This window comes from Mastigoproctus giganteus, chromosome 4 (assembly GCF_048544385.1).
Source record: "Mastigoproctus giganteus isolate SK-2022 chromosome 4, ASM4854438v1, whole genome shotgun sequence".
In the NCBI taxonomy this organism is placed as follows: Eukaryota; Metazoa; Arthropoda; class Arachnida; order Uropygi; family Thelyphonidae; genus Mastigoproctus; species Mastigoproctus giganteus.
Window position 1 is genome coordinate 16,744,503 of NC_143578.1, and position 72,089 is coordinate 16,816,591.

Consider the following 72,089-nt stretch of genomic DNA (forward strand, 5'->3'; position numbering starts at 1 on the left):
GTGTGTGTGTGTGTGTGTGTGTGTGGTATGGGAGTTTAATGGCGCACAAGCTGCTGTGGCTATAGTGCGCCTAAAAAAATAGAAAGTGAGCAAGAAGTATGTTATAAGTACACATGTACCTTAACTACGAGGGATGATCATTTAATTCGCGGACTGGTGCAAGGTCTTATCTTAATTGTCATCGGCTGAATCTTTTGTGGATTTATCCTCCTCGAAATGAACGTTACGCACTTTCGCCATCTTCGTACCCACGCATTAAATGCTTCTTGCAAGCCATTTTTCGAAAGACTGCGAAGTGGTTCCGTTGTGGCTCAGCAAGCATCGTTGTGTCGGGAACACTTGCCTTTCAGAGCTTTCAACAGACGTGGAAACAGGAAGAAATCACACAGGGCTTAATCCGGTTCATAAGGTGGATGCGGCAGAACCTCGGAACCTATGGCAGTGATCACCGGCTGCACAATATTAGCTGTTTGGTGCCTGGCATTGTCTTGATGGAAAAGCCACTTCACACCGGAATATTGCTTCATTCATCTCTTTAACTGTTTCGGATGCATTTAAGCCCCGTCTGACACAATAACGAATCACATATCGCTGTTCAATCTGTATGTCCGACATGATAGCTTCAAAACGATCTTCAGTATTGTCCTTTATTAAATAAAAAAGTAATAGTAGTAGGGTTTTAGGAGCATCAGCAACTAAGGCCATATTGCTCCGTATACACTGTCTGTAAATTGCGTGTGTTCTGTGGTCGATTTTCTGTTTGCTGGACGAAAAAACCCATGTTTCCGAGTCAAGTTGTCTAGCGGTGAGCATCGTTCTCCTACAGGCCTGTTTAGCCGTTGTAGGAGATCATACGCCATACTGTATTGATGTCGTGTGACCATATTTTCGAGAATCTTGTATCAACTTTTGCAATGTGATCTTTTTGGTAATTCTTATACAATCCCTATAAATGCCCCTTATACCTGTGCGAAGGTTCCCGCTATCTCCTCAATTCATCGGTATTCTGTGGTACACCACCATAGCAAATTTTGTCCAGCTTCATCGCAAGCTGCACAAGTATCACCACGTTTTCTAGGTGTTCTGTTAATTTTGTCAAGCAGTGTACAAGTGTATAAGCCTTATGAATTTATCCGTCTGGTGGGTTTTGCCAATCTGACAGATTTACTAAAGTATCTTCTGTTTCAGAAAATTAAAATTAATAATAATATAAAAGTAAACCTTAAGCTGCTTAGTTCGAATGATTTTACTCTTCTAAAAAATTTTTTTAAGTTTTCAAAGAGTTTCGATTTTGATATAAAAAATAATGAAGTCAGCGTGTGTCTAATGTAATATGAATCCCTCGGGAAAACAATTTGAATATTGTTTTCCAACAGAAGATGATCGCAGAACAGGAAACCTTTTTTTAATGTTAATCTTAACACGAAAGGGTAACGAACTTATTATAGTACTCATGTACCTTGGATGGGTAGATGGACAGGTTTGCAGTCCTCTGTTTTCTTCTGATTCAAACAACAAATTTAAAAATAAAAAAATAGCAAGGTAGACTTTCATCTTACTTCACTTTTAAAAAGAAGAAGTGGGGATTCATAGTTGTAAACATAACGTGCTTTATTAAACCTACAGTAATGACATTTACCTTTTTAATTAGGCATGCAAACATCACATTTTAAGAGAGAGAAAGAGAACGTGAAGAAAACTGTATGTTTATTGATACCGTATTGTGTTCTTTCGTGTTTGTTTGTTTGTTTGCTATTTGGTTTTTTGGAGCATTAGCAACTAAGGCCATATTGCTCCGGGGATATGCGGTGGTCATTCCCTGACCTTTCCTCATCCTCTGTATTTGGTGGTGACGGGCTCGAACCCCGGTCTAATCAAGAAGCGTGTGCTAAGCACTGCTGCTCCTGGCTACGGAGGCGCCCTGTGTTCTTTCAAATCATTGGCTAGTGTCTGGTGGATTTTAGGAACGTGAAGATTTACGTTTCAAAACATCGGAACCCTTTATATAGCCCATTTCCCCAAGCACAGAAGTTTCACATGGTGGGTGGTCACCTCAAACGCCAAATAAACGATTCCCTTCGGGGACCATTATCCACTCTATAATGAGTGAGCAAATATTGGTGAAACGCCTGTAGGAGCGGTGGCGACTTTCAGATCAAGTAAAGCGAAAACTCCTTTTTGGCTTTCGGTGTGGAGGTGACCTTGTAGTGTGAACAAGGGAGTTGATTTTGGTTTTTGTGTGTATTTCGGTTTGCTTGGATCTTTTTAAACGCAAGGTTTGTCCAGTCGGTATCCAAACCGGAATAACGTGCAAGGGTGGAACTCAGTAGTCAATGAAAGAGGACAAAGAGAAGAATGGCAGAACAATCTGTGGCAATCACACAAAAGCTGTGAAATACCTGTAACCTGGAAAGAAACTGCGAAATTCTTCGAAACTTCCATTTTTAGGTCACAGGCAAATAAACTTTTCTTTTTTTTTCAAAAAAAAAAGTGACCTAAAAACACAATATTAGAAATATTCCCCTTCTCTCTCTCTCTCTCTCTCTCACGTGCGCGCCAAGTTACAAGTATTTGTCAGTTTTATTAAAGACTTAATAAAACAATTTAACTCATATAGGTTATTTTTTTTAAATATTTCAGGTGTATTTAATTTTTAAAGTGTGTATCTGTATATATTGATATGTAAAATTTTTTCTTTAAAAAACGTTCCCAAAAAAATCATATTTTCCGACTGCTGTGACCCCTCAGTCTTGCGTGTATACTGTGAAAGGGGCTTTTTGAAGCAACAAAATTATTTTATGGGCCTTCGAATAACAGAGGATTATGAGCCATAGACAATGCCAAGTTTAAATCTAGCATCCTAATAATTGTCTGGTTATAAATTCGTCCCTGATAGTCCCTCCCTCTTTAATGTCCACCAAGTGCTTCGCAATTTATGATGTCTATGCTGACACAGTGGTATTTATAGCCACTGTTCCTCTTACACCAGGCTTCGGTTCAAACCCCCCCTTCTGGTAGAGAGGATTTATATAGGCTTCTTCCACATTGTGGCCGATTTAGTATCAGCTGATGGTTGAAATTTTTTTTTTTGTCCAAAAAAACTCCGGTTTTTTCATCGGGAAAAACAAGCAAACTGAAAATAGGACATATGCATTTTCTCACACATTATACCGATGCCTCATGGTCTTGGCTGATGAGCATTTCCTTCAAGGCCATGAGACATCGATGTATTTTGTGGTCTTGATTGTATAAGCGCAAATTCTAAACAAAATCTCCACCCCCTTGAAAAAAACCTCATGACGTTCTCTAGACTGGGCCCTCAAGATGACGCATGAATTCTCCAAATAAGCTCCTAAACAAATTAGCTCTATCCGCCACGACTTCGCCTCTCCTGAGATAGATTCCGTTTTTTTTATTTTTTATGTTTTATTATACAGGATGCTTTTGAAAAGTCCCGTCAAATTTTGGGAGCGTATTCTTGAGCATAGGGATGAAAAAAGTTCATATGGACATAGGTTCCCTTCTGGGTTAAAGCCTGTTTCATTCATTTGTTTTTAAATATAGTGAGTAAATAGCAGGTAAATATCCTCTATCAACGCATGCAAATTTTGGAACGAATCTATCTGCTCTTTCTGGGTGAAGTAGCTGTTATTTTTTACCTTGACCTTCGAGCGAACGGGAACGGCAATGAAACTCAACGCCTCCCTACCGGGAAACTTTTACAACAATGTCCAACCAAGGATACTTTTGCAGCCAACCATCTGCATATTCGACATATAAGACCCTTTTCGCCTGCTACCGCTAACCGGGAGCAGAACCAGAACTGTCGGAGCACCTGCTTTGAGGTACAGACGAAGGACACAATCGAAAAGCATTCTGGAACTAGCATGAGAAATGCAGCAGAAACTCTAATGGGCATGCATGGGATCACCCAGTTATCACAAGGCCCCACCCAGTCTCAGCATCAATTTCATTGGAACATTTGAAATGATATCGTTGGCAACTACCTGATTGTTTTCTTCGGAGACTGGGGTTTTTCATCCAGCAAACAACAAACTGGCTGAAGAATATACGCAAGTAAAGATACAATATACTAACTCCTCATAACCTTAGTTGCTTTGGCGGTAACACATACCTCACATAAAGTAAAGTTCACTTACTTCGGGGTGAGGTAAAGCACACAACGTATCCACAGTACTAGTGCGAGGGCTACTTCGAGAGATAGAATGAGTGGCAAAATTCTAGCTATCAGTTCAAAGCCCTTATCTAGTATAGTTAAAAAATATCATCTGGTATTATAGCTGCAGGGGACGAGGATAAAGCAAAGCGTTTATTGCAAATATATATATATATATATATATATATATATATATATATATATTCCAAAAAATTAAATAAATAACATCCGGTTTAAAGATCGTTTCTTTAAACCTGATATATATTTTCTTCTTTTCTGTTTTTTTTCTCAGTAGTATAACCTAACTAACACTGAAAAAGAATCATTTAAAGTCTCCAACCATTTCTTTGCATTTATTTATTGATTTATTACTACAGTAGTTCTTTCGAATAAAATTTTGAATCCCATTTCGTTTCTCCATTTTGGTGAAACAAAATGGGATTCTTGTCTCCAAAAAAGAAACAAATTTAATTGAAATTTACCAAAAAAGCACATCTCTCTCTCTCTCTTAAATTAACGTAAAAAAGGGGGAAACAAGAAACAATCTTTAAACCATATAATTAGGACTATTGTAAACCTGAAAGCTTTCAGGCCTTGGTTTTTGTTTTTTATTATTTTTAGTAAAATATAATTTTCGTCTTTTTTGAATGTGTCTTAGACTTATAAGCGCAAGCTGGAGATTTCGACCTTTTCGCTGCTCTGCTTACGCAGGAAACGATAGAGTGCATTGGCTTTCGCATCCATTGTCTTCCTCCTCTACCGGAGGGTATTTTCGAAAGGGAATGAATGCACGAGTGGCGTAGGCGTTCATTGCCCACAGGTGAACGAACTTCCAAAACTTGTTGCCACGGTCTGCAGGCCGCCCAAAACCACGTTTCGGACCACACAGAGGAACGCTGTTGTTGATCAACCAGAAGAACTGAAAGGGGTGGGATGTAAAGGGGAGGGGGAAAGGATTGCCATGGTGAATTAACTTGTCACTAGATACCTGACCCCTTGGTGCCAAGCATCAGCAGCTAACTGACGAATGGCTCATTAGGCGAGGGCCACGCTTCGCCCATCCAGTATCCGAGACAGAGTGAGAGGGAACGAGTAAACATACCAGGGCGACAGACGCTGAGGTCACCGTCCAGGATCAACACTAAAGAGTTGCCCATTTTCCTCGATTTACTCTGGTTAGTTAAGTGCGAAAGCCCATAGGGAATGCGTTCCAGTCATGCGTCGCTAACGCACAAGAAGGGTACATGCAAATTAAATTCATCTCATGATTCGGCACGTGTCCAAGAACGGCTAATAGTCAAACGTTGCCAGTTTGACTTTTAGCCGTTCACTATTTGACTATTGATGTCGGTAAACCTGACATCAATAGTCAGGTTTACCGACCAGGTTCTGTAATAGTATTGGTATTAACAAAATGATGCTTATGTGGCATCAGGCCTGAATTCTCCCAACCAAATAAAAACACTCCTTGTGATTAATATGTATATACAGTTCATCTTCTCATTTAAATAAAGGGTGTTGCTATTGTTGTTCACAATACAAAAGCCATACTTGAAATGCAAAATTAAAAATAAATAAATTTTCTGTTTTTACTCCGGTTAGAATAGTTCACAAGATAGAAAGAATACAAGAAACAGCAGCGTATTTAGCAGTCACGGGCTAGAACCCCAGTCACTCAAGGCATGCACCCTCGCGCTGATCACTCGTCTACGTTTGATTTTAAGTTTCTTTTTACTCTTTCTTTGCACATACGTTTACATAGTTATAATTTCTTTGTATATTTGTATATTGAAACTCCCTAGCCTCATAAATCCATCCCAATTCAGACTGCTGCAACTCCTAATTGGACAGCCCTGGTGTAATCTGTTTCCAAGTTTGTGCCTCCAGGAAAATAAAGAGGGAAGGGGCGATACCGCCTTTATTTTATTTTTTTGTTTGAAAAACCCTTTCAAAACCGTTAATATATCAATCAGATCACCACTCGCGAATGCCTGTTTCTAGACTGCAAATGAATACCCGTACCCCTGTAAAAACACCCCTCTATAACAATAAATCATCTTGCTCTACTTTGTACCTTTTCCACCAGCATCACATTAAAAATCATCACAGAGTAATAAATTCTCGTAATGGATTTCTAATGAGCAAAATACCCCTAGGCACATGCACTTGTCATTCGTCTGTCATCTGAGCCTGCGCATATTAGTCTATTAGCTAATGATAACTCATATATGCTTCTATTATACTTACTTTGTATTCTAACAGCTACACGATCTTTTCATAATCAAACTGATTATGAATGCTTTAATCTGTATTTGTAGTTTCTGCGATATAAAATTGGAAATATCAGCTGTCATTTTTCAACATCGGCTAATAAATATCGAATCACATCTGATAAATGAAGCGGTTGCACGCTGCACTATCTCGCCTTTTTCTTTCTTTCTTTCTCTCTCTCTTTTCTTGTTATTAACTGTTTCAGAAAAATGTACCATGAGCTGGCGCTTTGTCATGTAGAATCAGAGGCCAAACATCTTTCCTTCTGCATTAAACAGACTCGTTTAATAATTCCGAATTTTCAAATAAGTTTGATTAACTGTTTAACCATTTGATCAAATAATCTAATCAACATTAGTGTCTTTTCTTTACTTTTCTGTTGTTATCTTGAAAAACAAGGCTTTGATTCAAAAGGTGTTTGAAAGTAGAAAACAATCTTGACATGTTGAAATTTTAATAAAAAAAATATCAACAAGATGGTTCCATTTGAAGCTGTGCGATACTCAATTTCTGAAAATTCGCAATGTCAAGAGTTTAAGTTTTTCTTTCTTTCTCTTCTTTTTTTTTTTTTTTTTTTTTATCTACCTGCCAATTGTGGTCCTACTTTGGCAGACTCCCCGCCATCGTGTGGAGCTTAGCAACGGACTCGTGGGGCCACAAGGTGGACAGTGAGTTCTCTGAAACGCTGCTATTGTCGTCTGCTGTTTTATCTGTTCTTCGAACTTCCTACTGTTTTTCCTTCTGGAGAAAGGCCTTAATGCACCCTCCCCCTACTCTTTCCCCTCTTTCTCTCTCACGCTCTCTCCTCCTACAGTCGTCCATCCGTCTCACCTTCCCCTCTTCCGTTTGTCTGTCTTCTCTCCGAGATGTGTCGCTGATGTTGATGTTGCGAGAGGTCTACGGACAATAGCGAGCTACCGTCACGCCACTCATCCGAAAATTTCCAAGAAATTTACGGAGGTCGAGAACTGTAAATAGGGTCGTCTGCCGGCCACGAGCTCCCGCTGATCTCAGAATAAAAGCGGATGAGAACAAAAACATCTCCCTAATCCACTCAGGTTTTACTTGTGCGCTTCTGCCCCTGTTAATGGGAATAATTTAGACCGGCGACGGGAATACGATACCCTGTTTTCTCCCCTCACGAACGCTATACAAGGACAGTATAGCAGAATAAAAAACACACCACGTGATATATAATATTAAATTAAAAACTGCTTTATTTGAGTAAATATTCAGTTTTTTTAAATATTTTACAGAACGTGTCTCTGGTAAAATTAGCCCAGGAAGGAAAAAGGTGTTTTCCCTTATGATAAACCTTTAATTAATAGGAGATTGATATCTTGCAATTCCTCAGCTCTTGTTCTAATAGAAGAGCAGAAGGAGAAATTTAAAACAAACGAAGGTGCAAACAGAAAAAAGAAATAAAATACAGCAGCCTAAAACGCTGATGGAACTGAAATTCAGGTGATACTTGAGTCAGGTGGACTGAATTCGGCGAAATTCAGTCTGCGACAAAAAAAAAATCCTCTGCTTTTACCATCTTGATGGCGAAACTGTTACTAACCCTGGGTATAATTCAAGGCCTGAAATACAGCACCTAATATAATGGATCTCTTCCACTGGACCTGGAGATTGTTCGTCATGGGTTGCTCTACCAAATAGCCAAAGGAAGAGCAGTTACTTGTGCAGGTTTCACCACTGACCCAGCAAATAATAGAAACGCTGAAAAGATGAGACTTAATGAACATCTAACAGACACCTGGCAAGAAAGATGGCAGACATCAACTAAAGGCGCTGTCACCAAAAGATTCCTCCCTGATGTCAGGGCCTTCTACCCCCTCACACCTGTCTGGTTTTCACCAGGACTCTATGCTACCTACCTCCTCACTGGACATGGCTCCTTCCAGAAAAAACTACATGACTTCAGAATTTCAGACTCACCCCGCTGCCACTGTGGAGAGGATCAGACGTGGGAGCACCTTGCCCACAGCTGTGAAATCTACGAGGACTTCAGGAGGATCCTAATAACAAAACTACGCTTCAACTACCAAAATCAAGAACACCTCACCCTACAGAATGAAGAAACTTACCGAGCTCTGACTCAATTTGCAATGGACTTATTTACCAGGCAGAAAGCACTACCACCACCTTAGTATCCGAATCAATAGGTCATAACAACCATGACTGCCAATTGTTGCTATTCATCATTGAGCCATGAATGCTAATGCCTTGGACCAACTTGCACAAGACTTGACCAGCAGTGCAATCAAAGACAGGGTCCACACATACTTTGACAAATTCCTCATCATTGATTCCTGGACAAACTTTTCTCGACCAGACGTGACACATCTCATCAAGAAGAGGCCTAGCATCGATCCCTGGACTTGACCATTAATCTTGGACTCCCGGTTTTGACCACCCCCACTGTTCGTTCTGATGGACTACTGGACCAGCCTTCAGTCTGGATGCGACAAAGACTCACCAAATGGAGTCCCAATGACGGCACCTGAACTAGACCTTACTGAACATGACCCATCCACCATAGCAGCACTCACACTGCTGGATTTCCAGCAAGTTGTCGGCTCCAACTGACTGGCCGTGCTAGCTGTACCTACCCTGAACTTGCGGGGTATATCTCTCTCTCATTTTTTTTTTTTTTTTTTTTTTTTTCCGGCTTTCTTCTGTTTCCTGCCATCCGTTCTTTACTCCCCCCCCCTATTTTTCTCTTACAGAATGATTTTTTTTATTTTTTTTTATTTATTATTATTATTTTTTATTTTTATTTATTTTTTTTTTGTGGGGAGGTGGTTTTCGTCCACCCGCCACCCCACTCTTCTCTCTGGTGAGGCGTTGGGCATGCCACACTGTCATCAGGGGCCATCTTCTCTATTGGCCCCTTTCTTCTGTTTCCTACCCTCCAGTCTTTGCCTTCCTCCCTTACTTTTCTCTTGCACAACGTTTTTTTTTTTTTTTTTTTTTAGTTTATATATATATATATATTTGTGTGTGGGTGTGTGTGTATATATATTTTTATATACACACACACTCATGCCCCCACAGGTCTAAATCTAAATACATCAAAATTACTGCCCGACCTATTTGGCCCTAGAACAAGTTATCAGCGAACAACCCTACGCTCTGTTAAAATTACAACCGTTGCTCAAGAAACAGCGATCATCTCATTCTTAAATCTGGTCCTAGCCACTGAAATCCCAGGAAAGTAGGTGGCAGGACCCGCCAGAGTACTCTAGCTACAGTGGTACACCCGGTCAGCCTCCCCGTGGCATGGTGTGGTAACGTCGGGTCCCACTAGGGGCTCGGCGGCTAATAGACCGGAGGAACAAAGGGCACAACACAATACACAGCACATGACCCCCACACACTTCAAATCTCTGGCCCCGATACAATGTACACCCGCGGAGATGGGAGAAATCCCAGGAGCCGTTAGACACTAACATACCTTATACCTTATACCTTATACCTAATATAATGGAAGTGACGACACAGGTGTGAACCAACGTAAGCAAGGGTCCACACCACACACAGAATTGCCGCCCCTCTGCGCTACCTGATGATACTAGGTAGTAGATGACTCTCACCAACCAGTGCTACTACTTTGCTTATTGGAAGCTTGAAGTGTGGTAAAACCATGTTTAGTTTCTAGAGCAAAACAACAGCAATTACCCCCTCCCCCATTTCTTCCATCATGCAATATGGCTGATGTCTTTTGAGGTTACGGTCGGCATCATGGCGAAATAGTCTACCGGATCGAACCTGTTGGTAACTCTCTAGAAGCAGACCTGTATACACAGCATGCAGAGCCCACAGAGAATTACCAACAGGCTCGATCCGGTAGATTATTTCGCCATGATGCCGACCATAACCTCAAAAGACATCAGTCATATTGCATGATAGAAGAGAGATGGTGGGGGGGGGGGAATTGTCGTTGTTTTGCTCTGCAAACTACCGGGTAATCTGAGTAGTTTGTATGTGGGGGGGTTATGTCGAGGCCGCAGGCTGGGTATATTCTTGCTGTGTACTCATGCCAACTAGTCAATATCCTCTAATTGTCCAACTTCAAACTCACAGAACCAATTTTTCTTCTACCCCGTTTATTTCTTCTTCAACTTTCGTTTTTCTGAAAAAGGCTCATAAAAATTCCTCACATCATTGACTGGGCTCAGGTCTTTCCATTCCACTTTGGTGAGGAACTCAAAATTAAAGCGATTTCACTCAATTTGGAGCGCTGTGAAAGAGATCCTGGGGTACTGTAAGAAAACTTCGGCATCCAACATAAACCTTTTCCCGTTCCGTGTACATATTTCAGAGGAAAGATTGTCAAAATACTTGGAATCTCTTAGCGGCATAAAACTACACTATTAATTATCAGAGATAGATGGTCCTCTCTAACAGAAAGGCAGTTGACTGTACCATTGTTAATTTTAGTAAAAATCCTGAATATTGTAGAAAGTTGGCTTCAGTATGATAATTTTCAATTGAAAGATGGAGTTTATTCATTAGTTCTATTCCTCTCCAGACGATATTGCAGTACATGCTTAATCACGGATTCCGTAATTTTCTTTGCTACACAAGTTAAAACTTACAGGTCTGTAATTGCCAATTTGGAATCGCCTTTAGAATCGCCCTTGGAATGGCCTTTATAAATTGGAGAGACATTTGTACATCCAGTCCGTTGGGACATCACCGCAGTCAAGAGACGCATTATAATATGCATAACATGCATTATAATAGAGATTTGACAATCAGTCCTGCCAAGGACAAAACTATAAATTATTCTCCATCCCCGCCAGATTGCCCAACGACCCCCAACATGATCTTTAATAACCATGCCAAATCAGCCGACCATTGTTAATTTTAGTGAAAATTCTGAATATTGGGACCTCGATTCTCGGGACCCCATGATGGCCGACATGGCGGTATAGTAATTTCGACCATGTTTCCTGCTTTCTATCACTGTATAAACCCAATTATATTCTGGGGAACTCTTCACGTAGCATGATAATTGGGAAAAGCAAACGTGTAGTGTTTTTCAAATATTTCCAACATTCTTGAAAATGAGTCACCCACTCTTTAGACGCAATGTGTTTTTCTAATGAGGTTCAGTTTCATTTAGACTATTATATGAAAAAACAATGCTCGTTATTGGGCTGCAAAAATCATACTGTTATTGACGATCACCACATGTGTGGTGTGCCAGTATTGGCATTCTTGGACTTATATTAATCGAAGTTTATCTGAATCTTTATCAGAATGACTATTCCTTTTCTCCTCGGTTTTGGAGTTAATGTTGCCGAATCCTAGTTCATAGAAAACATTTGGAAACAGACTACTGTACTTTTTTAACAGATTTCCTGATGTTCAAGGTGGAACTGTCGCTTGCCCCGCCCTGTACTAACGGAACTTGACATTCAAAGAGTAGGACATTCTCTATCCCCTCCCCTAAGGTATACAGTGGCATCCTCAAACCCCAATAACCCTTATCAATTTATGGGCAATTGGACTTTTAACTCATTCTTAGATAAGATCAATGCCTAATCAAATGATGCTGCCTACTGATAAATCGATTTCTATCACAAGAAAAACGTTCGATACTTTAAAACTTGAAAAAGTATCGTATATTCTCCAAATTATGTTGGTTTACAACGAAAACCAGTAACTGGAATTCTCTGGGAACATCACGTTTCGGATTTTTGAACAGTCCATTCTTTTTGAAGTTTATGCATATAGCTTAAGTATTCACAACAACTCATTGGACTCATTATAAAATTACTACACATCGGAATAATAATTGATCCAGTGAGTAACGTTTGTTAAATCCCTCTTGATTTTATTTTCCATTTTATTCAAAAAATGTACATATTTTGAATCAGAACGTAAAAAGTTTTCTATATTAACCTTTTTGTATCTTTGATCTAGAAGTGTATCAAAAATAGTTACAAATAAATATTTTGAAATTTTTTAACTATTGAACATATAAGAGGATTGGAAGCATGGTTTTAATATCATAGAAAAAAAAAATTGCAAATGTTCTTTGTATTACATAGAGATGAACATAATTATTGAACATGCCGGAAGCTCCTGGTTAAAATAATCTTCGAAAGGTGAAGGGTTACTCATAAGAATGGTAGGATTAACGAAAGCAATTTTTTAGCGTTTTCCTCGATTTATATCTTTCAGAATGGAAGCGTGGGAACATATTCCCTCGGTGCATTGTGAGAGCACGCAAGTATCTTTCCTTCTATGTTCCATCGTAAGCCTATATATGACTTGAATGTGTCTTTACGTAAGACGACGAAACCGTAGCATGAAATGCGGTCACGGCGGGAACATAAAATTAGAGGTTCTGCGAAGCCACCGATTCCTAGAAGTGGGAGAAGGAGGAAGCAGAACGCACCGGTTCCAGGAGACACGGGATTAAAATCTGTTTATAGTTACCATTACTCCCCTGTGGAGATTTCGAGGGGCCGTGAAATTGTGGGAGGCGAGAAATGGAAGCATGAGGTAGAAAACGCATTTAGGGACGTACATATGTGTGTCTGTATGCTCTTGATAAGTTGGAGGAGGGCGGATGTACGAATTTTCAGGTCAATAGAATCACGTAATACTTAAGACCTGAGAGCTAACTACACCAGAAGTAATCGATGTGACCTGTGGACTTATCTGTGACCCTCTGATGATTGCTGAATTATCTTAGGCTTCCCTGGAAACTTATGTCCCTATTTTATTGAGAAAATTGGGTTGTTGACTTTAAAAAAAACAGTACACTAATGCATGGAAAGTTTTCCCCACTTCCTATCACACCCGAATTGTGAAATTCAGCTGGCTGAATCAAAATAATATTTATATTTTTATCATGCCACTTTTATTATCTAGGAAGATTTCTCGCGCATTTACTTGTTTTGAAATGTTGTTTATCCACAATAGGATATTTTTAGATAAACAGATGACTGCATCGAATACATTTAAAATGAAAACCTCCTTTCTTCAAATATTCGAAAACAGCAATAGAGAAAAGTATAGTATTTAACAGATAGTGTAGGGCTAATGTTTTTCAAATGGTTATGCATGAAATATTGAATTTTGTCGGGTACTTTTGCCAGTATTTGAAAAAGAAAACATAAGTCAACATTTAGAGGATGAGTTATTTAAGGTAGACTCTGAAGTAACTCGAAGGGCTCCAAAGAATTTTGTGAGCCAAGAGAATTCAGCGGTACACTATGTTATTAAACGTATCGCGACATCATCATAGAATAATCACATGATTGGTAAAATATATACAAATCTAATGATGTTGTTGTTGTTGTAGGATTTTAGGAGCATCAGCGACTAAGACCATATTGCTCCATGTATATTGTCTGTAAATTGTGTGTGTTCTGAGGTCGGTTTTCTGTTTTGCTGGACGAAAAAACCTTAGTTTCCGGGAGAAACAACCATGCTTCACTCGCCTGAGACCGACCAACTCAGCTACGTTGTGAAAAAGGCCCATACAAATTCCTCGGGACTCGAATTTTGGTCTTTTTTCCAACTGGTGTTGGGAGGATGGCATCCTACCAACTGTGCTACCCACGAGGGCTTCTAATGATGTAGAGGGCGCTAAAAAGTTGTTCATTCCTAGGATGATATTCTTACATAAACAGATGGGCGTAAATTGAACTGCGGATGCAACTTGTTCACTTTTAAGCAAAATTTCACTTTAAGCAGAGTTCAGCTAATTTTAACGCAGACTTAGTTGAGTGCCATATTGTAGGACATTTCAAATAATTTATGGAGACTGAAGTTCGCATGAATCACTGTATGTCCAATGATGGATACATAGTGATTCATGTGAACTAAAAGTCTCCTCAAATAATGATAGGGCAATCCAATGAATGGATTGTCCTATCATTATATTGTGCACAACGTTCACTTTCTGCCCTGCTGTTGGGAATTTTATAGTGAAGGGTTTTTGTAGGATAATGCTCCCGTGCCATAAATCTGCATTTCATGATGGTCTAATTTGAAGAAAACAATGTAGTACCACTGGATTTTGCTGTTTCTTCGAAGAACATCTTTGCTGTTTCTTCGAAGAACATCTTTTAACAGAGTTTGTGAAGTTGGCCACCGTGATAGATTTCGCACACCGCTCTCCAGTTCATTCTATTAATGATCAGTGGGGTTACAATCGGAATTCTGATTGTATAATTATTGAGCGATTCAAACTTGGACTGGTAAGAAGTACGTTCAGTGCACAGCATGGTGAGAACAATGAAAGTAGCATTTCAAAACAGGCTACTTTCAGCAGCAGGCCGAAAATTGCTACAAGGAAGGAGGAAGCATCAGCTATATAAATAAATTTTATGTTTATACTCCGGGATGACCAAACGGTCAGAGGAGTTCACAAGAAAGACAGAACCCAGTGATTTTCCAAAATATTCTAATGAGCTTCAAAAAACAAAGTTCTTTCAGTTATGATCTGGTTAGGATTTTAAGAAATTTAAGTCTGCTTCTTGGACGCCATAGTTGTTCTTCAGTAGAAACAGTAAAAGGTTTAATGCTAGTTAAAAGCCTATTGAAGATCGAAACAGGGTTGATGCTTATAGTATATTCACTTGGTAGAGTGAATATATTAGGCATCGTCCCTGGATACGAATAGAGAAAATCTGCGCATGATTGGATCATTATTCTAACATGTATTTAATGGGAGACAGCATGTTTATTGCCTTCAAAAATATTTACTTAAATTAATTTTGATCGTTAGCCTTACCGTAGCAATGTCTGTAGGCTAGAGGTCATATGTAAATTGAGAAACAAAATATTTTTCGTGTTTTCCTTGGAAATACGTTTTCCTTGTTTTGATCTCTGTTTTGTGAAAGGATTATGTTCGCTTTGATTCTTGGGATTCATTTCTCAAACGAGTGTATTCTGTTTAAAGATTCTTTGTATGTGTTTGTTTACGAGCATACCGAGAAACAGGATAAACAAAATAATTAATGATCATTACAGGAATATTTACTAATCTTCATTCGTTGGTATAAACTTGTATAGTAATCCTTCAGAATTGATTGTTCCCCCACAGTAACGACATTGTTATGAAAGTCTGGATTCTCTCTTAGAGCAACAGGAGTGTATTTTGAACAACAATCTGACATGATCGTTGCGAGAACTCCTAAGCTTGAAAACCATAGCTTATATTAATGCCTTCATTATTCAGTTTCTGTGATGTTCATCTTGGAAACATTTTCTGTGTTCAGTTAAGCACGAAGATGTAAAGAACCACCAGAAAACCTTTTGCCTTGGATGAAACTTCCTGCCCTTTATCCATTTGTCAATCTGGCTGGAATTTCCCTGCATTCCACATTATCGTGTGTAACTGTGCTTAGCAGTTCAGAACACAGCTCTATAAACTGTTGCAGCCCTCTGGAATCTAAAAGGTAAAATCATCTTATCATGAGAAAATTTCTTATTGTTGTGAGGAATTAATTTCGGAACCAATTTCCGACATAGGAGCCATCTTTGTGATAAGACCGAATTGTTACAACCATTCTTCCAACAACATAACTTCATCCAGAAATGCACCATTAAATAAGTTATTTTCAACGTTTATTTTCACCTGCCATTTAATCCAAATCAGTAGACGAAGGCACTTGTGGACAGTGGATTACAGCCGTTTCTCTTCGACAGAGTACAGGGAAAAACCAAGACTGGCAGTGATCGTTAAATGGCACAAATCTCTTTAGAGTTGGCGTAAATGCTGGACCTACGGTTTATTTATTAAAGCTCATTATGAGAATCACTCACAATGGCTTTATTCGCTATGGTGGTCTTTCAATTATGCAAGTGCTTTGGTGGAGTCCTAACAGCAACATGAGTTAGGTAGACCTTCCTAACTCCTGCAAACAAGATTTATAAAGAGTGATATCTCTTTGGCATTTAGTTTAAAAATATGTTCTCGTTATACTCCGGTGTGACTACATAGGAGTACACAACTAATAATTTGGTAAATGCGATTAATAATTTGCTAATCTCGTATATTACTCATTAACTGTATTTAGCGGTCATGTGGAATTACACCATGATCAGCCCAAACTCGTGCACTACTGTATATTTAAATTTACCACTCGGTGACTACTCTGCTACGACATTACATGCTTTTAAATTTTTTTCACGTGATGAGGCAACTTTTCATTTCAGTAGAAAGATTAACAAGCATAACTTTTTACATTTTAGGGACCTCCGTAACAGGATGGTGGAAACCACTACATTGACTTTTCACTTAGATGGTAGTGACTCTCATCATCCGGTGAAATACCACCGCTCTGCTTTCTGGAGGTTTGAAATGGTGAAAACCATGTAAGTCTCCAATAAGAAGAACAGTGGTATTTCACTGGATAGTTAGATCGTTCGGCCTAGACAGTTACCAGTATGTTCGGTCACCGGACTGAACTTATTGGTAACTCTCTCCAAGAGGTATCTGGATCAGCTAGTGTATCTCGTTGCCGCGACTCTGCTAGCTAATGACTGGGAGGGTGTTGTAGTAGTTTGTATATTCATATATCCCCCCCCCCTCTCTACTTATGTTACCTACTCTTCATCATGAATACAGTAATCAAACTCAACTTTGTCTGCAAAATGATCTAATCTCAATGATGTCCATTTCCACCTACAATCTGCCAAGCCCCACTGACTATTTCGAACAAACTAAGTTGTGGGTTGTTTCAACCACTACTCACAGTTGCCCTAATTATTCACTTTGTGATTACTTTCGCTTTAAAGGAAGAAACTTTCTCTAGAATCTTCCCTTTTTTTGATATACGGTTTACCAAAACGCCACTCGCGCGCACACACACATAATTTAAAATACATAGTAAGTAAATGTTAATAGTCCTCTAGGTACCTCAGATCAAGGCGCCTCCGTAGCCAAGTGGGCAGGAGCAGCAGTGCGTAGCACACGCTTCTTGATTAGACCGGGGTTCGAGCCCGTGACCACCAAATACGGAGGATGCGGAAAGGTCAGGGAATGACCATCGCATATCCCCGGAGCAACATGGTCTTAGTTGCTAATACTCCTAAAAAAAAAAACCAAATAACAATAACAGTAACCTCAGATCATCACACCTTGGCGATGATCTCTTCTTCAGTGAATCTGTCGCTCTCACTGCCATTTTCAGCTACGTGTCCCACTTCAGTAATTTCTGGAATTGCTGAAGTGCGAAATGGGGATGATCTGCGTAATTTCTATTCCTCTTTTCTTTGGTTGGATTACTGTTTTTTAAATCTTCCGATCCTAATGTTTGCTTAGATCGTATCAGTAAAATTATTCTTGTAGAAATGAAATCCTTTATTCCTCATTCCAACCTAAAATTTCTTCCTTTAGTTAAGCCTTGGGTTTCCAATAAATGTGCTAAGGCTGTTCAAGATAAGAATATAGCATATCTCAATTGTCTTGTGTCCCAATCTCCAGCAAAATTTTCTTCCCACACTACAGTTAGCAAAAACTGTAAACAGTTATTAATCAATTCAAACTAGAGCAGAAAACTGGCTTCTTGTCAAAGTGTTAGTCAAGTTGTCTGGTCTCTTGCCAAAGCTGCAATTGGCTGCAATTCTGGCTTCTGTACTTCCATCACCGTTACAATGCGATGGTTCTATTGCATCCTCAGCTGAAGATAAAACAAAAGATTGCTGACTTATTAGTAACGTCTTCTCGTATAGTGCAGTGGTTATAATTACCGTTCTCCCTAAACCGCGTGAAAAAAGGCCCAAGTTCGAATCTTGTTAATGATATGAGGAGCTGTTATAGTTTTTTTTCACTCCATGGCTGAGTTTGTCAGTCCCAAGCGAAGATAGCACGGTTCTGCTCCCACCACCAAGAAAATCAGATTTTTCATTCAGCAAAACAAGCAAACCGACCAGAGAACACCGAAATTTATAGACATAATATGCATGGGTAGATGTGACTTTTTTTTATTTATTTATTAACATTCTACTTTTCTACTCTAACTCTGCTTCTAACTCTAACATCGATGATCCTGCCAAATCATCTCCTACTTTACCAAACTGCACTCAATGTCCGCCGTGGTCTTCGACCGAAAAGTATTAGAAGAATTCTGATCAATCTTGATAGTAAGAAAGCTCCAGGTCCCGATGGCAGTTTTATACTTGTTCTCAAAACTTTTCCTGCCGAGCTTGCATCTGTTTTGTGGCGTCATTTTGATTTATTATTCCGCAGGTGATCTTCTTTCTGGGTGAAAATTTGCTTACATTCAGCCAGTTCATATCCAGCCTAAAAAGGATGCCAGTCCCTCCCCTCAATTATTGCCTCATTCCTTACCTCTGCTCTTTCCAAAATAATGGAGAAATCCATCAACCAGTAACTTCTAAGCTATTTTGAAACCGTCCATTTGATCAATCATCGCCAATATCTATTCCGTCAGTGTCGATCCACCGGTAATATGCTGGCTTTAAAATTCATTTTTGAAAAAAATCGATGGCAAATTTTGATCAAACTGAAGCAATTGCTCTTGGCATTTTTAAGGCCTTTGATCGTGTTTGGCATATAAACAAGCTCCTCTCATCTTTTTAATTGTCATCTGTTTTTTGCAATTGGGTAGTCAGCTGACTGTTCGCTGTGGGTCAGGCAGATAGATCCATACCTTCTAACTTTTCAAATAATGCCAGTGTCTCCCGGATTTCAGTTCTTTATTCCATTCTTTTCCTTTTACATACCAACACCCTTCCCCCTCTGACCGTAAATCGTATCCAAAGTTTGACTGGTCATAATATAGTATATTCCACCTGCACAAGCAACTTCAACTTTTCGAATATGCACCATGTCCTTAAATGGCAATCTCCAAGTAATTCTCGAATGAGGTGTAGAAAACTTAAACTTAGTCCTGTCTTATTTCTTCCAAAAAGACTACTCCTATACTTCGATGACACTCAGATCTCTAGACATGATTAAATATTTCTATTGGTGGTTACCCTGACTTGTAATCTCTCTCTCTCTCTCTCTCTCTCTCTCTCTCTCTCTCTCTCTCTTGCAATAAACACACCCTAATTCTTCGGCATCAAATAAACTTGAGTTTTCTGTTTTTTGCTCTCGGCGTTACTTTTCTTCTAAACAGCTATTGACTGTACAAATTCAAAATCCACCCTACCATATATACAAAATTTGTATTGTTCTCACTTTTGGGGAAGTGCCCTTCAAGTTTCTGCACTTCAAAAGAGGGTAGTCAGGTTAATGACCCATCTCTTACAAAGTGTCTTTACTTTCTGTCTCACAGACATTCAGTTTCTGCTGCATGCCTTTTCTACAAGAATATTTTCGAGGAACACAGTTAGGAGGAATAGTGCCCGTGGATACTTCCGCGGACACTGTTCCTCGTATGTCTTCTGTTTTCCAGAACAACGCCCCTTCTCATATATTTCTGGAAAATCACAATCCACAAAAATCCAAATCTAAGTATCTTCTGTCTTCTCAGCCTTCAATACAATTGGAGAACAAATAAATCCAAGGGGTTAAAGCATTAATCTTTTTCAAAAGCTGTTCGAAAAGCTCTTAAGATATTAAAGTATTGAGGTTTATTAAGATCTGCTCGCCTTCTTTGTGATTTATGAGCCGTTTTACCAATACCGAAGAAACACAGCGTTGGTGTTATATATCAAAGAGCTGCTATCAGAATTCAGTGCGTGTCCCTTATCAAAAGCAACTACAAATACACACTTGTTTGACAAACACCTTCCGCTTCTCTGAGGTAATTCTCCATTTTTGTAATCTGTTCAGTAAACGTAATATCTTCCTTCTCTCACTTGCTTATCATACTTTCACTATGCAACCACCTGTTTGAGTCACAGTGGCCAGATAAATACTCAAAGAGTTCCTTGAAACACGTTCATGAGTTTAGTTAGTGGATATCACGTGATTTCATGGAAGGGAAGACTGAGCACACTGCCTGGGCCATAATTAGTGTTAAACAGGTGGGAAGTACTGTTTCCGGGCTGCTTCGACTGAAACGAACTGATAAATGTTTCGCTACTTTATTCATTTCAGGTCAGAAGGCAAAAGTACCAGAAAGGCTGTATACAATACAAAACTTTAAACAACATAAATGTAGTTTGTACACTCTTTAAGCAATTATTTATCATATTTTCAATGACTGTCAAGTAACTAATTGGACATAAAGAAATCCAATGATATTATATGAATTGTATTTTACTAAAATTAAGCTTAATTTAAAAAAATATATATATATTCACCTTTAGCTTCTGTGGGAATTAAATCCTAACCGCGTGATCTAATTTATTTTAATTATTTTGTTAAGTGCCACAGCAACTAAGGCTATGAGGCGCCAGTATATTGAGTCTGTAAATTGCTTTGAATTATATATGGTATTCTGTTGTCGATTTGCCGCTTACTGTACAAAAACTGTGCAATTCTCGCATGAACCCGAGTAATTTAGCCACTTTGAGTATAAAGCCCATAAAAATTCCTCGCATCACTGACGGGCCGAGTCCCAAACAGTGATGTGAGGAATTTTTATGGCCTTTTCCATCCGGCGGTTATGATCACTATGCTACTCGAGAGGACATTATGGCAAGAGATGAGTCTTGGCGCCAACGTTTTGAATCGGAATTTCTGATAACTGGTATTTTTGATAACGGATCCTCCCGGGTAGCAAGTAGCTATAATCAGTCCCCACATAGCGGGCGGAAAAGACCTATCCTAAGTCAATGAAGCGAGGAATTTTTATGATTTTGAGTAGGTTCGGTTAGGTCAGTCCTAGGACTCACATAACATAACCCAATCTAACTCGAAACGATATGCTGAATGTTGAACCAGTTTTTCCTCAGCATTTCTTTTCGGGTTAGGTCAGGCAAAGGTAGATTTTTTAAGGTTTCAGATTCTAGTACATGGATGTCAGTTGTGTGTGTGTGTGAGAGGCGTTTGAAAACTTCGTGTCCTGAGTATGAAGGGTTTATTTGAGGAGTCTGGCAACGTATTGCTTTTCAACATAGTCCCCTTCGGAGTCAATACACTTTTGTCACCGATGCTTTGATTCTAGTTGCGAGAAAATTTTTCTCTTGGGCGCCCAAGAATGCATCCACTGCAGCAGTGACATCAGTGTCGGGGAAGAAAATGGATATCAACAGGTTTTTGACGTTAAAAACGTTTTTACCGGCGTTATTTGGATAAAAGCGTTACGTTACCTAGAAATCGTCACGAAATCCGATGCGCATGCATCTTGTTGTACTTATACTTTTTGCGTGCAGTGACGCAACAAGTACAATGCATGCGCCCAAGAAAAGTCAATTATACGCAACAAGTGCAGTGACACAACAAGTACAATTGAGCAGTGACGCGCTCTGTTATACCGTTATATCAGCATAATGATTAATACGCTAGTGACTGTGCCAAAATCTACAGCCCAGCGTTCGAAAGAAAGAAAGGGAGGTTGGACAGAAATGTTAATCCAGATGAAATTGAACAAGCGTGTTTCGTTATACTTGGGAGTTCTCAAACTGCACCCAAAAAAACTCGAGCTGAAATAATGAAGGAATATCGTGAACGGAAGAAAAGGAAATTAGAAATTAAAACTATTCCGAATCATAATGAAATTCAACCACAGAGTTCTACTATGCCTGTTACTTATCAGGAATCTAAAACTCCAGCAGAACGAATGAAGGAATATCATGTACGGAAAAAAAAACGAAATTAGAAATGGCCAATAATGAGATTTCTGATTACATCCTTACAGTGTCTACACGAGCTGACAGTGAGTTTGAAAAACTAATGTACAAAACCCATTTGGATTTAGTTGTAATGTTTGTGATCGTTTATGGTTTCAACTAGATTTGAAATCATTTCCAACAACTTCATATGAATTACCTCAAAATGAATTTCATTTACAAGAAGTGAGTGCTTTCATGACGTGTAATACATGTCATACTTCATTAAAAGAGGGACGGATACCAACTATGGCCACATCAAATGGATTTATATGTCCAACATATCCTACTCATTTGCCTCCACTGGATGTTGTAACTGAGCGTTTGATATCACCACGATTACCCTTTATGCAAATTCGTCGTTTACGTTATGAACATGGACAATATGGGATCATTGGACAAATAATAAATATACCAGTTAACGTAAATACAATGGTTCATCAGTTACCTAGAGAATTAGATGCATACCACAGAAAATTTGCAAATTACATTTAAATCAGCAGGAATAACAGCTAACATTACTCGTTCTATATTGGAATCGAAAGGATTTATAAGCAAGTCATTAGTCTAAGTTGGCATTGCTAAAATCAATTCCCAATTCAGCGTATTATTGGAGTCAACGTAAACGAGATGTGTTTGCCATGATTCGTCAATTAGGAAAATCTGCAATGTTCTTAATTGAGTGCGTGTGAACCAAAATGGCCCGTATTACTATGTATGTTATACAAATTCAGATATAAACGAGAAATTACAACTAACGAAGTTATGGATTTACCTTACATGGAAAGAGCTACATTAATAAATGAAGACCCCGTAACGTGTGCCATATACTTTAATAAAATTGTTGAGAGTGTACTCAAAATTTTAAAATCGAAAACCTATAGTCCTTTTGGGAAATATTACGTTGTGAATTTCTTTAAATGCATTGAATTTCAACATCGAGGAAGTCCACATGCACATATATTATTATGGGTGAACAATGCACCCTCTGCACCATTAGAGAAAAAGAAGGTGGGATGGAAGAAGCAATCCAAATGATAGATGCATTATGGTCTATAGAGAAAACTTCAGATTATTCCAATTTACAGCAACATAAACATACTTTACCTGTTATAAAAATAATAACGCAAACCGACGCGAATGTCGATTTGAAGCACCTTTTTGGTCACTGTCTCAAACTCGTATATTGATACCGATGGCCACAGATGACAATCGAAGATTAAGCTTATCGCAAAAAATATCTTAAAATGCACGACTCATTAGAATTGGATAATCATGTTACTTTCGAAGAATTCCTTAAATCAAATCAATGCCAATCAGAAGAAGAATGTCCAAATACTTTGAGGGCTGGTATCAAATGACCACGTGTATTTCTTAAATGCAACATAGAAGAGAAATATATGAATACAGTAATTACAATCCTTGGATTTGAGGAATGCTCAAGTTTAATTCGGATTTATAATTTATCATAGAAGAATATTCATGTGCAGCATATGTGAATAAAACTAACAGAGGAATAAGCAACCCGCAAAGGAAAATTATAGAGCTACAAGTAGAATATCCTGATATGGATATAACTGATCTAACACGAGCATTAAGTGTAGATGTATTGAATTCTGTGGAGATGAGTTCACAAGAGGCAGCTTGGTATTTATTACTATACCCAATGTCCACGTCTTCAAGAGCGATTGAATACGTGCCAGCGGTATGGCCACATGAGCGTCAGAAATTATGTAAATCAAAAGCTGAATTGGATGAACAACAAGTTGATAATGAGTCTTTGGATAGTATTTTGGAAAGATAGTATTTTTGATAAATATGAAAAACGGGGCGAAAATCAGTTGATCAGATAGATGATTTTGATAGATGCATCATTCAGGGCACTATTCAAGAATTTTATAGTGTCGATTGAAAGATGCCCACTTTAAATAAATTATTGCCAGTATTGTTGCTCTTCATGCAGTTTTTAAACAAAAAGGGGTTTAGATGGAAAAATGATAGGAGTCTTAATGGAAAGAAATGACATTGGTCTATGGAGAACAAAACATTTACAAACAATTACTCATTTCTGCGATCCGGGAAGAACCTAGTCTTTTTTTTAATGAAACCTGTATGGACAGTAATTTAACTTTTCGAAAAACCTGCGAAGGCAATTTGTTTCAGCAATCACCAACTCGCCGGCTAAAAGAAAACTTCCTACAATCCAGTCTAACTCTCTTCCCTGTCATTTGAATTAATGCTCACGAGTTCTGGAATTCTCTATAACAGTGACAATTCTGCCTTTATTCATTTTACTAACCCCTCTAAAGTGCCTGGTTGCTAAGCTCTCTTAACTGCCTTATCTTTCCTTGGACGATCATCCTTTTGCCGATGTTGCCCTTCTTTGGACCCTTTTAAGAAACTCAGCAGTTTTTTTTAGATATATATATTTTTTTTTTAGATATGGATATATATATATATATATATATATATAGTCTCCATACTTGGACACAGTATTCTTCCAAATGCCGTTTTACAATTGCCTGTGGTCAAAATGACTTGTTATATTTAGTGCAGGAAATATGAACGGCTTTATTGCAAACTCTAAGCTTATATCTAAAGCTGAAAACACAACTGGTGACTGCCACGGCCAATTGAATAATATAATTTTAACACTTGGCTAAAGAAGCAACTACTGCCAAATATTCAGGCAGATTTTGGTAATAGTTTTCGATAATGCCTCGTATCATAGAGTTCAACAAGACTTCGTTGAACAAGAACTCCAAACACTTCGTTGCGGAAGCAAGTATTATAGAGTTGCTGGTGAGACACAAGGTATCATTTAAATTTCATCCTAGTATGTGTCAATGTGAATCTAACAATCTTTAATCAGATATTAAATTCCGGAACAATCACAAAAATCTGGCATTTCTCCAGGGTATAACCCGTACCCTAAAGAAGAAACCCTAAGGAGCCTAAAGACTTCAGACCTATATTAGTGGACTGCAGACTTGTGGAATTTGCAGAATCTCAAGGAATGTCAGTAATGAACACTTTTTTCAAGAAAAGGGTGAACAGAAAGTGGACATGGAAGAGTCCAAATGGATTAACAACTAATGAAATCGACTTCATCCTCACTAACAGAAGATATATTGTGAATGATGTTACCGTCCTGAATAAGGTAAATGTTGGAAGTGATCACAGAATGGTAAGATGTACACTTGATATAGATGTAGGAAAGGAAAGGAAAAAACTGACTCGAGTAAATAATACAAAGGTCTTTGAGATAACAGAGGAGGAGAAAAAGCAGTATGTACTGGAACTTAAGAACAAGTTTGAGCTTCTGCAGACTGCTCAGGACCAAGATATCGACGAGGAACATTACAACTTTCTGAAAGTGATAAAGCCCAAGAAACCTATAGGGAAACAGAAATCCAAAGAAGAAAAAATTAGTCAAGAAACACTTGTCATGATGAACCAAAGACGACAAATGAAGAGCAAGAAAAACACTGACAGGGAGAAAATTGAGTATACTGAGTTATGCAAAGCCATTAGAAAGAGACTCAGAGAGGACATAAGAAGATTTAACACAAGAAAAGTAGAACAAGCATTAAGGGAAAACAAAGGATTTAAATCAGCAGCCATGGGCAGTAATACAGAAAGACAAATGATACTGAAACTGAAGAATAGCGATGGTGTACTTATAAACAGCAGAGAAGGCATAATTCAAATAGCAGAAGACTACTATAGAGAATTATACAAGGAGCGAGGGAATGATACCAGCAGTGGGGAAGATGGATTGCAAAGTAGCAACACATACGACATACCCGATATTCTTCCTGATGAGGTAGAACATGCATTGAAGAAAATGAAGAATCGGAAAGCCCCGGGGGAAGATGAAGTTACTGTAGAGTTGTTAAAATTGGGAGGAAGAGACATAACACAAAAACTGGCAAGGCTCTTCACAAAGTGCATTAGAAAAGGTGCCTAAGCAGTGGAATAATGCAATCATAGTTTTGCTGCATAAGAAAGGAGATAAATCAGAAATTGGAAATTATAGACCAATTAGCTTGTTATCCCATATCTACAAGTTGTTCACAAGGGTCATTACTAACAGATTAGAAAGAATACTTGATGAGAATCAACCGAAAGAGCAAGCTGGCTTTAGGACAGGATTCTCAACTATGGATCACCTTCACGTAATATCACAGCTAATGGAGAAAGCAAATGAATATAAAACACCATTATGCCTGGCATTTGTGGATTATGAAAAGGCATTTGACTCCATACAGCATAAGGCAATGTTTCGGGCACTGGAAAGACAAGGCATAGATACTCCATATATTATGATTTTGAAGAAAATATATGAGAATGCTACATCCTTTATTAGACTAGACAAAGACAGTAGCAAATTTAAAATCGAGAAAGGAGTTCGACAAGGAGACACAATATCTCCGAAGCTGTTTACTGCTGCCCTTGAGGAAGCTTTCAGAAGATTAGACTGGTCGCAGAAAGGAGTCAATGTGAACGGAGAGTACCTAAACCATTTACGATTTGCAGATGACATTGTGGTCATAAGCCACGATCCCAAAGAATTAGAGGAAAATCTTAATCAGTTATGCACAGTTAGTAAGGATTTTGGACTAAACATGAATATGGCTAAAACAAAAGTAATGATGAACAAGTATGCCACGGAAAGGGAAATAATGATTGAAGGAGCAGTAATTGAAAAGGTGGAGTCATATACTTATCTGGGACAAGTTATTAGCTGTAATAATGATAAATGGCTGGAAGTCAAGAGAAGAATAAATTTTGGATGGATAGCATTCAGGAAATATAGTCACATACTGAAAAGCAATATCCCAGTTTGTCTGAAACGTAAAATAATGAATCAATGTATACTCCCCACCATGACTTATGGAAGTGAAACTTGGGCACTCACCAAAAGAATGGAAGAGAAGCTAAGAACTACACAGCGAAGAATTGAACGAATTATATTGGGAATCAGACTGTTAGATAAGAAGAGAAACACATGGATTAGGCAGCAAACTCAAGTAAAGGACATTCTTATCAAAACTAAAGAACTAAAATGGTCTTGGGCAGGACACATAGCTCGAAGACATGATGACAGATGGACTAAGAAAATAACAGAATGGTACCCAAGAGGAGCTAGAAGAAAACCTGGAAGACAAAGGCGGAGATGGATAGATGAAATTCATGAGTTTTTGAGTAGTAAATGGATGGCCAGTGCTCAAAACAGAAGGAACTGGAAAGTTGCTGGAGAGGCCTTCATCCTGCAGTGGATTGAAAATGGCTGATGATGATGATGATGATGCTCTCTATTAAAAGTGTTTGAGAAAACTACGTTAGCACTCATCAACAAATGCTTCTCTCATTGACCTAAGCATTTTCGCACTGTTATCCCGAAAAGATCTACATATACTAACCTACTGGACATCCTATTTTAAATTCAAACAGCTGTCAACAGTAAATCTTAACGGGACTTCATGTTCTTTGATTTGATTAACATAAGCTCTCATTCTCCGCTTTCATGTACATTCTGGAAAAATATTTTTGGTATTACAGGAAGCCTGTTAAAAACCATTAACCTTATCCTATTCACTCATGTAACATTCTAAAATACCATGTCTATTGAACTGAAACAATCTCTTAAATGTTGCTCTCCTTGTATATTAGCAAGAAACCCCTGGCTTCGTATGCCGTTTCCGGGGTAAGGTGATTTTATTTAAATCACCTCAATCTAATTTGAATAAAATAAATAAAAAATTCTTACACCAAGACAACATATCATCAGCCATAAATCCTTCCAGTAGGAGTGCATTATAACGCGGGGAGTGCCGCATGGAGGTGCCCTGTCCGGTCTGCTGTTCACTGCTGCCCTTAAACTTTTCTTTCCTCGCAAGGTACACTGATTTTACATCATATGCAAGAGACTACCTCAAATTATATATAACATCGAAAGACGCTGAACATACTCAACTCATGAATTAACAAGTCTCCGCGCTCAGTACCAGCCGAGTTGTCAGGCGCGCAGGTGCATAAGTACACGTGCCTTGAGTGACCATGGTTCAAGCCCGTGACTCTGAATACGGTGCTGTTTCTTGTATTTTGTGTATCTTGTGAATTCCTCTGACCGTTTGGTTGTCCCGGAGTATAAACAGAAAATTTATTAACAGCTTTGTAGTCTATCTACAGCAAATAGGTCTGGAGCTGAACATATATAAATCAGTTGAAATCACATTTCCGAAAAAGAGATTCAAAAATTACACCAGAGCCTATCACAAGCTTGCAGATAAAGTGAAGGCTCACACCTTCACTGGCTTGACATGGCACGAGGGCCTCACTTTTCAGAACCATTTTTCAACCATGAAAACGAAGACTTACCCGGCGATGTAAGCAATTCAACAAAAACTGGTGGGGTTGCTCAAGTCGGTTGTTGTTGTAGTCGGGTTTTAGGAGCAGTCCATGTAGTTGGGAGATACGCCCAGCGGTGCCTACAACCGGTTGCATTATACGCATCACCAATTTGGTCTGCTCCACCATCATATGTAAATAGATTCCTGGCAGTTGAGTAGTGGATAATGCGATAGAATAGAGTCACGGGTAACCCATTCACCGTCTCCATGGCTACTCCGTGGAGAGTTCTTATTGTATCCAGTAATATTCTTCTTCTTTCTCAGTTGTGCTTACCGGTGCGATTTACCCCCCCCCCCGCAGTCTTCAAGGATTTATCTCTTCTCCATGTGCTGGACGCAGTAATGGCAATCCCTACTACCGTTACATTCTGTACTGTCAAACTTCTCCTGTCTAAAGAATTTCTTTCCAAACAACGCAGTCAACCTTATTAATTCATTGGCATTAGACCTTGTGAAATAACAGCTCAAGCAATACAGAATGAAGAGTCTATTTGATGCCCACAGCTTACTGCAACTATAGAACGGGAGCATCCCTGACAAAACTCCTCGAATGAAGAAGATGGAACAAAATGTAATATTATAATTAAGAATTAATGCTATATAAATGGGCACACACGGAGTTGGTAGGGGCTTTGAAATGCACGAGGGATTTTACTTTAAATTAGAACCCTTATTCTAGAGATTTCAAAGAGTTTACTCCTTGAGAACTGAAAAAGAAATGAGTTACTAAGCGTTGTTCAGTCTTGGTTCAATCTCGTAAGGGAGGCAACATCCTTATAAATAAACTACTTACGCCACCTATGAATAATTTTAAAACTAAACCCAAATATTTTTACCAGATGTCTAATTATTGAAATTAAATAAGTTCCTTTTAATAGTCGTCGTATAATTTGGCATTACTGTTTGAATCGCCAATTCAAGGCCCTCGTGGGTAGCACAGTTGATAGAATCGCCACCCTCTCCACACCAGGTGGAAAAGACCTCAGTTCGAGTCCCATCGATGAAGGTAGAAATTTTTATTGACCTTTTTCACAACGTCGATGAGTTAGCTGGTCTCAGGTTGAGGGTTGCATGGTTTTTTTCTCCCAGTAAACAGAAAATCGACCACAGAACTAATGCTCCCAAAACTCTACTACACCAACAACATGTTGGTGTAGTAGAGTTTTGAAATATGTTTTAAAAAAAGAAAAGCCTTCTTAATTCAAAGACAATAATAAGTTTAGTAGAAATGACATTGTACGCAATTTTCTATTGTTTGTGTTACTAGGAATGAGTGGATAACTACGTCATAGCGAAGTATCACCATTGTGTACAGCCTCTGCAATCTTTCTTTCATTTTAACGTCTCCTCAGTTATTAAAAGACAGTACTACGAGCCTCTTTCCGTTAAATATACTGCAAGGGATTTGTACCACCATAATTATTCGACCTAATGGGATCATTAATGACCATTCCGTAGAAAAATAATTCTGTTTCGTAGTGCATGCATGAGTGAACAAGAGCCCTGTGTTGTGTTTATTTCAAGAATTTCGTGATATGTGGCAAACTAGGAAATCATTAAGAACTGTTGGAATTGTGATGCAAGATTGTTCTTAAAACAAGAAGCTTATAGACACGTACTTGAGTTGATTATGAACCTCTTTCTTTCTTTCATTATTTCTCTCCCAGTCAAAAGTTCTCCAGCGTTTCCTAGTATGCCTATCCTACTGACCTTACTCAATAGGGCTGATTTGGTACTGAAAATGTAAACCAAACTTTCCCGTGAAAAGAATTTAATTTAATATCATTGTTATTTTGGCTACACTCGTGAGCCAAAACATTATGACCATCTACTTAAAAGCGTGTTGGGCTACCTTTCATCGTGATAAACTTGCATCCGGCGTGGTATCGACACCACGAAACCCCAAAAGTGTCCTTAGATATCCTGGACCAGCTGGACAGAAGGACGGAGCAAGACACTTGCATGGACTGCCGAATACTGAGTTCCACCGCATCCAACAAATATTCGATGAGATTGATGTCGGAGGAATATGGCGGCCAGGGGAGCACACGAAATGCTTGGACATGATCCTCTAGCCATCTGTTATCCCGGACAACACCTGCCAACGGCCGGCCGTTCACCTCGACTGTCAACCAATGGTGGTCTTCCCGTACCAGCACGTTGGGTGGTTGTGTGCCCTCTTTGGACCATTACCCCACACCTTCACTACGGCGCCCCTCGAACAGCTGATAATGGTGAGATGTTGGTGAGATGCTGATCCCCGTTTTCCTAGTGTCACAAATCATTTCCCGTTCAAAGTCCGTAAGGTCCTTCCTTTCCCCATTACACGGGATTCGTACTGGATGTGACAGGCATTATATATGCTCTATATATGGTCGGTGATTACTCCTAGGTGCTGAGAGGTGCGTCCAGTGTGGACACAGGAAAATGGTCATAATGTTTTGGCTCATGAGTGTATTTTGGAAATCGTAATGTCGCTGACAGAAAAGTATTTGGGACAAACGATGTTTTTTAGTATTGAACTAATTAAATAAAAATCCTTTATTGCCCAGAAAACTAAGTTGGAATAAAAATCCTTTATTGCCCAGAAAGCTAAGTTGGAAGCAAAAGACTGCTTTCTTTTGCTTCCAATTTGAATATGCGCACTGCTTTTAACTGACTTTTGTTTTATTTTCTAAGAAAATAAAAGGGAAGTGGTTTTTAGCGAGAGTTTTGCGGTTTTTTAGTTTAAATTTAAATAGAATTTACTGGGGGTCAGGTTATTTAGCACTGAGTAAAAATTGATTACTGTACCTTATCAGGTGGATTTGAACACATGACGTGCTCAAACAACCGGAGAGTATTTGTACTGCTCGCCGACCTCTTTGCTATGGATATACCTCCAAGCATGTCTCTAGTCTGCAACGATTCGTTTAATATGTTTATTCCTAAGCAAATACTAGTCTCAATCACTAGATGTTGATTATAAAATCCCTTTATAGTCGACGAAACACTAAAGTAGGGTTTTCTAATCCAACCCACCTCTCCATCCTAACTTAATTTATAAACTCCTGTCCCTTACATACATTTCTGAACTTTGTAGTGAGCTTCCAATGTCAGATTACCATTCGTAATAATGTTTCTTTCTCCTGTTAAAAAAAAAAAAAAAAATCTTTTTTCACTCTGTTGATTGCTGATGAACGATACGGTTGAGTCCAGGGTCTCACTATTTATTACCTTCTACAGTAGTAATCTTGGAACAAACACCAGCTCTGAGGAATATTTTTTTCTGTAATACTTTTTTTGTTTTTTAAAGAACATAAGAGTGTTGCCTCGATGGTAATACCAGCAGGAGTTTCTTCAACTTCATTAGTCTGAAAGAGACAAAATTAGATTCATCATAAAATATTAAGGAACTCTATTGCCTTGTGCAATATGGATGATGTTTATGGTACACCAGTGGCCCTCAACATGGACAATAGCGCTCAGAAGTTGGGTTTTAGGGGGGGGGGGGATTAGGGGTTAGTGGGGTTTTAAAATTGTGATAAATTATTCTTCTGGTATTATAACCCAGGGTGCGTCTTAGCCTTCTCAACGACGTTCTACCAGTAAGCCCGCCCAGAAGTCAAACTTCTCCAACTTCTTATTCTCATAATCTTTAAGTCCTCTTCTACGTCATCCATCCATCTTTATTCACTGAATTGATCACAATAAATTCAATGAATACAATTAAATTCGATCTGATATTAAATCCACTTTACGGAACTATCCGCCATCTTTGATGGTGCATGGTGGAAAAATGGTGGAAAGTGGAAAAATCCTTTGGAATTGATTCATTTGGAATTCATAACTATATTCATTACAAATGTGTGATATGGATCCAAGTGGAAATATTAGAATTCATGATGAGTATACAGCTAGTTTCAGCCAAGGGTGGGTGTGAGCAACATTTGGTAGAACAATAAAATGCCCTCTCTGTATCCGCGCTTGTGGAAGAAAATATAGTTGATTTTCTCAGCTTTATCTCCTTATATTCTCTGCTTAGTTGGCACTAAGATAAAATATGCATTAAAATCTCTGTCATTGGATATATTTGATGTATTTTAAATATTTATTTTCTAATTTCTAATTTCAGAAATATCCTTAAAATGACTGCGAATATTAATATAAAAGTGATCATTACAATTGTCCCCACGTGTAACCTATGAGGGTTGATTGCAAAAGATATGAATCACCCACTGTCTTCTTCATATTATTATTATTATTCAGTTTATTAAGCTTGATTTCGCCCCTGTACGACTGATTGACTAGAAGGGTGTACGTAGAAATATAAAGGAAAAATACATACATTAAAAGGACAATAGATAATGTTTGACAATGCACTTGCCTAGAATTGGTATAATATAGGTATACTGTATATAATTTCAAGAGGGAGAAAACTTAGGTTTGATCATGTATACACAGGAGAATTGGTTAAGTTTACAATATAAATACAGTTTATAATCTATTAAAAAGACAGCCAAAGTCTTGAAATACAGAGGTTCCTGGTTTTATGCGTCTGTAGATGGCATGTAATGGACTGGTGGATGGTAGGTTCACTGGAGGTCGGTGTTTTGATGCAAGTCTTCCAGGATATTCTTCCTGTATTTCTTGTCTTCCAATTGTTTGTTGGAGTCAATTTGCTGATTGTTGAAATGTTCCATAATGTTTTGTTAGGAACATGTGTGTAAGGCAAGCGTGGTTGGTAAGAGTCGACCTATAACGTTTATGTCGCTCTCTTGGATAGGTACTTGAAGCTAAGATGATTTCTTCTACGTTGAGGGAATCAATCCTATTATTTAATAGTTTGGCAAGAGTGATGAGATTCTTTTCCAGAATTTTGATTTTCCATGGTGTCATGTCCATGTTTGCATGTAGCATAGATCTAGAGGTGGTGAACAGGTTTCCATGGATCCTGTTCAACCACCTCAAAACCCAGTATTCAGTTGTCGGGAATTTCTTTACAATAGATTATGCTTCTGCTATTAAGCACTCCCAATAATTACAATTTACACAGTGTGTGGGGGGATAGAACTGATCCCTATTAGTTACAGTACGACAATCATATCATTATCAATGCTATTGCCAATATCTTTGAAAAGTTAATTTTAAAGTATTCATCGTGTCCACTGCCTAAAAATCCAATATTTTAGCACTTTATATACCAGTCTTAAAAAAGTAAACAGATATAATCACAGTTCCTCGATGTATCTCAGCCTTTGATTCTGTTCCTATCGAAATTCAACTTTAAACCTTTTAGCTAAGGTATGTATTTCTGTTTTCTAAATCTGCCGTCACACGACCCCACTATATTCAACTGTTCGTTAATCCTGAAGCTTTACAAAGTTGTTAATTCATCGTCTTAGAGTGTAGAACCTCAATCTTGTCCCGATTTCTCTCTCTCTGTGGTTGAAAAAAATAAGGTATTTTTAAACTCTTTGAACTATTCTCTCAAATTAAGATAAAGCTTTATAAACATGTCGGCCTATACAATATAAACATTGTGAAAATCATATTACAAATATCCCCATTTCAAATGTTACAACCCTACCCACAACGCCATTACTGACAAAATTCTTCACCATTTTAAAATCACGAAATAAAACCAATTTCGATTATTAAGTAATAAAAGAGGAATACAATCTGCATGTTTTGATGTAATGGTAGCAGAATATACCTTTATTTTGTTAGAAAAATGTTATAACTTGCAGCGTACACAACTCACAACTGAAAGCAAAATCCTTATCTTCAACAGTTTACAATCCTTATCTTCCACAGTTTACAATTGATAGTGCATTATTCAGACATTTTTCGGCCACTATAGCAATTACATAGTGGAAATTTTGAAGTGTTTCAACTGAGCCCGGTCACCCTTACAAAAATAATAAATATATATTATATGATATATAACAATGCTAATCTAAAGATAGTGAGTGAGTTATCCTGTTCTGTTTATCCACGACAAGGTCCAACATACCGTATTAACCATCCATTTATAGCAAGACACTAACACAATCGATATAGTCATCGTCCGTAGTCGATCTCAGGCGAGGGTTGCATGGTTTTTTATTACCAGAATCTCAAGTTCTTCATCCTGCAAACAGGCAACGGAATATACGCGCAATTTACAGGAACAATATGCTGACACCTCATAGCTTTAGTTGCATTGAGGCTTAACACATAAATGTGTGTGTTTTGGTTTTGGACCATTTAATTCCTATTTAATCGACCATAGAGCCCGATATGTCTTCCTTTTTATAGTTATGAAATGGTCTTTGAAGAACAAATCTTGATTCCACCTTGGCCTTAAGCCTACATGTAATGCTACTATCTTGGATTTCTGTTTATAGGCGCTGGCATTCTATAACTAACTTAGCCACATTGTAAAGAAAGCTCAAACTTCCTTGAATTATTAACGGGGTTTGAACTTAGGTCAGTGATTATAACCACTAAGCTTTTAGCATGCGTGACCACCAAATGCGGAGGATGCGGAAAGAACAGGGAATGAGCACCGCATATCCCCGGAGTAATATGACCTTAGTTGCTAATGCTCCAAAAAACCAAATAACAACAGCTTTTAGCATGTAATTGCTCTAATTTTTAACTTGAAATTAATTCACTATATGGAATAGACTTCTTTCTTCCCCTCACTCACGACCATAGTTCAAGCAAAAAATTTGAACAATCATCTGGATGTATAACCATTAGAATAAGTCTAAGTTATTGAATCCTTTATTATCATGTTCGATACTACAAATAGTATCGGATTTTAAATCGTAAATCGTAGTCGTTCTTAGCAAGAACGACTACGATTTACAGAACCTCCGTCCTTCTTGGTAAGAAAATTCTTTCGTCCCCCCACTAACTGATATTATATGTCCTTCTTAAAATGGGGTTTCCTAACATGTATGCTGTATTCCAGATGTGGCTAAACCATTGTCAGCAGGTACAAAGAGGGATAATTGCATTTTCCTAGCAAAGTTCTAAATTTCCCTTGTATAATTACGTTATAGAAGGGAAACGGGGAGGAGTTGGCTGTTGCGTTTCTATTATATGATTTCGCAGCGTTCAGAGTGAAGCGAATCAATTTATTAAAAATCTTGCGTAAAAAATTGATAGCTGTGGGTGATCTTTGATCGATTTGCCACCACAAAATATATGGAGTTTTCAATCCGGAATTTTGCTGGATGAAAAATTGAAGTCTTCGTCCGGTGGCGACCATTATGCAGTAACTATATCAAAAGTATCCCAGTGGAGTTAATGTGGTAGATGCAAACTTTGGTGGCACGAATATTTTGTTGAAGCTAAAGGAAATGCTCCTTTATTCTTGGAAAATGCATAGCTTCAGAAACAAAATAAAATTTCACAATTATTTTCTCCATTTAATTTGATATACAACATTTAATTTGATATACAACAAAACCTCGATGTAACGGATTTTATCCCCAAAATCCATTTTTAGATCAACCAGAAAGAAATGAATATAGTCGAAATCAAATTTTGTAATACAGTATTGTATTCTGCTGCATTTATTACATGGAGTGGAAGGTCTTGAAAGTTGCCTTGTCGTATAGCGGCAGCGAAAACTCCTACTAAATCTTATTCAGAGAGTGCTTTCACTGGATGTTCAGATGGCTTCCTGCTGATGTCTGACACTCTCGGCAAGCTGGTGATGGTGAGGAAAATCCTAGCTCCCTGGCACTCTGCTTTGCGATATTTTAACTGATGACGAATACCTTCACATTAAGACAGTTATGTCACTGGATTCTTTATGGATGAAAGGAAATTTAAACTTGGTTAAGTGGATGCTGTCCATTATTTTCGAAGTCCGTTAAAGCAAGGGTTTAATATTAAATAGATAAATTATCTTTCATAGGTCCACATGGGTTTTTACACGCATTTTTGTAACATTTCATCTAGTACTTTAGAACATGTGACTATATTCACAATCTCATTATTCGTGATGATTTTTTTTGTATTTTAGGAATACTTTTTAACAATGGCGGCTGGTTACCGAAAAAAATGAAAGTAAATACTATTTTTGAATATTTTGTATTTATTAATGATTTATATTTAATTGTTTATTATTGATTTGCATTTGCGTTGTATTTATAACCGATGTTATAAATGAATAAATGTTACGATAATAGTCGTATTCATAAGTCAACAGAATGAAGCTATGCGCCACTCTACAGCTGGCTCTCATTGCTTACATATAGCAAAGAACCAGCACATACGCAGATATGTGCTGCGTATGTGCTCTCTTGGAACTCCTCCTGCTGGCAGAAGGATAGCTCCAGTTCCCAATCTCGCATGAGATATTTAAAATGAATGAATAAATAAATAAATTAATTAATCTTGGTCCCTGTTTTTAGCATTATAATGAGCAGATTATATTCTAGACACTGAGGTACGAAAAAGTTTTTTTTTTTTTTTTTTTGGCTAGTGCAGCATAAGCTATAGGCTTTCTTGCACCATGCGGCCATTACTAATACTAATGATTTTATCAGTGTTTAAGAATGAATAAGATAAGAAATTTATTTTGAAAAAATAATAATGAATGATTGAATGATTAGAGAGGCCTCAACTTCATTGAAATATTATAGAAAAGTGAAATATTTCTCCGATATATCGTCAACTATGAAAAAATCAACATTTAAATTTATTTATTTATATATATATATATTTTTTTTTTTGACGTAACCAGTTAAATTCTCCTGTGGCTGCGACTGTTTTTGGTACAATTTATATGATTATATATTGAATATTTCTGGTTATGGTATGAAAATATCATATGTGTTTAAGTGTTTGTTAAACCATATCACGATTTAGTAGTAATTTTAACTGGATTTTCTTCTTTTTTTTGTCGTGGGTATCATGAGAAATTGTGACAGATGGAAACTGACGAATTATTTGCTCCCAAACTGTAATCACCAGGTCCATCACCCCAGGTGATTCAAAGAGCTATTAGCATTAGCATTAGTAGAGGCATACGATGCAAGAAAGCAAGCATCAGCCAAAAAAAAAAAAAAAACCGGCTCCCATTTCACCCCTCCATTCGTTCCAAATGCCTGTCCAGCTCAGCCTTAAATTTATTTAGGCCATTAGCTTCCACAACAAAAGATGGAAGTCTGTTCCACCAATCAACTACCCGCTGGCTAAAAGCAAATTTCCGCACATCTATTCTACAACTATCTTTCCTCAATTTGAAACCGTGCCCCCTTAGGTTCGTAATCTGAACAAGTGGAAGAATCACAACAGCATTCAGCTTGCTCAACCCATTCAAGGCCTTATACACCTCAATCAGATGCCCTCGCAGGTACCTACTCTCCAGGCGCTGCCATTTGCAGAACTTAAGCCTTTCTTGGTAAGAGCATCCCTTTATTCCCCTCACCAATCTTGTTGCCCTTCTTTGTACTCGTTCTAGCAACTCCACATCCTTCCTAAAATGAGGCCTCCAGACCTGTACACAATACTCTAGGTGCGGCCTAACCATTGCCTTGTATAACGGGATAATCAGTTCCCTGTCAGCAAAATTCCTGTATATCATTGCTAAGACTCCATGACCTGCCCTGGCAGCCCGTCTGCACTACTCAGTGAACTTCATATTTGACTGCACAATTACCCCTAGGTCTTTTTCACTTTCCATTTCCCTGAATGTAGTACCACAGAGTTGGTACGTTTCTCTTCGGTTATCGCTACCCATATGCAGTACTTTGCATTTGTCAATGTTAAACTTCAGTTGCCACTTCTCAGCCCATTTTCCCAACTTATCTAGATCCAGTTGGAGTAGCATACTGTCTTTACTGTCGTTAACAACCCTGCCAACCTTTGTATCATCTGAAAACTTGAACATTAAACCTGATTACCTTCATCAATATCATTGATAAATATCAATGATAGCTATTATTAATTGATATTTATCATTGATAAATATCAATGATAAATATCATTGATAAATATCAATGATAGCCAACCGTTGGAAAAGTAAATATGATGGAGCCCGGTGGCTGATTGCTGGTTATGGTTGTTGTAGTTTTTTTTTTTTGTTTAGGAGCATCAGGACCTGGTTGCTGGTTTACAGGGAAATGGGGACCCGACGGAGTATTTCACGAGAGGGGCGACAACTGTAGTTTTGTCTCTGGCAGCACTCTAACAAATCTGTAATCTCATATATTACAGAAACAGCCAACCATTGGAAAAGTAACCTTATTAGGTGTTGCCATTGAAGGTTGTCTTGTCGACAACCTTCAGATTCAAATTAGAGGTTACGGCATTTTTATGCTGAAGGAATACGGGTAGATAATTTTGCGAAATAATTTGATCGGGAAAATATCAGCGATCAGCAAAACATATCGAAAGAAACGAAAACATAACAATAGAAGGAAAATTGTAAAACGCAGAGAAGGAAAGAAAGTCGAAAAGATTTCGGAGAAGCGTCCGACTAACGTCCATTTCTAAGAAAAATATAAGAGAGTAGTTAGCGAAAAATTAACTCACTTGTCACGAAAAAAGTATTTTTTGTTTGTTATTAGAACGACTGCGTGGTTTGAATACGGTACTGATGGCAAGTTACTGCAGTTGGACATTCGTGCATGTAAAGGACACCACACATGTGCAAGGGTGGCCGAGTCTAGATTAGGCCTAGAGCACGGTTATGAGGTTCGACACGCGTAATGAGTTTCCTTGCAGTGGAACTCTAAAATGCCTGAGAAATATGCAGTCGCTGAGTCTTAACCAAATATACGCTACCAGGAACAAGGCGAGGTTTATTTACGTGCCACAGATAAGTGGTTGGAACGAACCGAAACTGGGCATTTCAGAGAATACAACCCGCTACGTGATAACAGCTGGGTGTTATTGAGATGATAAACAGAGCAGTGTGGCTGCGAGATTAAACGAGAACAGGACGACGAAGTCACACGGAGCAATCGTCTTATTTATACCATATCTGAGCATTGGGGAGAAATGGGAAGTTGTTCTTGGGAAGAAAAAAAATCTCGTACAGCACTTGTACTAGATGCTTCAGTTCGCGGAACTTTATTCTCGATACATTCGATACTGGAGAATTTAGAAGAGAAGAGAAACACACAACAGATGTAGAAAGAGAGAACGTATGACAAAAGTGGATCATGATTGGAGGTCCATCTTGTATTTTTCAAGATTGCACTCTATGGTATCTTTTGATTAATTCAGAGTGGTAACAATTCACAGACTTTTTTACTTTACTTTATTTTATTTGATATACTTCTCGAAAAGGAAATGCTAATTTGTAGTGTAATAAAGGACCAACTCGATGTGATTGGTGTAGGGAGATCAGTGAAACTTTATTCTAATAAAGTATTCGGTTTGTAAGCTTGGCACTGTGGCTTCCTTGCACTACATGGCAAAAAGAAAAATACAAATTTCATGCTTCCCTCCTCACACAGGACCTTTGAATGTATTCAAACTGTCAGCCTCAACTTCCTGCGAGGGCAACTTGTTCCAGCTATCAACGACTCGCTGGAATAAGAAAAAGAAAACTTCCTACAATCTAATCTAAACCTCAACTCCTGTGAATTTATGACCTCTAGTTCTGGAATTCTTTATAACAGTGATAATACCACATTCATTAATTTTACTAATCCCTCCCAGAGCCTTATAAACCTCAATCAGGTCCTATCTAAGGTGCCTGGTTGCCAAGGTCTGTAGCCCACATAACTGGAGTCTTTCCTCATGCGATCGTCCTACTCCCGAACTCATCATTCGAATTGCCCGTCTTTGGACCCCTTCAAGAAGTTCAATGTCTTTTTGCAGATGAGGTCGCCATACTTTAACACAGTATTCCAAATGTGTGGTCTTACAATTGCCTTATATAGTGGGATAATGACCTCCCTATCTCTACAGGATAATGTTCGATAAATCATCGATAGGACACCATGGGCTTTCCTGGCTGCCTGTTTACACTGTTCAGACAACTTCATATCAGCCTGTATTGTAACTCCCAGATCCCTTTCCTCTTCCACTGTATTTAATTCATTTTTTAGTCAGTGCAGCAAAAGCCCGTGCCTTCTTGCACTAAGAAGCCACAGGCTTTTCTGCACTGACTAAAAAAATAATAAAATAAAAACACTAAATAAAAATTAAATATATAAAATGTAAAAAGAAAATAAATAGCCTTTGTGTTTCCCTCCGCACTTAAACGTACCGATCCGGCTGACCTTCGAATTTTCGCACGCCGTCAACCTAACCTATCCATAGAGGTAACTTATTCCAGTAATTAACGACTCCCTGGAAAAATGAAAACTTCCTAAATCTAACCACAGTTGGTATAATCACCATCCTCGCCACACTGGCTGGAAAAGACCCGAGTTCGGATTCCTTAATGACGCTACGAATTTTTATCAGCCTTTTTTCACGACGTGGCTAAGTTAGTTGGTCTCAGGCGCGGGGAGCATGTTTTTTCTCCAGAAACTCAGGTTTTTCCTTCATCAAACAGGCAATCAACCACAAAATATGCAATTTACAGGCGTGTTATACACCGAATGATCACCGAATTATGATCAGGAAGGATTTATCGGACTTTGATAAAGGACAGATTGTGGGTACTCGACAAGCTGTTGCCTCGATTTCCCAAACGGCTAAACTAGTGGGGTATTCGAGAGCCGCCGTAGTTAGTGTACCAGGACTGGCGTCAAAATGGTAAAACAACGATCCGACTGCAAAACTGCAAACGTCAGCGAAAGGTTGATGTTAGAGGTGAGCGCCGGGTCTGACGACTGGTACAGGCGAACTGGAGCAGCACTACTGAAGAGTTGACTACCCAATACAACATGGGCCAACCCGGAACAATATCTGGCATGACCATGCGTCGCACGCTCGCACGTATGGGCTGTACCAGCAGACGACTCCTACGGTATCCTCTCCTAACCAAGATTCATCGGCGTATTGCAGCGGCTGGAGACTAGGCACCTGCGAGGTGATCTGATTGAGTTGTATAAGGCTTTAAATGGGTCGAGCACGCTGAATTCTGATGAGATTCTTCTGCTTGCTCAGATTACGAACCTGAGGGGGCATAAATTCGAATTGAGGAAAGATAGTTGTAGAATAGATGTGCGGAAATTTGCCTTACCTCCCCCTCAATCGTGCCAATCGGATAAATAAAATTAATTAAAAATTATTTTACTTTCGACTATAAATTTCTTCGTCATATATGGTCCTCCGCGGTGGTGTAAAGAGTAACTGGAGAAAGACATTTTAATGAGTTATTCGTCGAAAAAGAGTGCTATATTATTATTTGATCTCCTTCTTGTGTGAAAGTGATTTTGAGTAATTTTGGTAGGATTTAGTTCAAGGGTAGTAGCGCTAATACAGGTACAATAGTTAGATTAGAACTCTGGAGTATTTGTATTTCTTTCAGATTTTTCAGACACTGCTACCATCCCAGGAGGTGACAAACATCTGAGTGTGCATAAGAAATTTATAGTAAGCAATTTTTAATTAATTTTATTTATCTGACTTGCGTGTGTGTGTGAGTCCCACTGCCTCTTCCTAGGATCAGCTAACTGCAGCCTCAATTGCAGAGGCCTTTAAGAGTTTCTCCAGAATACAAGGAAATTTGAAACCAGACACTCTCCCAGCAATGGAAAAGTGTCAAGCAAAGTAGATATTTTTGAATTTATTGTCGCGAGTGGATTGTTCAAAAAATTCAGTGCCATATAGGTTATTAATCCCATCTTGGTTAGTGCCTTCGGTCTGCATACTGACAGAGGTCATTTATTTTTGCGATTGCAATGTTTAAGTTTTTTTTAAGTGTTTCATAAGTTTTAAATAAACAAAGTAATTTTATCTCACAACTTGACACTATTTTTTTTCAAAAAAAATTATTTTGTTATTCTCATTTTCGCTACCCTTTCTTGCTGTCTTGATGCATGGCCGGCTCCCGACTTGCACTTGCCTATGGCCTGAATACAGCTATGTACTGTATATGTATCAAATATCTCTCTCCAACGATTCTTGTTCGAATGAAAACTAAAACCATTGACGAAAGAATACGGAGAACTATTTAATACAGAAATGAGACAAAATTGCCCAGTGCATCTTCCTAGAAGGAATAAAAATAATTTCTTTCTCCTCTACGATATTGCAGATCGTTAAGAAGATCATCCGTAAGCCATAAACAACTTTCACAAGGACCTACCTCAGAGATGCCATCAAGTCCAGATATTAAGTCTCATAACCTTCCAAACGAAAGAGCTAGCCTTGAAATTCATTGCCCCTCTGTGATTGTTACATCCATTCGCGTCTACGAAAACACATATTAGAAAAGAAAAATATCTTCTTTACCAAGAAACGACTTACATAATGGATTCCAAGCTCACCTCTTCAATTATATAATTTGTATTAATATACAATGCAACGGAAAGCGTGATATTCCAGTTCCTCTTATTAAAGAGGCTCTTGGAAAGTACCATCTCAAGAAAAAGAATGCCATCCAACGAACAACTCAGCTGTTTTCGAAAGCAGGTTGCCTTCCAGCTGCCAAAAGCTCTAATTAGCAGGTGGAGAAAGAACGAAATAAAAATATCATTCTGGATGAGTTACGCCGTGAGACACAGAACCATAGAACGCCAACATAAGAACAGCCGAGAGCTCTCACTCGCACAATTTAGGATTAAATTGGCTGATAAAACGACCCGGAGAGTACTTCCTCAGTTTAAACTTACTCAAGGATATTAAACTTGTATTGTACTTTTCGTTGCAGAGTACTTAAGTTATTTTAATTTTTTTTTTTTTTTTCAGAAGTGATGACTCTGAACACTAGTAATTGCCCGGTATCGATTACCAGTATTCTTTAGATACTTGGTCCAGCATCTAAAGAATACCGGTGGCTCTGTGGAACTGTTATGTCATTGTATTTCTATTTTGAAAAGTTTCACGCAAACAGAATTCCAGTGCATTAGTATTAGTGGCAAATGCTGCAAGAAAGCAAGCTTATGCAGCATCAACAAAAAAAGAAAACCAACACTTATATTTCACCCGTACATCCCCTCTAATAGTTTATCTACTTCTTCCGTGAATTTATTCAAAGTACCCACCTCCTCCACATCACCTGGTGGGAGTTTGTTCCAACAATCAACCACCCTTTCTGAGGCATACAACAGTACTCGATGAATCATCCTGTAAATATACAGTATTGAGTCACTTTTCCCGATCTCTGACATGAAGCAGATATTGCTTTGCAGCCCATCTCAGTTGACTAAATCTTCGGAATACAGTGCAATTGGGCATGAAAGTAATCCAGAAGAGTAGCGCCTTTTGCTCCACGATCGGAATATACGCCTATCGAATTCCGTTGCCCACTCTGTCCGTAAAAGAAACTGTGGAATTTAAACGTGTTTGAGAAGATTATGATCACTGTAAATCTGTGACGACTTCAAGATGGTCCTTCTGGATTTACAAGGTGGTTTCATTAAGCTCCTTGCTGTCATTGCCTCTAGAATAACAGAGCAGTAGATCAGCTACAGGAGAAGAGAGCCTGCCAGAACGGAGATGCACTCTGGCAAGAATAATATAGTAAACGATCCCTCGGTTCCATGATAAAAAGTCTTACTTCCATTGCTGTATGTCATGACAGGACTAGTAAAAAAAATTGCTAAAGAATTGAATCTTCACTAACATATCCCAGATTTTATCTAGGAAATGTTAGTGAAGAGCATGGGGGGAAATCACCAAGACTGTATGTCTTGGCGGGTATATATATAATATGTAGGTATATATATAATTTGTATATATATAAATATATATACATACAAATTATATATATATGTATAATTTCTATTGGTTCTTGTTCACCAATTTTTATTAAAATCTTTTCTACTGTTATAAAAATCAAAAAAACTTAAAGAATATTTAAGAAATTTCTAGAATATTCCAGAAAGATGTAGAAGGTTCCTAAATGTGGTAAAACGTTGTAGACGATTCTAAAATATTCAAGGATGTTGGAGTATTGTTTCAGTATTATAGAACATTGTAGATGATTCTTGAGTGTTTTACAATAATATAAATTGAAGAGTATGAGCTGTAATTTATAAAATAAAATCAGTGTTGTGGGTTTTACCTTGTATTTCTTAACGCAAAGGACGACTTACTGCACCTGAAATCTGAGCTGAGTTCAATAGAAACAGAGAAAGTCCCGTGCCTCCACTGTAAAACTTCGTCTTAAACAACCAGAACTTCATGTTCGTGTGTCGGTCCGAAAACCCTTATTAAAACCGGGAAATCTAAAGAAACGGTTGGCTTGGGCTAAGAGCCATCCACATTGGACAATTGAATAGTGGAAAAACGTACTGTGGAGGGATGAATCCAAATTTCAACTTTTTGGATCCAAGCGTAGCTTTTAATGAGACGATCAACTGAAGAAAAAAATGGTGCCACATTGTTCAATGCCTACAGTCAAGCGTTGTGGATCCATAATGATTTGGGTTGCTTCTGTTTTTTCTGGAGTGAGTGACATCGTTAGAATTGAAGGAATTTTAAGAAAAGAAGGTTATAAAAACATTCTTGAACGTAATGTAATATCTTCCGGACTTCGACTTTGTGGAATAAATTTTATATTGCAAATTATGGTGTGGCCACCCTAAATGCCTGACTTAAACCCAATAGAGATTTTATGGGATCATCGAGACCGTCAAGCCCGTGGTCCCATCTTCACAATATTCATGGGAAACCTTGCAGATCAATTGGAATACGTTAATTTTATAATAGATAAAATTAATCGCAAGAATGCCACATCTGTGGCATTCTGACGAGTAAAGCAGTAATAAAATCTCGTGGAGGATATTTTGATGAAAAATCAGTCAATATTAACCACTTCAATAATTTTTTTGCTGTAAATTTTCAATGCTTAATAAAAAAATCTTAAAAAATCATTTGTGTTGTTTTTTAATAAATAAATAACGAAAACCGTTTTCATACGCTGTGCTTCCAAACATTTAGGTAGGAGTATAATAGGGAAATAGTAAATTCTTGGAACTGATAAAACAAAGGAAAAAATTAGAAAAAATTAAGGATTTGTATAAGACACGTGTTGGATTTTATTTTTCGCAGAAACCTATTTATATATTTTTTTCCTTCTTTGCCAGTTTCATTTTATAAGTTCCTCCTTTTCTCGCATATTTTTATGCATTTTTTCCTTCGCTTTGGAATAATAACTTTAATCGTAGATGATGCTGTGATGAGAATTTTTCTTCCCTGAGGGTTGTTGATGAAAGTCCTAAATACAAATAAATGTCGTATTCTTATTGCGCATGACAGATATTCAGATGTAGTAATAAGCATCTCCTTAATTATCAGAGCGCGCTATAACGTAATGATGGAGTAGCCAACATATGGCGAAAGTTGTTCCAACATGCAACATCACGACTGACGTCCTATCGTATTTTTCCATCTCGAAACACAAACAAACCTTCGGAAAGCTCTCCGAATTGTGCACCTGTTGTGTTACACAAGAAATACCTCGGCTATGGTTCGAGGCTCTTCCAGCAGTGGCGCGAGGCAAAAGGAAGTGCTCTAGAATCGAAAGTATAAAGTGGAGGGGCGAGCTGGCTGGCAATCGTCCAAAAGGTGATGTAGGACTGTGCATTCAGTTGCCCTCAGATGCGTCTACTTGGCCCACAACAATTCTGTGTGTTCGTTGACGCTCTGTTCATTGCATTGATCTCAGCGCGAATTCAGCAGATTTAATGGTTCTTTTATGACTACTTAAATCACTTCAAAAGAAATCGAAAGATCCACAGCAATTTAAAATGGTTTGGCCATTTAATAATGCTGGTCGTTAATAAATATTTGAGATAACTCATGACAACGTGCACGCACGCACGTTCTCTCGCTCTCTCCTCTCTCTTGCTTTCTCTTTTTTCTCCAGGCTTTACAACTACCGCCATTCCACACTGTATGGAAGATGCCTGGATTCGAAGATGCGAAATTTTTTTTTTTTTTTTACACCATGGTTTGGTTTATTTGGTTTTCCTCTTGAAAACTTCCTGTTTTTTGTTTATCACTATATCAGGCACGATACACTGATTCTTTGTCGTTTTTCTTGATGGGGGTTACGATTTATATCGATATAGCACATTACTGTGCACTATAACAGCCCATATTGCGCTGTGCGTTTCATATGTGCCCAAGCTTTTGTGTGCGTTTGTTCGTTTGCGTGCTGTGCGTTCAGAAAATCCCAGAATAATTCACGAGAATACCCTACTCGCCCCGCCTCAGATCGAATGACTGCAATCTCGATTGAAGACTTCTCCTCTCTTCTCCTCTTGGAGACTGAGGAGATTCAATCACCGATGGGACTCGAATCCATTTCTCCGAATGTGTATCAAATGGTGAAACCATTATTTGTACCATCACGAAAGCGCGCTCTCTCTCTCTCTCTCTCTCTCTCTCTCTCTCTCTCTCTCTCAGCCCTTGTGGTTAGCGCAGTTGGTAGGATCGCCGCCCTCCCCACCCCACACCGGGTGCAAAAGACTTGAGTTCGAGTCCCGTCGATGACGTGAAGAATTTTTATGGGTTTTTTTCACAACGTGGCTGAGTTAGTCGGTCTCAGGCGAGGGTAGCATGTTTTTTTTCTTCTGGAAACTCGGACTTTTTGTCCAGAAAACAGAAAATCGACCAAAGAACACACGCAATTTACAGTATATACGAAGCAATATGGCCTTAGTCGCTGATGCGCCTAAAATCCTACTGCAACAACTCTCTCTCGATCTCTCTTTCTTTTCGAATTTTCTCTATCCTCGCCTTCAGAACAATACTCATCATCATGAATTTTCATAATTTTTATCCTAATAAAAGATTAAACAACGTGAACTCCACGTAAATTTTTAAAGGCAAAAATTTACATGGCAAAATTTATTCATAATTTTTATAAAAAATATAGTTATGAAGTGGCAGTTTCTTTAGAGATAGCAACCGTGTGCAAAAAAAAAAAAAAAAAAAAAACATTGTTCGTGTAAAACAAAAAGCTATTAAGAGAAAAACTAATCCAGCATAACATTACCTCGTCATGCTACGTCGAACTACCTTTTCACTACATAAAAATGGTACCTCCTGACTGCCGTGATGGTAGTCATGATGGCACCTCCCAACTGAGATTATGTATTCCCCCCACGCAAATTCCACACCAATCATAACTGCTCCCTCGAGAAGCCTATTTCTGCTGCAAATTTCCGAAGCTGTATCGTTTATACCTTTATACGAGCTCAAGAACATGTGCTGCTTAAACAAGTTGTTTTATAATAACCTGCAGTACCATACTCCTCACTATATTGTTATTTATTATTTGTTTGTGAAACCATGGTATTACCATGCCATTATGTGATTAATTGCATGACCCATTTTAAGCAACCACCGCCACCTGCCTGAAGAGTAGGCACCATGGACTCGTGTTGCTTGCGGAATTTGGACTCCTCCGAATGCTGAGCACACTCGTTTCCAGTCCTCCAGTGTTCAACCAGCATGTTGTTGACACCACTGCATTCATCGTCAACGATGGCCAGCTTTGAGGAGAGGGGTGCCTCTTAGGTTGTCTGCTGTGGAACCCAGTATGTCTGAGTGTGCGGCACATCATGATTTGGGATATTGTACCTGCATTCCCCATATTGTACGCCACAGTTCTCTCATGGAAGCATCGGACGCACGATCCCACAACCATGCCCTTTTGAAACTCAGTGATATCTTTACTACGTCTCATAACTCCTAGTTTTATCACTTTGTATTGCACGACCGGATGCAAACTACCACTACTGTAGCGCATGAGATTTCATACTGAGAGCTATGCAGCATCCATTACGGATGTGGTGGTGATAATTCAGTGATCACTGAGTGTATATTTGATTTCAGTGAGATATACAACCCTCCTGCAGTTTCTGCAATAGGAGAGACATATGATGCAGCCATCATCTCATGCAATCCATAAAAGGACAGTATAAATCAAGATTCATCAAACTACAATTGGAAAATGCAAATGGAGCAGGATTTCTGATATTTTGGTCGGGCAGTACAGACAATATGAACTTTTACAATATGAACGGAAATGAAAATATACTTTCGGTAGATATTGACCTTTGAAGCTGACACGCACACACACACTCATCCAGGGTAGTGAAAAGTGGAAATCTGCAACCAAAAACGAAGTTATTTTTCGTTGTAAGCTCCACCCTTCCGGTGTTTCCCGGATAGTTTCCCAGTAGCAGGTGCCTACCTGTCTTCACAACCCCACATGGATCTAATAAGTCTCCTCCTCGTGACGCTCATGAACGTCAATCGCGTTCGCGGTAGGAGTCACCCATTTCTAGGAACTTTAAGGCTGCCGACAGGACTGGCGGCAGGTGAGTTCCGTGTTTTTGATAAAGGTACCGTCCGTTTGGAATGTCAACCCTAACATCATCTAACTCCACACCTTCTGTCTTTGTGTGTGTGGATGCATATATAGAACAAAAGCAGACAATATAATCAGCTCTATCTATATATAGACATGCATACATCTAGATAGATGGAACGAAAGAAGAAGAGTATACTTAAACATTATCTTAGCTGTTGATAGTGAGTGTATTAACCCAACTGTGATCGCTTTCTTAAAGGAAGTCAACACATGTTGTCTGACGTAATACGAAACTAAAAAGAGAAACAACTTCCTTTTTTTTTTTTAAATGATTGCACATTATTTAAAGTCAGTTTGTCTACTTTTAGAAATGGAAAGCCAAAGTTTCCCTGTGGATAAACCCTATTCAATCGAATTCATTTGAATCCCTGGATGAAAATTAACTTCCTGTTGGGGCAAGCAGTTTCAGTTTATGAAATAAAAGATTGGTGAATAGATGGAAGGAACACAAGTAATAAACTTTTTTTTTTTATTGCCAATTTCTTATTGCCTATTACTGATTTTTTGCTGGATGTTTTAATCCTTTGTAGGCTGCAGTTTAAGAATCACTGATTCACATCCTCGTGATTCATGGATAACTTCGGAATGACGTATAAGTACGCCTTTTCTAAAGAAATTTATTCTACCACTCAAATTTAAGGTATTTTCTTATTGGAAAGCTTGGAATTATTCCAACACAAAAGATTACATTAATATTAATACTTCCTCTGTGATTTAAACATAGCTAAGATGACTTCTTGGTGAAGTTGCTTGAAAGTTAGTATTGCTATTAGTAAGTATAAACAAACAAACAAACAAAAATTACCCATTTCATCAGCCCAAGCCTTCTTTAAATTTACCTTTCAGACAGCAGAGTAGATGAAATCACCCACACCGGCTGAAAAAGGCCTGAGTTCGAATCCCATCAATGATGCAAGGAATTTTTAGGGGGGCTTCTCCCACAACGTGGCTCAGTTAGTCGATGTCAAGCGAGGGTCCAGCAAACTGACCGAAGAACGCATGCTATCATAGATATTATACAATGCCACCTCATAGCCTTAGTTGCTTTGGCGCTTAATCCCCAAGTGTGTTGTCCGAGAAAGAGTAGTGGTACCAGCATTTACTATTTCCCCGAAAGAGTAAATAGGAGTACAAGGTTTTGATGTATACTTGACTGTCTTATCTTCAATCCATTCAAAGCCTTGAACACTTCAGTCAAGTCTCCTCACAGTTGCCTAATTTCCAGACCCGTAGTCTTTCTTCGTTGGAGTATCTTTTGTGTCCCTGATTAACCTTGTTGCTCTTTTCTGCGCCCGTTCCAACAGTTCCACATCCTTTCTAAAATGAGGCTTCCATCATTTTCATCAAAGAGTAAAACGTATCATTTAATGATAAAAGAAACATGTTGTTTGATTTGCAATGCTTCCATGGCTATACCCAAAAAAAGAAATTTGGAAAGGCACTTCAACGCACTCCATGGTAAATACCAATCGGATTTTCTGCCTAATAGTGACCTTAGAAAAAATAAATTAAAATAACTTAAATTCAGATTATTCACACAACACGATTTATTCGGGCCACCTAATTTACAATCTACAGCAGTAACTGTAGCATCATTTAAAGTGAGTCATCTTCTTGCAAAAAATGCAAACCATTTTCTGATGGTCAATTCATCAAAGACGCATTTTTAGAAATAACAGATTCTCTTTTTGAAAAATTTAAGAACAAAAATGAAATTAAAAGTGCTCTTCAAGATCTGCAATTATCTCGAAATACTGTGATGCTACGCATCGAAAAAATGAGTAAAAATGTGAGCGAACAATTGCGTGCTGATATTGGTAATTGTGTCTCCTTTTCTTTACAACTGGATGAATCTACAGACGTCAGTGATACAGCTCATTGCTCGTTTTTATGGTTTTTGATCATTCTGCCACTAGAGAAGAACTGCTGGGTATGGTTTCGTTAAAAGAAGGAACTAGAGGTCTTGATATATTTAACGCATTCAAAAATTTTATTGAAAAAATTAAATTACCACTATTTAAACTCGTATCAATAACAATAGATGGAACTAAAGCAATGACGGGGCTTCTTCACAGATTCATCGTATTGTGCTAAAAGGATGATGAATTCCCAGATTTTTTGGGCTCAAGTGTTAGCCAAAAAAAGTTTAAATACTAAAAGTGTTATGGACATAGCTTTCAAAATCGTGAATTCCATCAGAGGACAATCTCTTCAACGGAGACTTCAAAATGCAACTCGATGAAAATGAGGATCTATGCGGATCGGCCTTTTCGTATTTGAAAAACAAAGACGAAGAATCGCTCTACTCTTACAGACTTGCATAGAGAAGATTCTTTACAGTTGGCCTTATCACAGTATATCCCCGATTTTGAAAGCTTGGCAGATGACATTAAGACACAAACTTCACATAAGTATGAATTTAAAACAAGAATTCTGAATTGTATTTAATTTTAAAATTTATAAACAACATTTTTCAATACGTGTTTAACTTTTTTTAACCATTGCGCAATGATATCCTTGAGATGGTAAATCGTGGCACATTTCGAAGAAAAAAAGTAGATCGGATCACAAATTAAGTTGACCACTCCCCTGCTGTATATCGTCGACAGAACCACATAAGCTGCCTTAGCAGCCAGTCTGCACTGTTCAGAGAATTTCATGTGGATTGTACAATTACCTCTAGGTCTTTTTATACGTAATTACTTTGAGTTTGTACTACCCAAATGGTATGTTATTCTGGAATTACCCAAGTGAAGTCCTTTGCATTTATCAATGTTTAACCCCAGCTTCCATTTTTGTGTCCATCTGCTTAATTTATGCAGGTCGTATTGGAGTCGTATATTCTGATTAAGGTCTTTAACTATCCTGTTCACCTTATATATCATCAGCTAGTTGTATTTTCAGTTGTATTCTCAACCTCATACTGTACTTGCAATTTCCAAACAAATAGCACCAAGTACCTCAGAATGTAGAGTGCAGTTAACATTTTTATAATGTTCTTTACTTATTTTAGTTGAAATATGACACGTGTTTCAAAGTATCTGTGTTTAATATAATAAATAAATAGTAATAACTCATGATTTATTTTTTTATAACTCCAAACACTAAAAGTATTAGAACCTGCAGTACTTAGTACTGTGCATGGGTTGGAGGTTGAGAAAATAGAAGAAAATACTTGTTGATATTAGACTTGAATTTTGTAGATTGTAATTTTCAGGAAGCAAAGTTATTCCAGAAGACTGAAGTTGAAGGGTTTTTAGAAAGAAGAAAACTTAGTTCTGGTTCGAAGTTGGACAATCAATGGATGTTGACTGGTTGAGGCATATGTTCTGACTCGTTTGAAGAGATAGAGGGGGGAATTATAGAAGACAATTCAGAACAGTGCACACGGAAGTACCTATAGAAAAGGCAGGCAACAGAAGCAGAACATCTGCTTCATAGAAGAAGCAGAACATCTGCTTCTCCATTCCCTCTTTTGAATGGAGTCTGGAAGCCTGAGAGTGGTTATGAGGGCACCGCCTCAAGTGGGAACAATGTTCCATGGTAGAGCAGATTTGCGATTCGTACAGAGCTATTTGGAAGAAAAGTAACACCGAGATGCAGAGGAAGCAATATTTGTGATGTACTTATGCCAAAATAGATTAGAAGTTAGGGTAATCCTAAACAGAGATGTGTTGCTGTCTGGAAATCTAAGCATAGGAGCAAAATAATCTTTTCTTGCATTGGTAGACGCATATGATGCAAGAAAGCAAGCTTATATAGCATCAGCCAAAAAAAAAAAAAAAAAAACTTCCCATTTCACCCATCCATTCGCTCCAAATGTTTGTCTAGTTCTACCTTGAATTTGTTTAAGCTGTAAACTTTCACAACGACAGATGGAAGTTTGTTCCAGCAACCGACCACCCGCTGGCTAAAGGCAAATTTCCGCACATCTATTCTACAACTGTCTTTCCTCAATTAGAATTTATATCCTAACAAAAAAAAAAAAAAAAAAAAACTACTTATTGCATCGACCGGGAATTGAACCCGGGCCCGCGTGGGAGGTGAGCATTCTATCACTGAACCACCGATGCTTCTTGTGAGATAAAAATAGGATTGAGTTGTAGAAGGTTGAAATCAACTAAGTTATCTTTGCCCCACTGGAGAATTACCTGGAGATCAGTATTTATGGAATTGGTAGTGGATATTCGAGAAGTTGAGACTGTTTGTGCAGGGCAAGATTTCTCAAACTGGAAGGTGGAATGCAATGTGCTATCATCATCAAAACTATGGATAGGATTTCCAGTCAATTGAGGAAGGTCATTAACACACAAGAAGAAAAGAGTGGGAGTAAGGACTGAACCTTGGGGAGCATCAGCATTAGTGGAGAAGTTAGAAGACGGAGAGTCATCTACCATCACCCGCAGTGAGCGGTCAGAAGGAACACTGAATACCCAATTACAAAACACAGTTAGCAATCCATAAGGTGGAAGCTTATTTAGAAGTCCTTTATGCCAAATATATAGCAATAGACTTTCATATGCACGAACAGACAACCAAGAACTTTTTTTTTTTTTTGTGAATCCACCATATTCATCCGTCCAATCAACGCACAGCAACAAATATTAAAAAAATAAAATAATAATTTCCAGATTTCCATTTTTCCAATTTTAGTGAAATTTGAGCCATCTCAAAATCTTCCGATTTTAGTGAAATTTAGGATGGTTCCTTTTAGAAAGGAGCCATCTTAAAAGGATGGATGGATGTGGTGAATATTAAGCACTTTGATTGAGTATTTAATAAATAGATCAGAGATTTTTAACGCCTACGCTGAAGATTTATTGCAAATATCCTTAAAAATTAACGTCGCTTAATATGTCACACTGATTTCATGGCGGATCTCGTACGTTGGATGATGTCATGGTTTGGGAGCCCGCATGTGGGAATTACTGTTATGAACAGTTCCTAGCATGTCTTTCCACGTATTTCCCATTCATCTACTCGAGTGTGGTTGCAATTCTTGTTATTTTATATTAAACTGGGGACATTTTGTCTCTTAATTTAACACTCATTGCTGCTTTCACTGAAGTGGTCGTAATAAATAATTTAACGAATTATAACAATGAATACTTTCCGGTAGATTACGTCATATCCGGTTTCTTCCTGTGAAATTAGTCAACCAAGAATGGAAATTGAAAAAAGAAACACTTAGAATGAAGGTGAGATGTCTGTCTCTATTATATAATCGATTTATCCTCCAACTCTGCGAATGTATCAATTTCTCTACATTTATCTTTCTTAGAATCATTTGTCCATCGTAATGCAATATAAGGTCGTAGCGAAGAATTTTTCCATGATCAGACGAACTAGATATATCTTTTCCTCATTTGCGAGGACACTTAACTTGAAGAAACAAGAGATGCTGGTGTCACCTTATTTCCTAGAACGAGATTAGAGTCACCTGCTTGCCGTAAGGGATGTATGCGTTCAGTTCCGGGCTGCGAATGACATCAGCTGGGCTAATTACGAGCAAATATGTCATCTCTACAGTGGTATTAACGACAGCTGATTATTTCTGTCCTTGATACGGGTTACACTGAAGGGAAAACAAAGATCTAAAAAGAAATTGAGGAACGATAGATTAAATGGAGCAGGATCATGGCTAACCCCCCACTCGTCCTTGTTTGTAGGCTCGAAGCATCCTTTAGATTGTGTAGAGTCTATATGTTCCTTGTGAATTACACTATCCCTCAACATGTATTAGAAACCTCTAGAAAGTAGTGGTTAATTCCAGCGGTCACATGATGGCAGTACTAATTAAAAGTAGGTTATACAATTGTTAAAGGTGTGCACACTCAATAATGGCCGGTAGATGAAACTGAATGGGTGGAGATTTAGATCTCGCTTAGCGGTCATATCTGTTCTCGTGATAGCAGAGTGAGGCACCTATAATAAACCGCTGAAATCATCTACCTGTCATCTAAGCCAGTGGAAGACAGAAGACGACCATTTGTCCCAAGCCACTATTAATGAGACCAACATTATCAACATTAATGATCCAGAGCGTTAGTACTTGAAACGGACAATGAGAAGAAATTGCAAAGTAATCCTCGAATGCATCGTAGGTCCTTCACACACAGTCCTGTTAGAGCTGTTTTGTTGTTCATGGATTTAGCATTGTGTTAAGTGACGTCATAAACAACGAACATTAAAATTTGTTTCAAGTTGGGGACAAGGACGAATTGGTAAAGCAATGAATGGTAACGAATTGGTAAAACTTACGAATTGGTAAAGCAATGAATGGTAACGATACTAACTCGCTGGCGTGCTTTTCGCTGATTTTGAAGATTTCAAGATAGCCTTGAGGACCTGGAATACGAAAAGTACTGACGTCCAACAACGCTAAGAACCAAAGTACTCATTGAAAAACTTGGCACGTTAATAATGACCCTTGATGACTGACTCGTGGAGTTCGTGACAAAATCATCAAGCTGATGACAGTCCCTCGTTCGATCATAATAGTAGTGAAGTTTCTAATAATAGGATCCATAGACAAAGCGACAAATCATGGAATGGCCATGATTTGTCAGTAACCAGTGATGTTAATCACTTTTTTTTCCATAGCAAAGGAATCATTCAAAGAGAATTTGTTACATCAGGTAAGACAGTGAATAAGGATTACTATGCACAAGCGTTAGATCGTTTAGTTACAATAATTCATCAAGAATAGCTTTCGTCCATCATTTTGCCAATACTAAAGCTTTTATTTTACACATTAAATTAAATGTGGAGGTTAGTTCAAATGGGTTTAAAAAATGTTTCTGCAGAGAGGTGAAATTCGCAGGTCTATGCTTTTATTCATACTTCAAAAATATGAATAAAAAGCAACGTTTTTCAATCATGAGTTATCTGGAACTGTCTACATCTGATGCATTACTTCTCAACGCCTTACAAACATACACCCATAAAGGTCACTTAAGGTCAGGTGAATACGATTGTTTACCGCAAACATTCGCCTTGCATCTACCGCATCTGCACCATCACACCCGTTCCTCTTGTTTTTAGTACACCAACTAAACGGAGCCTTCAAATCCCTGGGACCGAATTGTTTAGTTCCACCCACACAAATATTTTAACTGCATCTTCTTGGAAGTGTTTATGTAACGTGCTTATGTTTTAGAGCTAGTTGTCATGTGAAGGAAAGACGCCAGTCCGGATGGCTCGCTCCATCCGCTGTCCCTAAATTAGTTCTCTTGCGTTTATTTCGTATGTGGACGAAGCGGTAGACCACAAAGAGTTCTCTTATCCCAATACTCGGAGAGTCATGTCACCACTAGATGGCGCCTTAGGACAGATCAAGTGCGTTACAGTTTAAGGTGATCGACAAATCTGTCCCACTTTCGTTCTAACACTAATTTCTTCCGAGAAGTTACTTCAGAAATAGGACACAACTTTTTCTTACGCCAGACCTAACGACTTGTTTACTTTGGCAATTCCACGAACCCCCTCCCCCCTACCCCCTGACATCATGCCGACAATATGTCGAAGGAAGTGACGCACTGATAGAGCGAACGAGGAACCAGACTCTGTCTTCAACGGTTTCTGCCTAGACGCCTGCACAGGTGACTAACAGACATCACCCTCGCTTCCGGCAACAACTTCTAACCCCTCGACCCCTCCTCTCACTCTCACTACTGCTTTTAACCCTCCAAGCTGTATGATTCACTTTTTGGTGATGTAGAGAATATCAAGGTCAGCAGAGGAACATCCCCGTCATGAGGTTGTGCGTACGCTATTGTGGCAAAGATACTGACTCAGTTATTTCCTTTTCTGTTACAAACATATGCATGTACATGTGGAAGAAGGAAAGAGATGAGAAATGTCCTTCCGGATGCAGCAGCATCACCATTTCGGATACATCAGTGTTTCTTTCTCCAATATTTATTACAAAATAAAACTAATTATTATTACAGAACATAAATGCTCTTGGCAGTTGAAGCTGGAGTTACGACTTCCCTATTTCCTAATGACTCTGTCATTAGAGACTATCTAATGATTTAAAAAAAAAAAGATTATTGTGCTATATCATTCCTGGAACTGGCTATTTCTTGCATGTTAATAACACTGTATACTTGATTCTTGCTGACTGAAAACCGGGAGCAGTTTTATTCTCTCTGTGGTGGGATCCATTAACTACTGAGTTTTCAAAGAAATGACATTACATTTTCCGTAGCACTCAATTGATATAACATTGGACAAAACAATCAGGGATTACAGCATGTGCAAATGAAGTTTATCTAAATATGATGACATACACTGCCCTACCATTATTGTCCGGACTCCTGCCTTTAGACAAAAAAAGAGCTTTTATTGTGTCATTTAATATTTTGTACTGAAGTCTTTTGCTTTTATGACAGCCTTCAATCTTCTGGGCATACTCTCAACCAGCTTTTTTATAAATGTCAGGTGATGTGTTCCTCCACACGGCCTTTAACGCAGCCACCAGTTCCGCCTTGTTCTTTGAGCGATCTCGACGTGCACGTACCGGACGATCCAATACATCCCAAAGATGCTCGATATGGTTCAGATCAGCACTCTGGGCTGGCCAATCCAACTTTTCCACACCCATGTCCTCAAACCACTCTGTTACGACCCGAACAGCGTGGCATGGCGCGTTGTCTTGCCGAGACAGGTATCAGCCTTCCCCGAAGTATTGCCATAATGTTGGAAGTGCATAATTGTCCAGGTATTGCACAGCGTTCATGGTTTTGTCGATAACGACTAATGGGCCGAAGCCAAACCATGAAAGGATCCCCCCATACCATGACACTGCCTCCAACAAACTTCATTGTTGGGAGGATCCAATCAGGAAGGAACTGTTTCCCTGGCATTCGCCACACCCAGGAACGGCTATCAGACTGGTAGAGTGCGACCCACGACTCGTCTGTCCATAGGACTGTTTTCCACTGCTATGCAGTCCAGGATTCGCGCTTCTTACACCATGTTAATCGGCCTCTAGCATTTCTTGAGGTGATCAATTCTGTTGAACTGTTGAGGTAATCATGTTGAACGTGCCGTCTTGCATGCCCACTTTTTCAATTGTCTGTTCGAAGGCCAGTGCCCCTATTTATAGCAGATTCTGTGACGTGTTGCATGCATAGGACCTGTTTTCCCATCCATGGAGGTGGTGTCCGGATATTAATGGTAGGGCAGTGTATGTATCCTTTAATGAGGTATTTCTGATCAGTGTTTGTTGAAAAAGTTCAAAGCTACTCAATGAATTTTAATTACAGCTTTATTAGAACATCACTTGTCTTTCCAATGTATTGTTGACCATCTGTGTTCTATAGGTTGAAGGTAGTCATTCGTCAGAACGAATTGTTGGCCTACACAACCAGCATACGAAGAAAGGACCGTGGGTCGTAAGGTCTCATCTTTATTCCTGTGTGCAGCAAGTGTTCCCATCCTGATCGGGACCGTACTCGGTATGGCCACAGAAGTTAATGCCACCCAATAACAATAATCCATATCCACCGAAATGACGGTGTTCCTAAACGAAAACAACTCGCTGGCTAAATGAAAACTTTCTACAATCCAGTATAAATCACTTAACCTGTGTTTTTTACCGTTGAATTTATGCCCTCTGATTCTGAAATTATTCGCAGTGAAAATTTCTCCTTCATTCATATTACAAACCCCCTCTCAGAGCATTACACAACTCAGTCAGGTCCCTTCTCTAAAGTGTCTGGTAGCCAAGTTCTGTAATCAATGTATTCGAAGTCGTTCTTCATATGAACGTCCTTTTGCCGTTCTCACCAGGCGCGTTGTCTTTGGACCCCTTCAAGAGGCCCGATGTCTTTCTTTTAGGCACGATCTCGATAATTGAACACAGTATTCCAAATGCGGTCTTAAATTGCCTTGTACAATGGAATTAGCTCTTTAGGACATTGTTCGATAAATCATCGATAGAACACCATTAGGCTTTCCTGGCCACCTGTTTACACTGCTCAGAAAACTTCATATCTGCCCTAGATCCCTTTCTTCTTCTTTTACTGTTTTTAGTTCAACCTCACCAAGTGTATAAGTTATTTTGGATTTGCTTTCCCCCAAGTTTAAGATTGCATTTTGCTGCATTAAAACATCAGCTTCAACTTTTCCGGCCTTCCCTGAAGCCTGTGGATATATGTTATGTCTTACGTAGGGTGGCCTCTAAACGTTAGTTCAACTCCACCACGATATTTTTGATGAGGGTAGTGCTACAGCGGCGGACAAAAAAACTGCATCACTTGTGAATTTTGCAAATAATGTGTTTTGCGCTGCATTGTGGGTTGCAGAACTGTTCGAAATGCATTTGATGGGATGTATATCTCTGTGAATGAATCCAATAAAAAAGACTCTGCCTGATATACCTAATTGCCATAAATATCTTCCCAAAGGGTAAAATGCGTAATTAATGGCAAATATGAGAAATCATGCAAATGGCAATCATGACAACCAAACACAATTTATTGCATTTACGTGTACAAACTGAAATGACAAGTTGTTCCTCCTGGAGCTGCAATTACAGCCTTGCAACGATCTGGATATGCGGTTGCCCAATTTCGTGATACCACACCCTTACAATGCTTTCCTGCAGCTGAATCTTACTCGTTGGCTTCTTCTGAGAAATTTTAGACGACATTATGTACCAGCAATTTTCAATAAGGTTCAAATCTGCACTGTTGCCTGGCCAACACTGTAATGCCAGCATTTCTGAGGTATGACTGCACCTTAAGGGAGAAAAACGAGGGAAAACATTGGTGTAAGTATGTTTTAAGCCTTGTGAGACAAGATGACAAACTCATCATTAAATCTGAATAGCATAAAACTTACCAGTTTTGCTGTGTGGCAAGTGCTGAGTTCTGTTGAAAAATGCAGGTTTGAATGTCTGTGTGGTGATCCCCAATAACGAGTTTCAGGCACTCCTCCAAGATAGCAGTTTCTGCATTCACCGTTCCGTTAATAAACTTAATTCGCCCCACCCATTTGCTAGTTATGCATCCCAAGACCATCTGACTGGCAAGAAACTTTACAGTCGGTGTTATGCAGTCAGGATGGTATGCCTCTGATTTTTGTCCTCTGACATATCGCTTCCTATCCGAGCCATGCAAGCTGAATTTCGATTCGTCAGAAAAGATGACTGTTTCCCATTGCTCTTTTGTCCATGAAACATGCGTTAGCCCAAGCAAGTCGCTTCTTCCTCATTTGTTGGGTCAACAAAGGTTTCTTTTTGGGGGCATGCAAACCACATTCTGAAAGCCGTCTTTGGATAAAAATAAAATCAAATTATTATATTAGGGCCACCCATTATTTCTAATATATACCCATATATGTATTTTGTCTGTAAATGGCGCATGTTCTCTGGTCGATTTACCTGTTTTTCTGGACGAAAAAACCCCCGTTTCTGGGGGAAAAAAACCTTGCTATCTACGCCTGAGACCGACTAACTCAGCCACGGAGTGAAAAAAGCCCATTAAAGTTCCTCGCGTCATCGACGGGATTCGAACCGGAGCCTTTTGCCACCCGGTGTGGGGAGGACTGTGACGATACCACTGTGCTACCCGCGCAGACCGTCTTTGGATAGTTCGTGTACTTGTTTCAACACCAGAAGCCAGCTCAAAGTCCGGTATTGGATCAGGAGCATTAGCAGGGCGATTGCGAACGCATAGCCTTTTCAAATTTCGATCTTGGGAAGGCGTAGTCACTCTCTTAAGGCTTGATCTAGATCTTCTCTTCACATCACCAGTTTCACGCTTTAATTTCAGCACCCGGGATACTGTTGACTGGTGGCAGCCTATTTTATCAGCAATAGCACGCCTAGAAAACCCTTCATGGGGCAGCGCAATGGCTACACTTTTTTTCTTTGTCTCAACTGAACATAAGGAGCCATGCTTACATCTCTGCAAAACAGGATACTAGTGAGCGTGTATACCCTTCCAACGCTGTATTTATAGAAATGGCTGATGCAATACCTTGCAATTACAGTCTGATGCAATAGAAGAGTTATATGACGCAATACCTTTGCTTTGCGACAAATAAAATGACTAATCAACCAATATCTTATACGTTTCACTACAAATGTTACTTTTTTAAGGTGATGCAGTTTTTTGTCTGTCAGTGTATGTTTGTGTAATGCGTGTTGTTATGTTGTGTAGTTGTTTCTGGCCACTTTGCTACTGGGAAGCCGCCATTACCAGGAAGACTTCGTCTCAATACTCGCCCACACCACGAGGAGGCGAACCGAACCACAACTATGCACGTACTGTCCTACCAAAAGCATACGACGAAAGAGATCCCGCACTCATAGGTGAACAAGAGACCAAACCTATGAGTCCCCGCAATCCAGTGGAGTACTGGATCGTCCGACAGCTCACATTAGAGGCACCAGCAATACAGCCCCAAACGGCTGGAAAAAGAATTAAAATAAAAATGAGAATGAAAATTTAAAAATTTTAAATAGAAGATTTAAAAATTTAAAATAGAAGATTTAAAAATTTAAAATAGAAGATTTAAAATTTTAAAATAGAAGATTAAAAAATTAAAATTTAAAATAAAAGGCTAAAATAAAGAGTAATAAAATAATTATAAAAATAAAAGTGAAATAACAATGAGGAAAAATCAAAATAGAAATGAAGACCAAAGTCAAAAAGAAAAGGGAAAATCAGAGTCAGCTCAATTGTTAGGTTCTTTACATGTCTGTTCAAATATCAAATCCAGAAGATTTGTCTCTACACTCCAGATATTGTAATCGTTAATGTGTTGAGCTGTTTGGAGTTCCATTATTGAACGTTGCAATTAACAGTAGCAAGGGTTAAAGATCTGGAGAAAAGCCGATGGGCAAACTCTTGAAGGATTTGAATGAGCGTTGATTATCTATAAAAAAGTTTTCTTAATCAGGTATAGCAGGGTCCAGACATGGTTTCAAAGATTCTCTTAGATCACTGTACATGAGACAATGATATAACAGATGTTCGTGGAGCCGCAAGAAACAAGGTCGTTAATAGAGCCATGCCCTCTAATTAAATATGAAGTGTGCATCTTGGGGAAGAACCATTTTTTGTTATTCTTATCAGCAGTAAAGATAACATCTGGGTGGAAGTTTTTTTTTTGATAATTTCTTTTGTAGAGGTGTTCCATCGAATTTGTCACAGCTCTATTAATTCATTCCAGCAGCGATTCTTTTCTTTCCTGGTGTCAGTATTTATGTTTGTAGTTACACCCATAAATTCAGAGGGAATGTTTTCTTATATTGTAACTGAGACCTTTAAAAGCTAAATGCATGTCTAGAGGCAAAACCATAACTAGGACTTGAAACGCCATTGTTGAGATTGTCCGATAAGCTCGTACAATATAGCAAGTAACATGAATGATGAATCTCTGCATCGTATGGTCCCTCATTCCTGTTTTGATATTTTTATTAACATCCCAATGAATCTTTTAACTTTGGCAACAAGATGATTGATGTAAGAAGTAAAGCTTAATGTGCCATTAATAATATGGCCAGATACTTAGTTTCTGCCACCATTCGAACCTGTGAGCCTTTGATTTTAACTTTTAGTGGTGAAAGCACAAATGTATTCATACAGATCGTCAAGAAGTATTTCTCACTGATATTTCAGTGCAGAGCGTGACCCACCAGGGATGATGAAGCCTGTCAAAATCATCCTGACAGAGCGATGTTTGGCGCTGATCATCAACCACATCTTTCTGCATTTCCCCCCAAGCATGCAAAAGAACAGACAGGGCACTTATTAAAGAAATTTTTAACTGATTATAAACTTTATTCATCCTAGAAAGACAAATGATACGGAAACTGAAGAATAGCGATGGTGTACTTATAAACAGCAGAGAAGGCATAATTCAAATAGCAGAAGACTACTATAGACAATTATACAAGGAGCGAGGGAATGAAGCCAGCAGTGGGGAAGATGGATTGCAAAGTAGCAACACATACGACATACCCGATATTCTTCCTGATTAGGTAGAACATGCATTGAAGAAAATGAAGATTCAGTAAGCCCCGGGGGAAGATGAAGTTACTGTAGAGTTGTTAAAATTGGGAGGAAGAGACATAACACAAAAACTGGCAAGGCTCTTCACAAAGTGCATTAGAAAAGGTGTGATGCCTAAGCAGTGGAATAATGCAATCATAGTTTTGCTGCATAAGAAAGGAGATAAATCAGAAATTGGAAATTATAGACCAATTAGCTTGTTATCCCATATCTACAAGTTGTTCACAAAGGTCATTACTAACAGATTAGAAAGAATACTTGATGAGAATCAACCGAAAGAGCAAGCTGGCTTTAGGACAGGATTCTCAACTATGGATCACCTTCACGTAATATCACAGCTAATGGAGAAAGCAAATGAACATAAAACACCATTATGCCTGGCATTTGTGGATTATGAAAAGGCATTTGACTCCATACAGCATAAGGCAATGTTTCGGGCACTGGAAAGACAAGCATTGATGCCCCATATATTATGATTTTGAAGAAAATATACGAGAGTGCTACCTCCTTTATTAGACTAGACAAAGACAGTAGCAAATTTAAAATTGAGAAAGGAGTTCGACAAGGAGACACAATATCTCCGAGGCTGTTTACTGCTGCTCTTGAGGAAGCTTTCAGAAGATTAGACTGGTTGCAGAAAGGAGTCAATGTGAACGGAGAGTACCTAAACCATTTACGATTTGCAGATAACATTGTGGTCATAAGCCACGATCCCAAAGAATTAGAGGAAAATCTTAATCAGTTATGCACAGTTAGTAAGGATTTTGGACTAAAGATGAATATGGCTAAAATAAAAGTAATGATGAACAGTATGCCACGGAAAGGGAAATAATGATTGAAGGAGCAGTAACTGAAAAGGTGGAGTCATATACTTATCTGGGACAAGTTATTAGCTCTAATAATGATAAATGGCTGGAAGTCAAGAGAAGAATAAATTTTGGATGGATAGCATTCAGGAAATATAGTCACATACTGATCAGCAATATCCCAGTTTGTCTGAAACGTAAAATAATGAACCAATGTATACTCTCCACCATGACTTATGGAGGTGAAGCTTGAACGCTCACCAAAAGAATGGAAGAGAAGCTGAGAACTACACAGCGAAGAATGGAACGAATTATATTGGAAATCAGACTGTTAGATAAGAAGAGAAACACATGGATTAGGCAGCAAACTGAAGTAAAGGACATTCTTATCAAAACTAATGAACTAAAATGGTCTTGGGCAGGACACATAGCTGGAAGACATGATGACAGTTGGACTAAGAAAATAACAGAATGGTACTCAAGAGGAGCTAGAAAAAAACCTGGAAGACAAAGGCGGAGATGAATAGATGAAATTCATAAGCTTGTGGGCAGTAAATGGATGGCCAGTGCTCAAAACATAAGGAACTGGAAAGTTGCTGGAGAGGCCTTCATCCTGCAGTGGATTGAAAATGGCTGATGATGATGATGATGATGATGATGATGATGATTCATCCTAAATCCAAAAGAAACGAAGTATATGCTAAATAGGCTTTGTTTCTTTTGAATATTTGCTGTATCAAGTTGTCTTAAACATCGTCCTTGAAGGTAATACGGTTGTTATAATCGCCGTTCTTCCCACACCCAGTGGAAAAGGCGCGGGTCCGGTTAAATGATTCTAGGTCTGTATTTTTGGCAGAACATTGTAATTTATATCTGTCGTCAGTTCTTGAACAAATGCTGGCATTAGGACCTCAGTGAATATTAATACAGTAGATTGTGCAATGATCGTTTAATTATTTTGATTAGTGTGTATATTGACTGGATTCGAACCTGCACCTTTTCCACCCGGCGTGGGGAGGACGGCGATTATAACCACCGTGTTACCCGCGAGGGCGATGTTTAAGACAACTTGATACAATGAGTATCCAAGAGAAACAAAGCCTATTTTTTTTTATTTTTTTATTTATGAAAACCCCAAACACGAAAGGTATCAAAACCTATAGTACTTGGTACCGTGCATGGGTTGAAGGAGAAGTATGGGGGAGGATACCGGAAACTTTGCTCTAGAGACTAAACATGGGTTTCACCACTTCAAGCCTCCAATAAGCAAAGTGGTGGTATTTCACCGGTTGATGAAAGTCATCTACCACCTACAATTTTTTTTAGCATAGAATTTGTTTATTTGGGATTTAGGATGAATATAGGTTTATAATCAGTTAAAATTTTCATTAATAAGCATACGAAGAATTATTACTTCTCTGCTCTTTCGGCATCCTTGGGGAGCATTCTTCTTATGTTCAGCGATTACTCTGGGTACTAAAGATTGTGAACAGTTAAAGTTTTGAACCTGATTCCATCCACTTTAATGTTTATAAAATGTTTATAAAATGTCCGTTTATACGCTGAACTACTGTCCAGCGTACAAATGGACAGCGTATAATATTAAATTTTTAGGATGGAGTTATATTATACAGTAAAGATTGTCCAACCAGAGCTCTCCCAGGAAGGCTTTTGATTACTGTTGCACATAAAAGACTGCTGTACAAAATGGAGCAATGTAGCATTAAGGGAAAGTTACTTCTGGATAAAGGGACAGTGAAGTAGAAGAAGAGCCGTACCCATTGAACCTGGGAAATTCCACTAATGTTATTAGTGGAATTCCCCAGGTTTCAGTTGTGGGCCCATTGCTGTTTTCATTATTTACCAATACGTGTATATTGATGAAGGTATATCAGACTTAATGTCTAAGTTTATAGATGATACAATGGTTGGCAGGGTGGTTAACGACAGTCATCAGAGTGAGCTACTGCAACAAGATGGGCTAAGAAATGGCACTTGACGTTTAACATTGACAAATACAAGGTATTGGATATGGGTAGCAATAACCCCAAAGTAACTTATCAACTGTGTGTTACTACACTCAGGGTATTTATTTATTTATTCTGTTGATTGCAAGTTACAGTGGGTAGTGGAGAATGAAAAAGACTTGGGGATAGTCGTATAAAATTTCTTTCACAAAGTTGAAGTCCAGACGAAGTGGGAGACATCATCAGAATTGAATTTTTTTACATCCCTCTTTTCTTAAAATTCCTTCAATTCTGACGATGTCTCCCACTCCAGATCACGATGGAACCTCCACCGTGCTTGACTGTAGGTACTAAACAAAAACAATGTAACACCATTTTTAATTCAATTGATTGGATCGAAAAATTTTAAATCTGGATTCATCTGCCCACAGTACGTTTGTATTCTCTTCAATTGTCCAATGTTGATGGCTCTTAGCTTAAGCTTACCGTTTCTTTCGATTTTCCGGTTTTAATACGGTTTTCGGACCGTTACACGACCATGAAGTCTTGCTTGTTTAAGACGAAGTTTTACAGTGGATGTAGACACGAGGGTTTCTCTGTTCCTGTTGAACTTAACTCGGATTTCGGGTGCAATAAGTCGTCGATTGCGTTTAGAAATCAGATGTTACGGTCTTAACTTGTGCTGCTTGAAACTCCCAGTCTCCTTGAATCGTCTGATGGTAGTCTCCTTGAATCGTCTGATGGTAGTTCGCACTCCTTTAAATGCAACGCCTAGTTTTTTGCCAATACGTCTCATGAAATAACTTTCTATATATAGAGTTATAAAAGTACTTCTGATTTCAACACTCAGTTCTTGCCATGTTTATCACGAAACGCACAAAACTTAAATACACCCTTTCTGAATGACAGTAGTTCGATTTTATAAGTTTCAGCTCTTGCTCTTCAATTTATATTATTGAAAAATACTCTGGAATCATATACAATTTTCTATAATATTAAAACAGTTCTCTCACTTTCAAAATCATCTTCAAAGTCCTGACACGTTCAGGAATCTTCTAGAATTTTCTACCACAATTAGGAATCTTTTACACCTTTCTGGAATATTCTAGAATATTTTAAAATTTTCTTAAATATAATTTCTCCTCCATCTTAAATATATTTTCCCTTCCGGGAACTCAGGTTGTTCGTCCAGAAAACAGAAAATCGATCACAGAACACACAATTTAAAGATTACAGACACTATACAAGGAGCAATATGGCGTTAGTCGTTGTTGTTGCTGCTTTAAAAACAGCAACTTATATTTAAAAATTAATTAACCCATATTCTGGGCTCAATTTCAAAACAGGAATTCTAAAAATATTTTAAGTATTGCTTAATATAGGTGATTACAAAGTGTAGTGATTCTTTAAGGGTGTACGAGAAAGTTTTACGAGAAAAATACTCTTAATAAAAGACTGAGAAACGCCTTAGGGACGTTCACACCTCATGACTTATTGAGCGTGGTAAATTACCAATGCACACGCTACATAAAGTTCATTTTTTAAATAAGAATTATTGCTATTGCTTTCGTTTCTCATGGTTTTATAACAAAAAGTGTGAGTTTTTTAAAATTAATTGTGGATGACCAATGAAAATTTACCCTTTTTTTAAAATTTTGATTCATCCGTTTTCGATTTTCAAAAATAATTCGTAGATCTTACACCAATTCCTGTAATTATCGTAGGTTTATCATAATTTAATATTAGCGTTAAGTAGCTGTGGAGTGTTTTTAAGAGATTGGACTAAGAAGTCTTTGATCCTCGATTTGTTTATTGAAAATACAAGTACTTTAAAAATACTTGAAAAAATGAAAACCTGTTACAAATGTCGACATCATTTATTGGACAAGTTTTATTTGCACTTCTTTTTTTTTTTTCTTTTTTATTGCTATGAAAGGATCTTTTATAATCCGGCATACACAATTCTGTGAAAGACATAATCGGAACAAGTAACTTGTAGATCGACAGTTTCCTTGGAATTTTCTCCTCCCCCTCTGACGCTTCTGAAGGAGGAAGCGGAGAGAGATAAAGTTTATATTCCAAGAATTTTCACACTGTTCATTGTGAAGTTCAATACAAAGAGGTCTGAATACATTCGTGGTGTCCACTAACTTATTTTTCCGATAGCTAATGAATTGCGTGCCTTTCGTTAATTGGCAAGGTTGACCTCTAAACATATTTTTTCTATCATAGATATACTGCGTTAGCAAAAGTATGGGAACTAACTATAAACGAGACAAAAACAGCTAACAGATTTATTTTTATGATTAATTAATTTTATGTAAATGTGATTTGGGCTGATTTAGATGTGTTAAGCTCCAGACCTATCTGCAGTAGATAGGTTACAAGGCTGCTGATCAGGACGGCGACTCGCTGATTTATCGGGTGGGTTTGTTCAGGGTCTTTTGATTTTATATATAATTTGAGGTCATCTGCATATGATGAGAAATCAGTGTACCTTGCGAGGAAAGGTTCAAGGGCCGCGACGCTACTGTTGGAAGGATGAGTTGCCTTGGCGTAAGGATGAGTTTGATGGTTTTTAACCGGCTTCCTGTATTTCCAAAGCATTTTTTCAGAATGTAGATGAGAGCGGGAATTGAGATTTTATCATAAGCAGATGAAATTTTATCAAGGACGATGACGTCCAGTTGAGATTTACTGTTGAGAGCAGTTTGAATCTTAAATAGCGATGTCCAGTAGGTTTGTATACGTAGATGTTTGGATCTATGAGAGAAGCATTGGTCGATCAATGCTGATAAGATAGTTTTCTCAAATACTTTTAATAGAGAGCAGCCCACTGAGATTGGTCTGAAGTCCTTGGGCTCCTTGGAGTTTCTTTTGGGTATGGGTTGTGTCCTTTAGTGATTCCATATTGTCGGGATTGATCCGGAATTTAATATCTGATTAAAGATTGATATTAGGGGCTCCACAATGAAGGCACTGACCCTTTTAACCATGAATAGAGGAAAACCGTCAGGACCAAATGTAATATTATTGGGAAGTTTATTGATGGCATTTATAAGGTGTTGCTTTGTTAGAGATATAGTTGAAAGGGGCTGTCTGGAGTGTATGAGGAAATCTCTCAGTTTTAGGGTTTTTGGGTCTGATGGCACGTCGTTGAAAGTCAAAGATACCCATTCCTGAAATACCTTCTCTTCCATATGGAAATCTTTGTTGCATTTGGATGCAATATGTTTGGAGTGATTTATTTCGTTAAGTACCAGCTGCCGGATTACTTTTCTTTTATATTTAAGGAAGGTTGCCTTGCCCGCTGTTTCTTGTACATTTGGTAGTCAGCTGAATAATGAAACTTTTTCCATTTTCTGAAAGTTTTTTGTTTCCTCTTGAGTGCTTCTCTGACTTCAGCATTGAACCATGCGTTGGATCTGTCAGATAATTTTATTTGCTTGGAAGTTCCTTGGGTGGCAATTTCAACTAGCTGGTTAGCAAGACTAGATATAGCGATGTCCATTGGTTCTTGTTGTAGATCCTTCCAGTTTATTTCTGTTAGACGTGCCAGGATGATCTCTGGGTTTAAGTGTTTGATGGGGTATACTGTTTTGGTCAGCACTTCCTTCCCGAAAGCTTCGCAACGTTTGAGTCGTTAGTAATGTTGAACTCAAACGTGATGGGAGAGTGATCAGAAGGGGAAGCTGTAATTTTCAGTGGTCAGATTAAGGTGTGGGAGATTGTGGAATAATTGATCCAGCGTCTGATTCTTCCTGATAGGAGGTGTGGTGTGATGAACTAAGCCAAATGTACCAACGACTGTTCTGAGATCTTCAGTGGCTTCATCATGTCTAGGCGTAGGCATGTTAAAATCGCCTATAATGAACGTCGGGGTATTGGGGGCTAGGTTGGCTGCTATCCGTGCTTGTAGTTCACTCCGGGAATTTTCTGTATGGTTAAGGGGTAGGTACACCAGACAAATTTGTAGTAGTATGGCATCTTTTCTAAATGTGGCACATAGGGCTTCGAAGTTATCTGATTTGGTCACCTGAAATCTCGATTGCTTAAAATTAGATGAATACAGCAATGCAACACCTCCGCCGCGTCTGCTATTCCTGGAGTTATGGAGGCTGAGATAATAGATAAGCTGGCCTATTACATCCAGTTGCCTTCCGTAAGATAACCAGGTTTCAGTCAAGCAGATGAACTCATATTCAGCTAGCAACATGATTGTTTATAGAAGGTGTAGTTTATTGTTGAAACTGCGTACGTTTTGGTAGAAGCATTTAAGGGGAAATATTGGGACAAGTTGGCATGAGGCTGACGTTGGTTGCTGTCCCTGTGTTGTATTCGATTTCATGCGGTAGGGTGAGGGAGAGGTCCGTTCTTTGTACATTTTTATTAGAGTTCTCGGTGGCCAGGTGCTGGTATCCGGTACTTTTAGTTCATCATGTTTGTCACAAGTAATAGTGAATGAAGCATAGGACGGATATCTTGTTTCCAAAGGTTTCACATCAACCTTGATCCCTATTTGCTCCTCAAAGAACTTAGATATATTGGCACCGGTTGTTGAAGGCCCGAGTCGATATGAAGATTTTCGATTTTGTTTGGATGGATGTTACATTGTATATTGTCTCCGATATGTTTGATTGGTTGACTGGTTTGACTTTGTTGGGCCATGCTGGGATTGTTCCTTTAGTGGGACTAGCCCTCTGCGGTAACCATTCTATTTACAGAGCTATATTGGTGAGCTATAATACTCAAGATTTCTAAGCGGTACAAGCCAAAGGTTATAATGATTTATGCACCAACATCGAGCCATGATGATGAAGAGGTTGAAGAAATGTACACCGAAATTGAGAGTCTTCTAGATGAGCAGAAAACCCACTACACTATTATTATGGGGGACTTCAATGCTAAGGTTGGAAAAAGACAAAACAGTGCAGAAAGGGGAACTATAGGAAATTTTGGAATTGGTGAAAGAAATGAAAGAGGCGAAAGACTTGTGGAATTTTCAGAATCTCAAGGATTGTCAGTAATGAACACTTTTTTCAAGAAAAGGGTGAACAGAAAGTGGACATGGAAATGTCAAAATGGATTAACAACTAAAGAAATCGACTTCATCCTCACTAACAGAAGATATATTGTGAATGATGTTACCGTCCTGAATAAGGTAAATGTTGGAAGTGATCACAGAATGGTAAGATGTACACTTGATATAGATGTAGGAAAGGAAAGGAAAAAACTGACTCGAGTAAATAATACAAAGGTCTTTGAGATAACAGAGGAGGAGAAAAAGAAGTATGTACTGGAACTTAAGAACAAGTTTGAGCTTCTGCAGACTGCTTACGACCAAGATATCGACGAGGAATATTACAACTTTCTGAAAGTGATAAAGCCCAAAAAAACTTTAGGAAAAAAGAAATCCAAAGAAGAAAAAATTAGTCAAGAAACACTTGTTATGATGAACCGAAGGCGAAAAATGAAGAGCAAGATAAACACTGACAAGGAAAAAATTGAGTATACTGAGTTATGCAAAGCCATTAGAAAGGGACTCAGAGAGGACATAAAAAGATTTAACACAAGAAAAGTAGAACAAGCATTAAGGGAAAACAAAGGATTTAAATCAGCAGCCACGAGCAGTAATACAGAAAGACAAATGATACTGAAACTGAAGAATAGCGATGGTGTACTTATAAACAGCGGAGAAGGCATAATTCAAATAGCAGAAGACTACTATAGAGAATTACACAAGGAGCGAGGGAATGATGCCAGCAGTGGGGAAGTTGGATTGCAAATTAGCAACACATACGACATACCAGATATTCTTCCTGATGAGGTAGAACATGCATTGAAGGAAATGAAAAATCAGAAAGTTCCTGGGGAAGATGAAGTTACTGTAGAGTTGTTAAAATTGGGAGCAAGAGACATAACACAAAAACTGGCAAGGCTCTTCACAAAGTGCATTAGAAAAGGTGTGATGCCTAAGCAGTGGAATAATGCAATCATAGTTTTGCTGCTTAAGAAAGGAGATAAATCAGAAATTGGAAATTATAGACCAATTAGCTTGTTATCCCACATCTACAAGTTGTTCACAAGGGTCATTACTAACAGATTAGAAAGAATACTTGATGAGAATCAACCGAAAGAGCAAGCTGGCTTTAGGACAGGATTCTCAACTATGGATCACCTTCATGTAATATCAAAGTTAATGGAGAAAGCAAATGAATATAAAACACCATTATGCCTGGCATTTGTGGATTACGAAAAG